Source organism: Dermacentor andersoni, chromosome 10, assembly GCF_023375885.2.
Source record: "Dermacentor andersoni chromosome 10, qqDerAnde1_hic_scaffold, whole genome shotgun sequence".
Lineage (NCBI taxonomy): Eukaryota > Metazoa > Arthropoda > Arachnida > Ixodida > Ixodidae > Dermacentor > Dermacentor andersoni.
In genome coordinates, this window is record NC_092823.1 from 57,102,000 (window position 1) to 57,174,088 (window position 72,089).

The 72,089-nt window shown below is 44.1% G+C and overlaps 1 protein-coding gene across 2 annotated transcripts; it reads left to right on the forward strand.

Moving 5' to 3' along the window:
• The first annotated feature begins 28,887 nt into the window (after positions 1–28,887).
• LOC126543789 (uncharacterized) lies at positions 28,888–36,671 on the forward strand. Of its 2 annotated transcripts, none has more exons than XM_072284751.1 (4): positions 28,888–28,932; positions 29,684–29,774; positions 33,913–34,098; positions 35,914–36,671. In XM_072284751.1, exons 1-4 carry the CDS (start codon positions 28,928–28,930, stop codon positions 35,989–35,991), a joined length of 360 nt encoding a protein of 119 aa, XP_072140852.1. In that variant the 5' UTR covers positions 28,888–28,927; the 3' UTR covers positions 35,992–36,671. The 2 variants fall into 2 exon arrangements, 1 of the variants encoding a protein (XP_072140852.1); XR_011890326.1 differs by lacking the exon at positions 28,888–28,932 and adding an exon at positions 29,335–29,535.
• The last annotated feature ends 35,418 nt before the right edge of the window (positions 36,672–72,089 follow it).

Consider the following 72,089-nt stretch of genomic DNA (forward strand, 5'->3'; position numbering starts at 1 on the left):
ATAAAACAACTATCACAGCGGCATCCTCTGGAAAAGAGGATGCGCTACAAGTTTATTGGGCTCATAACATGTAGGTCAACCTCATTTAAAAAATTGAGGACTACATTGGTGTTGAAAAATGGTTCCTTACCAATAAACATAGCTGGGTGAAGAGGTATGCAATAACGATATGCAAGAGGAAAATGTTTCTTTCTTTCAGATTCGGCTTTGCGACACTCCAAGAGGACGTGGAGGACGGTCAGCCTCTCACCACATCGACCACAGGTTGGCGGTTCATCTCTAGTAAGCAGAAAATTGTGAGTGCCAAATGTGTGCCCTATTCTGAGGCGGCAGAAAAGGACATCTGTTCGCCGTGATTTTGTTGGGGAGGGCCAAACACCTAACTGTGGCTTTATAACGTGTAGTTTATTGTTTATTTCTGTGTTCCACATGCGTTGCCAGTGTTGTCGCAGTTTTGTGCGCAAGAAAGGCTTCAGATCTTTGACAGGAACAGCAGCTGTAAGAAAAGTGTTTAGTGATGTGAGCGATGTGGCCATTTTATCAGCCAGTACATTACCCTCGATACCTCTATGGCCAGGTACGCAGCATATCACTACATGTATATGTGATAGATAAATACTGCTTAAGAGGGAGTAAAGTTCAATGAAAACAGGGTTTTTAGGCTTTTGTAATGAAATTAATGCTTTTACGACACTTAGTGAGTCTGTGTATACGATTGCTCTGTCGAGTTTTAATTTCTGTATATGTATAATGCAGACAGTACTGCATAGGTTCCTGCAGTAAAGATAGCTGTTTGCGGGTTGAATAAGTCAGATTTAGAAAGAGAGGGACCAACAGCAGCATAAGATACACCAGCATGTGATTTTGACGCGTCTGTGTAGTATTCGGAGCAGCTGTACTTCGATTGAAGTTCACGGAAATGCATAGCAATTTCGAGGTCAGGTGCGTGCTTTGTGACCTCTACAAAGGATACGTCACAGTCTATCACCTGCCACTCCCAGGGCGGTAATAGCTTAGCTGGAGGCATTAGGCGATGTTCGAGAACAGGGACATCCATTTCTGTGCTAAGTGCTTTTGCACGCAGTGAGAAAGGAAGTCTCATAGAGAGTTTATTATGAAAAAGTGTTTCGGACGTCAAGTCGTTAACAGTTTTGAAACACGGATGTTCTTTATTGGAGCGCACATTGAGAAAATAGGTAAAGCTGAAGTACGTTCTCTGAAAACGTAGTGACCACTCGTCTGACTCTGCATAAAGACTTTCCACCGGGCTTGTTCTAATTGCGCCAGTGGCCAGGCGGATACCCAGATGATGAACGGGGTCTAACATCTTTAGCGCACTCGGTGCAGCAGAGTGATACACTACGGCATCATAATCTAATCGTGATCTAACTAGGCTCCTGTAAAGATTTAGGAGGCACCTCCTGTCGCTACCCCATGTAGTGTGGGATAGAACTTTAAGTAAGTTCATGGTTTTTAGACATTCTTCTTTAAGATATTTTATGTGCGATATGAAAGTGAGCCTGGAGTCGAGAATGACACCTAGAAATTTGTGCTCTTTCTTGAAGGGGATTTGTTGTCCACCCAGTTCTACACACGGATCAGGTACCAGGCCTCTCTTTCTTCTGAAGAGAACACAAGAGCTTTTGTGCGGGTCCATTTTAAATCCATTTTGGTCTGCCCACTTGGACACCTTGTTTAAGCCCTGCTGTACCTGTCTTTCACACACTGTAAGGTTGCAAGATTTGAAACCTATCTGTATATCATCTACGTAGACGGAATAAAAAATGGCCGCTGGCAGTGAAGGACGAAGTGTGTTCATTATAACTATAAAGAGAGTGCAACTGAGTACTCCTCCCTGGGGTACACCTGTTTCCTGTATAAAAGGTAGCGACAATACGTTGCCGATTTTCACGCGGAAGCTACGATCCGACAAGTAGCTTTCAATTATGTTCAACATATTTCCACGGATGCCCATCTCCGACAGGTCTCGCAAGATCCCGTAACGCCATGCCGTGTCACACGCTTTTTCCATGTCAATGAATATCGATAGGAAATACTGTCCATGTATAAATGCATCGCGGATATTTCTTTCAATGCGCACCAGATGATCGGTTGTCGACCGCCCTTCTCTGAATCCACACTGATAAGGATCGAGCATATTGTTGAGCTCAAGGAAATGTATAAGTCTGCGATTTATCATTTTTTCAAGAATCTTACACATACAATTTGTTAGTGCTATCGGACGATAACTTGATGCCAAGGAAGGGTCTTTTCCCTGCTTTAGAACAGGAACTACAATCGCTTCTTTCCATATGGATGGGAGGTATCCCGAAGCCCAAATAGTATTGAAAAGTGTCAGAAGTGTAACTTGTGCGTCAGTATGCAGGTGTCTGATTATGTCATACATGACTCTGTCAGGTCCGGGTGCAGTGCTTTTACATGTGTTCAAGGCAGCTCTCAACTAGGCAATACCGAAAGGCCGGTTATACGGTTCATTCTGCCTGGACTTTCGTATGATTGGCTTACGCTCCACTATTTCTTCATGTTTAAGAAAGGATTGGGAATAGTGCGTTGAGCTCGACACTTGCTCAAAGTGCTCCCCAAGTGAGTCTGCCTGATCTTGCATTGTATCGCCCTGTGTATTTACCAGAGTGAGTGAATATGTTTGTCGCCCTCTAATTCTATTTACCTTGTTCCATACTTTGGCCTCATCTGTATAAGAGTTTATACTCTATAAAAACTTCTCCCAACTTTCTCTTCTAGCCTGTCGGCGGGTTCTCCTGCCTTGGGACTTTATTTTCTTAAAGTTTACAAGATTTTATGCAGTGGGCGAAGCGCGTAGCAACCCCCACGCTTTGTTCTGATTCCTACGAGCGATTCTGCATTCATCGTTGCACCACGGGACATGCCGTTTGCATGCCGAGCCACTTACTTCACGTATGCATTTACATGCGGCATCTATTATGAAGGCTGTGAAGTACTCCACAGCAGCGTCGATTTCTAAAGAAGACATGTCATCCCATGATATACTAGTTAAGTTTCGGAATTTCTCCCAGTCTGCTGTGTCAATCTTCCACCTAGGAGCCTCTGGTGGGTATTCATTTTCTTTAATTGTTTTTAATAGTATGGGAAAGTGGTCGCTTCCGTAGGGATTGTTCGTAACTTCCCATTCGAGTTCAGGCAGTATGGGCGGGGAAACTATGCTCAGATCAATTGAAGAAAAGGTATTGTTTGCAAGACAGTAATAAGTGGGTTTCTTCTTATTCAGAAGGCACGCACCAGAAGTAAAAAGGAACTGTTCAACAAGACGACCTCGCGCATCTATGCGAGATTCGCCCCACAGAGAGCTGTGCGCATTGAAATAGCCAAGAACAACATAAGGTTCTGGCAATTGATCTATAAAAGATTGGAATTCATGTTTCGTTAATTTGTGTTGTGGGGGAACGTAAAGCGAGGAAATCGTGACGAGCTTATTTAGAAGAACAGCTCAAACCACCACTGCTTCAAGGGGCGTTTGTAGCTGTAAACGCTGACAGGAGATACTTTTATGAATAAAAATTGCAACCCCGCCTGATGATACGACAGCATCATCGCGATCTTTGCGGAACTTGACATACGGTCGGAGAAAGTTTGTGTGTTGTGGTTTTAAGTGTGTTTCCTGTAGACACAGCACTTTTGGATTGTGTTTTTGGATAAGCTCTTGCAAATCATCAAGGTTCCTAAGAAAACCTCTAACGTTCCATTGAATAATTTGTGTATCCATATTGAAAGTAAATAAGTGCTGTGTGTATGGAAACGGAGGTGATGCCTTACGTTACAGAGCTCTTTCGAGGCCCTGTAACGGGGGTTCTGCCCTTTCTGGACCGTTCGAGGGAGCCTCGCCGCTCCTTAGGCGCTTGGTGCGCCTTGAGGATAGGTGTAGTGTCGATTGCCTCTTGTAAGGCGCCGGACACGTGCTCTTGCGAGCGAGAAGTTTCCCGAGAGAGTCCCGCCTTGGAGGGCAAGACCCCTGCGCCCACCAGCCCGGAGGTCGATGGGGCACCCTGCGGGATTTGGCTGCGCCGGCGGTTGCCAGCGCTGGAAGGGGCGGGGGAGGTTAGGGTAGCCTCGGCTGCGCCCACCTTCGCGGATGATACTTCCTTCTGCTCGGTTGGTGGAGCAGCGCTAGCTGCGACCACCGTGGGGGCAGATGGCGTATCTGCCGACTCACTGCTTGTGGGTCGGACAGCCGCCGGAGGCCGTTGTGGCGCTGCCCCCTGACGCGCCACGTCGGCAAAGCTTTCCTTTGGCAGGTATGCTACCCGCCTTCGTGCCTCTTTGAACGATATATTCTGTTTTACTTTTATCGTTACAATTTCTTTTTCCTTCTTCCAGGAGGGGCACGACCGCGAGTACGCGGCGTGATCCCCGTCACAGTTTACACAGTGGAGATAGTTCTTACAAGCTTCAGTGGCATGTTCAAGGGCACTACATTTCGCACATGTTTGGCGGCCCCGGCAGCTCTGCGAACTGTGGCCGAAACGCTGGCATTTGAAACATGTTAGGGCATTTGGCACATATGGTCTGACACGGAGCATGATGTACCCGGCCTCTACAGACTCGGGCAGAATACTTGAAGCAAATGTATTACGTGCTTCGTTTGATTTCCATCCCTTCTCATCTTAATTCTTCTCACATTGACAACATTTTGCTCAGTGAAGCCCTCCAGGAGCTCAGCCTCTGTCAGCTGGAGCAAATCATAATCCGAGAAAACGCCGCGGGTGGTGTTCAGAGTGCGGTGTGGAGTTAGTGTCAATGAAACATCTCCAAATGATACTAGACTGGGCAACTTTTCGCATTGTTTCTGATCATGCAGCTCTAACAGCAGATCACCACTTGCCAGCCTTGATACCTTGTAGCCTGGACCAAGGACATCAGTTAAAGACTTGGAAACTAGAAAAGGGGAAATGTTTCGTACTTGTTTATCGGATTTTTCTGAGTGGGTCACATGGTAACGTGGGAAGTTCGGTCTTTGACGTCCAAGGAACTGGAAAACTTCATCGGTGCGCCCTCTTTTCTGAGGGCGATCAGGAAGCGGAGGGAAGGAACTAGCCATAGAATAACGTAATTTTCGGCAATAACGCAAGCCACCCACCATGGAGCCCTGCAAGGGGACGCTACAGGGACTGTAAAAAACAGGTCCTGTAAGCGCCAACTGTACGTTATCACTATAACCAAATATGAGATAACCTAGGTTGGCTATTCACACAAGGTTAACTCTTGCTGCCTGGAAAAATTGGAAGTAAGTGGAAGCTAGGAGAAGACAGGAAAGATGAAAAGTCAGAGAAAGACGAAGGCTGGAGGGAGAGAGAGACAGGAAAAGGCAACTACCGATTTCCCCCGGGTGGGTCAGCCCGGGGGTGCCGTCTACGTGAAGCCGAGGCCAAAGAGGTGTGTTGCCGCCGCCGGGGGGCCGTAAAGGTCCAAACACCCGGCATTGGCTCAAGCCCCAGGATTCCCCTTACCCCGGACACGGCTAAGCCGCGCACCGCTACGCGCGGGAGGGTCCACCACGTGCTCGGGCACGTGGTGTCGCAACACACCAAACGCCTGCTGACGCAGACGCCCCTGCGGGGATGGAAACACGTGTGCACGTACGTAAATGTCGACTACGTTTAAGGTCACCCAAGTGTACGCAGACACAGGTTACTTAAGCCAAGGAATCCCAATGGCGTACCAAGCACGCGCAGTAAGAACCACGCTTGTTGAAGCCATTGTTGCATAAACACTACAAATGCAAAAAAAATTATAGAAGACCGCAGTGGTGACTCTAACAGGAGACGATCACTTGTATGTATAACGCCATTTGTGTCTGGTGATTTGCCTTCTGTGTCAGTTTTACTTGCGCTACAATACATTCACAGTGTAACAAGTAACATACTCAAGAAGTATAATAAGGACAACGCTATTTCTTTACCTGCGTAGATCGTTTTTCGCTAAGAGTTTTCTGCAATAATCAGATAGCGAAGAGCTTGGCGAAGCAAATCCACATAGAGAATAAAACAGGAACGGACGAGGAAGGAACCGTATGAGGCAACGCCACGTGCCATTTCCATAGGTTCCCGGGACAATTACGAGAGAAAAAAACACACACACAAAGGAGTGAGAGACGCTGTCACCCTCGATCCTCCTGGTAATAGTTCATGTCTGTTTACTCTAGCCTATCTGTACGGGGACCGCACTATCATTGCATTACCAGCAGCCGGGCTGGGATGATTCCACATTATTCTCTGCTGTGGTAATATGGTCCACGTGCCACGTTTAGGTACGTCGGTACGCGCATGTGCGTGTATATGTGTGCATATGCATGTTGTTGTGCGTGTACGTGCGAGCGCGTGCCCATGTGTTTAAGTGTGCGTGTGTGTACTTGTGTATATGTTATTGTGTTTGGTATCTGTGTGACTTCTTTGTTGTTTTTCCGTCACGGCTTTGCTTCTACGTGATGTGAAGCTCGCCTAATTTGACAAAATTACATGCAGTTCCATTGAAACTCTAAGTGAGCAAACGCCTTCCCGTGGAAGCAATTCTGAAGGCTAGGTTCTAAGAATGCTCAACAGCATTTGACCTATAATGTCCTTAATTCCCCAAATGTCATCAAATTGCATTTGCTTTCAATATGTCCTAGCCTATATAGTTTCGTTCGTGTGTTCCATTTATTCTTTACTCATTCTGAGTTGTGGTACTTTTCCGTATGTACAATGAGAGTGTACCATGATTATATGTTTTACTCCAAACACCAAGCTGTCGGTCTGGTAGCATTTACCACTGATATGCAGCATCATGTATCTTGAAAACGATACGAATAATTATTATTCTTACGCTGTATAGTAATAATATTAGGATTATTTTAAATGAGTGCCAAACTCTCCTACATATTTTTCTGGAACATCCTCTCGTATTCGAATTCACAAAATGTGGCAACCTGGCTCCGCTCCCGCGTTCCCGTGCTCGTTGTAGAATTGATACCGGATCCACAAATGACAAAAGCCTTCTTGCGTGTCATCGACAGAGTGGAAAATTATCGCTGAGCAGATGAAAGATAAGCTTTGAAAGGCGTGATTCAAGAGTCTTCCATACCGTGGGCAGTACCAATGGTCCTTGTCAATAAGAAAGGTGGCTTATAGTGGCTTTCTGTCTGTTATGGAAACGTAACGCAGGTAAACAAGCACGTGTAATATGTTCGTCGTATTGACGATGTAATCGACTGTCTAAATTCCGCTGCCTATTTTGCATCTCTTCTGTTGCGATCATGGCACTGGCAGATACCCATGTACGCAGACATGGAGAAAATCGCCTTTGCGACACCACATTGTCTTTCTCGTCATTATGATAAGCATCATCATCAGTTATTATACCTTTGGTGATGATTGCAGTGCGCGAAGCCAAGTGCAGTAGATGGTGAGAAGAAAAGACGGTAACAAGGACTGTGTGCGCGGAGGTGAGTGCAGTGTTTGACAAAAGGCAATGTCGTCGCAGAGCGGCAAGCAAAAAGGACACGCGGTACAAGTAAGAAATAAAGCAAAAATAAACTAATCTTGGACGTACACCAATCTGCAAGTAACCAATCATTGGGAAACGCGATATTCCCAAGATCACCAAATAGGGAAAGACACAAAGGCCACAGGAGAAGAAAAAGCGATAAGCGGGATTGGAAGGATGAGACTCAGGGAAACATGGAAAAAAGTTGATACAGGACCGGGCGTTGAAGACGTGCTGTCGGTTTGAGGGCCGGAGCCACCACGCCTGCACCCGACCGGAACGACCAGCCCTTGAACTACAAGGCCAGTGGACCCCAGAGCTCGTGGGATTTGAGCCATGGCAGCAGCTGCCGGGCGAGAGCGTTAATACACCTTACGGAATCCTCTCCCCAACTTTGATGCAGGACAAGCGTCTGCTCAACCGGCTGGAGAATATTTCGAGCCAGTCATCCGTGATCCGTCACTGAAAGACACCGTAGCCTTGGTGACAACTTCACCACTCACTTTATCGCCTCGCACCCGTCAGCCAATGGGGAACAGGGGTGGCTTGAACGAACATTAAAAGAAAAAAATCCGAGCAGACCTAAGCACTTCTGAGTTGTGAATGTGAAAGCATTAATCACCAGTTGAACGCCGCTAAGCGTTCATTCGAGGTATGAACTCCTCGCAGGTGAGCGAGCGCGTTGCGACTCTTGAAGTGTTTTGATTGGTCCTTACCGAGGCGCAGTTGTAACGCAGGCGAAAGCTTGTGCCGACGAGAAACGCGCGCATAATAGAGGTATCAGAGAGCGAGGGTGATGTGGCGTCGTGGCGACGCGCTCTCCTCTGACGGAACACCTGGCGCGCTGGTGCAGTAGCAGGTGTCACCTTTCGCCAGCTCTGCTCGGTCAAGGCGCACTCGTGCAGTGGTGTCGCAGCGTATGCAATGAGAGCTTAGGTGTTATTTCGAAAGGCAGGGAGGAAACCGGACAAGCGTCCAATTTGCTGCCGTACACTGGGGAAGGGAAAGGGGAAACAGAAAGAGGAAAGCGGAATCGAGAGAATACTATGAAACCATGCAGCCCTGAAATTTGTAATATGATAACTTGGTGAAGCTCCGGCACTTTAGTTGTCCGAACATAATGCGAGCGAGAGGTGGTGCATATATTCGTTACAATCTTGCATGGCCCTTTTGGAAAAAAAATGCTGTACTTTGTATGAGTATTTTTTGTAGTTAAGCTTGGGTTAAGTGACATAGTCACCAAACTTGTATTTACGTTGGCGACTGCGTCTTTCTGTTTTCTGATTAGCAGTTTAACCCTAATTACGTGCTCAAACACATCTCGACAACCCTTAATATGCGTGTCACTATAACTCTTGGTGAGTTTTTGGGCCGTCACACGCTACCATCACTGACTTTAGAGAAATATATTTCAAGCGAATACTTTTTATTGCAAATGATCTAAAACAGTACCATGAGAGAAGCTAGAGGGAAAATGCTGATATTACCGTAGTGTAAAGCCAAGAGAATAATGGATGTTGACAACAAGTTACCATAATGTAGTCGGATTTCTTCCTAGTAGACATAGTGTGAAATCCCAAGCCGGTGAGTTTCATGTTAATTGAGGAAATCGATCGGGGATCGAGAGTGTGAGAAGCGTTAGAGTGTACGTGGTACGTGGTTAGGAAGTTTCGCACATTGTTCAACGATAAACTTTCTTCTCGCGAAATCAGACGTTATTGCATTCCGTTACGCAAGAACACTTCAAAAGGAATATACGCATAATCTCGTCCACAATTCATGACAGAAATTGTTGGTAGTAAAAACTTTAAAGGCAACGAGGTAATGAGGGACAAATGTCACTTGTGGGCCCTAGTAGACTTTGGCGTGCGCTGCAGTTATTGCCGAGGGCCTATGTAAACAAGCTACGCAGTCAGCTTCGCCACATATCAGCACAGTAAAGAAAACTTACCGCTGAAAGGGCAGTCGCTGAGCCATGGAGATGCAACGTCTGGGCCTTGGCTCTGGAGACCGAGACGCTTGCTCAATTCACGTTTGCAAAGCGGAGCTGCGATACGCCAGAAGAATAAAACGCGTGCCTAAATTCCCCAGGCTATTTCACAGATCACCCAGCTCTTGTCAGCGTGTTAGGATAAACAATATTGAAACCAGCGAATTGAGCCGTAACAGCTCTCATTACCACCAGTTAAAACTACAATCTTCAAGACATTCTAGAATGTTGAAACTATCCAAGTTTGGAAACCTTCAGTACTCATCAGTGTGCATTTGATGCTACCATTAGGTGGATCTCATGCTAAAGCATAAACGACTTTTTCTGTGGAAGCCCTCGAACGAATGCGGCTATTAAACACGGGACCAAGTATTTACGCTGCTACGAAGAACTTCCTGCTTGCGAAGTGAGACATTATTTGATTGTGTTATGGAAGAACACTTCAAAAGCTTCTGTTCGTTACCGTCTACACTCGGGAAGAAAAAATCGTGGTAGTAGAGAAAGTGAGACGATATCACGAAGTACTGAGGAACCAAGGTCTCGAGGTTCCAACCCCTCTTTGGCCGGTCCCCCGGAGCCAACCGCTGTGTTTATGGCCGCATCAATGGCTGCGGGCGCAAGTCAACACCCGCATAAATAATTTAATTTCTCCCTACCAACTTTCTCTTGAGCGGAGCTCAATTATGCTCAAGGCCTCTTACAGCCTTCGGACATAAGAATGCTGTTTCGAAACAGCGGCTTTGTAATTTCTTCTTCAGCGCGAAAGATTATAAGGTTATCTGGTAAAACACTCTTGATGTGTCAGACACGGTGTTTTAAAGAATAGCGACCTTGAGGCTTGAATTGGATGATCGCGTTGAAAGGCGTCATACACTTGAGGAGTATATGCCAATATTGCCTCAGCGCACACTTGCAGCGGACCTGAATCCCAATTTAGGATCGTAAAACTAACTGTGCCGTTGCGAAATGTTTGCAAGGCTAAAAACCTTGTGATGCCACCAGTCAAATCAATGTGCGTTTTGTTGCGTTGAGTTTAGTGGCGCATAAGCAACGAAGGCTATCATGCGCCAAACATAGGGGTAGTTTAAAGGGGTTGGGTCACATCAACAAGAACTTCTCTAGGTAAGAACACTGAGAAACTCAAGAAATTATATAAAGGCCTCAGCCTTCTTCTGAGACATGAGAAGGCAAACGAAGTTTTACATCGTTTGTAAGGAAGCGTACGCTCAACATTTAGAGTTATTGAAGAACCCCGGCTTTCCTTAAAAAGCTAAAAACTTGTGATATTGCTACACGCGTGTGTTATTTCATTGCTTGAACGAGGCCCGTGGGCGCGATCACTCGAGAAAAGAGGAAGCAGAAAAAAACTGGGCTCGCGCGGTGAATCTAACCGGTCAGCGCTGCAACTGAGTGACTCTTACTGACTCGTCCTTCGCGTAACAATATCAACAAGTGCGTTTTCTCCTAAACTCTATGCTGGATGTAAAGGAAAGTGTCCGTTGTAAAATAGGATAAAATGTTTTTTGTTCACAGTTTGAAGTTCGGTGTACGAAAATAAAATGTCATTTATTGTCAGTTCATGTCCGCACTTATGAGAACCAGGCTTGTTTTATTTTGTCAGAATGAATTTTTGTGTCAGGTGGGTGCGCGCAATGCCCAAACGACCCAACTTCGAAAAACCGTTCCTGATTTGTAGATGACTTCCATTCCCCTAAGATGGGTTTTAGCAGTTGTAGCTTGTTCTTTAGTTTATTACTTCACATAGGTACCATTTGTCCCTGAGTTGGCTGTGCACTAACTTCATCAAATGTTTCATCTGTCAAATGTTTCATCAAATAGTTGTTGCGAGCTTGTGCTGCACCTTCATCTGCTGTCTCGTTGCCAGCAATTCCTACGTGTCTCGGAACGTAACAGAGCTTTAATTTATGCCCTTGTGTTGTAATGCTCGTGATATTATGCATTACTTCCCCAAGTAACGCTAAGGCTGCATTTCAGGGGTGTAGTGCTCTGGCTACACTGAGGCAATCAGTGTGGATGAGGCTGTTCTCTGCGTTCTCGCATTTTATTTTCTTTACAGATTGCAACAGAGCGTAACACTCAGCGTGAAATATTGACGTACACTGAGGAATCTTGCCATTTTTCTCCAGTTCCCTTCAACTACTGCCCTTTCAACGTAAGCTGCGGTTTTAAAACTATATGTGAAATATGCCGTGTATTATTCTCATGTTTAAGTGCTAGATATTATTGTACGATGTGCTCTGTTGCGGTTAGTCTTGTTGAATTGTGTAAGAGTCAGATTCAGCACTGACGGATAACTAACATCGGGGCAGTTCACCGTGGTTTTTTCTGCAGTGTCGGGTAATGTTCCCAATAAATGCAGTTCGCTCCATGTGTTTTCCAAGCGCAACAGCAATGATATTCTTGCTTGTGGTCTGTTGAACAGCATTCGAGAAGGAGAAGTTTTGACAACCGGACAACATAGAAGTTGGGTTCGCGCTCTGATTCTATGAACGTATGCGCATGTGAATGCTATTCTTCTTTCATCTAGTGAGGGCTGATTTCCTTCTACATGCAAACTACGGGTGACGTTATGTATGCTGCACACGAAAGTCGCGGACCTAAATTATTAATTGTATCTCATCGTTTTAGATATGAGGGTCTTGCTGAACGATAGGCTATGATCCCGTAATCTAGGCAAGAGCGTACTAGAGAACGAAAAATATGTAGAAGGCACTTTCTACGAGACCCCCAGCGCCTCCTTGAGGGCACTTTAAGGACGTTCAGAGCTCAGGAAGCTTTGGCTTTCAAACAGTTTATGTGTGGTAGGAATGTGAGCTTTTTTTAAAATTTAATGCCGAAAAATTCATTTTGTTAGTTCACTGGGAGTATTGTCTCATTTAGGCGCAGGGAAGCATCCATCTGTAGGCCTCTTTTTATTGAGAAGACAGCAGAAACTGTTCTTTGTGGGGGAAACTCAAATCCATTTCTGTCTGCCCAGATCTCGAATTTGTTAGGCGTGAGTTGCAACGGTCTCTCACACAATGGCATGCTGCAAGACATGCATGCGATTCGGGGGTCATCGGGAGACAGAATACGTGATAGAATTTGGAATTTTTTTTGCTATTTAGTTCATTTTTACGGTGAAGAGTGTAGTACGTAAAATACAACCCTGCGGCACTCCACCCTCCTGAGCGAAGTTCCTCGAAAAGGTAGAAGCAAGGCGTACCTTAAAAGAGCGATGTGAGAGGAAGTCTTTCAAGCAATTCAGCACTCTGCCGCGGACGCCTAAGTCTACAAGGTCGCGGAGAATCCCAAAATTCCATGTTGTGTCGTGAGCGTTCTCTATATCGAAGAATGCTGCCAGACAGTGTTGTTGGTGTATGAAAGCTTCTCGGACTGTGTTTTCAAAGCGAACGAGATAGTCAAATCTTCAGCATGCTTTTTAATACCGCATTGGTGGACATTGAGAAGTAGTATACGATATTCAAGTATAAACAATAACCTAATATTCACAATGCTTTCAAAGGATTTGGCGAGACCACTTGTTAGAGTTACTACCTGGGGAGGTTGGCAGTTTTCCCGGTTTCAGGAATGGGCACAATTACGGGCCTTTTCCCTTGCTTTCAGTAGTTTTCTTGTTTTCCTTGTTTTGTTAAAGAATCCCACAAGTCCTTCTACAGCAGACTGAGGGATGGGCTAGCATTTGATAATGTATTCCGTCAGGTCCTGGTGCAGTCTGTTTACCGGCGGCCAGCACATTTCGGAGTTCAGGCATTGTAATTAAGGTATGATAAGGCTCATTCGTATTGCCACTAGTCGGAAGTCCTTGCTTTTCAACTCTATTCTTGTACTCCAGCACATTTCGGAGTTCAGACATTGTATTTAAGGTATGATAAGGCTCATTCGTATTGCCTCTAGTCGGAAGTCCTTGCTTTTCAACTGTATCCTTGTACTTTAAGAAAGCGGTAGTGACAGGAACCTAACACTGCGGAGAAATGTTTGGCTAGTCTGTCTGACTGTTCGTCCATACTTGTTTGTATACCAAGGGGTGTCAAAGAAACGTATTGTGTGGGGAGAGCAGATAGCGTTTAGTTTACGAACTTGCTCCCACACTTTTTTTCCGGTGTGATGAAACTGCTTATAGGGAACACGTAATTTTTCCAGCAGTTTTTTTCAGCACTGCGACAGATGTGCCGTGCTTTAGTTGTCGTCTTTTTTGAAATTGATAAGGTTTTCCTACGTTTCGTACATACGATAAAATCCCCATGCTGTATTTTGTTTCCTTTTGGCTTCCATGCGTTATAACATGTACCAAATTTCGTGGTCTTGTCGTAATATTCCAGAGGACTGAGGGATTGCTATGCAAGCTGCATCTAAGATAGAGGTTGTGATTATTTCATCCAGTTCACTGACGCTAAGAATTTCAGAAAATATTTTATGGAGACTGGTGATTTCTTGGAAAAGTAACCAGTCGGCTAGTTGGAGCTTCCATCGCTGCGGTTTACTCAGAATAACTTATGGTGGATTTCACAAGCTTATCACGACAGAAAAGCTATCGATTTTGTAGCGGTTATCAAGAACATCGCAATCAGAATCTGTAAAAATCGATGGTGAACTAAACCATAAATGGAAACAGCTAATTTTTCCTGAGCTCGGGGAGCAGTACGTGTTTTTTTCCTGGTTGAGTACGCATACATTATTGCACAGGATAAAATCTTCTTAAACACGGCCTCTAGTGTCCGTTTGCTCACTTCCCCGAAATTTGAATTGTGCGTTAAGGTCCTCAACGACGAGGTACATCTGTGCTAGTTGTTATAATTTAGTTGTTTTAAGTAGTAGTTTTTTTCTAAGTAAGTAAGTGTAACTGATAGTTTTGGTTCATAATATATAGACCATATTGTGATTGTTTTCAAGCAAAGCAAAGTGATTGCGACAGCTTCATATTACGTTTTAAGCTTCAACTCACGAGTTGCAACACCACTGTCCACTGTAATTGCGACACCTCCAGATAGCCTATCTGTTTGCCCTCGGTCCCACCGAAAGAATTTAGACTTCTTTAAAATGTTTTTCTGTTGAGGACCTGAGTTTCTCTCCTGCAGACATAAGACTGTTAGCGAGAATTTATTTATTATATCTTTGACGTCACCTAGACTATGAATCAGGATTGTGCAATTCCAATTGATGATGAAAGCAATTGTAAGGCAGCCAGAACTGAATTGTCAACTTATGGGCTTGAGCTTAAAAGCTTAAAAGGACGTCTTGTTGGGCGAGTTGGAGACAATTCATCTTGGGTACTAGGCGCGAAAACACACACGACACAAGGAAGGAGACGGGACAGAGCAGGAGGAAGACTGGACGGGAGGCGCTCTGTCCCGTCTCCTTCCTTGTGTCGTGTGTGCTTTCGCGCCTAGTACCCAAGATGAGCTTAAAAGCTGTCGGCGAAATGTGTTGAAAAATGTATTGCGCTCATGAAGGGCGGTAACCGTTCATGTTACCTGCCCCTTTCGAGGCGCAGTCGCAAGAAGTTCGTTCTTCTAGGCGCGCTAGCGCGAATATTTCGGCGTCGATGGCGCGAGAGGTCTCAGGTCTCACCAACGCCTTATCCGAAACACCGGACGGTCGAGCCAGGCGCCGAGATGCGCGTCTCGGGACGTGGATTCGGTTCAACTTCGGGCCTTCCTGACCCTGCGGTCTGCAAGCCCATCTTCGATAACGATGGTGTGGCACTAGCTGCTTCAACCAAGGGGGCGGATAGAGTTTCTACAGCAGTAGCACACGTAGGCCATGCAAGCTCCTGAAACCACTGTGGTACTGCCCCCCTGCTACGTCGCACTGGCATAGCTTCTTGCAAGGAAAAGACAGATTTTTTCTCGCTTCATAGAACGAGAGTTTTGCTTTTACAGTGATTGCAATTCTTTCTTTTTCTCTCTTCCAGAAAAGACGGCTGCGTGAGTATGCTGGATGATCTCCCTTGCAATTGACACATAGTGCAGGAGCATTGCAATTGTCATTAGTATGGTCGTTGGCACCACACTTCGCGCATGTTTATTCGCCTCTACATGGTTGTGATGCCTGCCCGAAACTCTGGCACTTGAAGAACCGCCTCCGGTTCGGTAGTTTGAGTTTGAGTGAAACGTTGAGTTTCAGATATCCCGCGTCAAGTGAATTGGGCGCAGACCTCGTATCGAAAGTGAGTATCGCGTGTTCGTGGGGATCTGTTGGACATTTCGCCGGAGTGTTATTCTTTGTACCTTAATGACGCTTTTCTCTTGGAATTCTTCAAGGAGCTTTTCATCACTAAGGTTCAGGAAATCTTCTGATATTACTACCCTGCTTGTATTCAGTGAACGATGTGCAGAGACCCTAATGTCACCGATACTGGTGTGTTCAGCGAGCATTTCAAGTTGATCTTTGTCAGTTCAAGGTGGAGGTCTCCGTTTACCATCTACGAGGCTTCAAAGTTCAATTGTGTCCAATCGTATTTACTAGGCATTTGCATGCAAATAAAGTGACAGCTTTCAAATAGTTGTGTTGCCTTCACTGTGAAGGACGTGGTACTGTAGGAAGGTCTCCTCGGCTTGAATAAAAAAAAAGCTGGAATATTTCTTCGGTGCGCCCTTCTTTCAGAGGGCAATCGTGAAGGGGGGAAAAGCCTTTGTCATCTAATCCACAGGAAGTTCCGCGGCAGCGGTGGCCACGTACAAGTGAGCCCAACAAGGGGACGCTACAAGGTTGAAGGAATGCAGACGCCAGCCATACATTGCCGCTGCAACCCGATATAATATACCCATGCTTGGATAACTACAGCAGATGAACCCTTGCAGCCGGAAATTCGGAAGTGAGAAGTAGTGAAAAGAAGCAGGAAAGAAAAAATAGCAGCGAGAGAGAAAGCAAAAGATTGACGAGCAGGACAGTAAAAGGCGACGGCCAATTTCCTCCAGGCGGATCAGTCTGGAGGCGCCGTCTATGTGACGCAGAGATCGAGGAGGTGTCTTGACTGCGCCGGGAAACCTTAAAGGTCCGAATACCCGGCTTCGGCTCAACCCCAAAGATCCTCCTCTCTCCAGACACAGCTAAGCCGCGCACGGCTACACGTGGGAGGGTCCAATCTTCATGTGCTCGTTTACGTGGTGTAGCAACACAGGCAACGCCTGGCGACGCAGACACCCCTGTGGGGCACCTGAAATGGTTTGCGTGCTATTTCTTCCATAAACCTCCAGATACCGAGGACAAATGGGCCTTTTCATGTTGTTTCAGTTATTATACCTTGAGGGTCGCAAAATATCATTCAAGCAATCTTTCTAATAACCGGTATGTCGCTAAAGAAATCGCGTATAAACGAAGGTGCTATCAAGTAATTTGGTCTCTTGAAGCTTTAAATTTAGTGGAGGATTATTGAAAAAAATTATATGGGAGGTTCATGTCCACAGAGAATAAGTGGGAGGAATCAAATGTTGTAAGTTTGAGATTAAGTGCAAAGAAAAAACAAAGTACGTGCGCATTTAGGCACGCGCACACACACGCACACACACACCACACAATATATATATATATATATATATATATATATATACATAGAGAAACGTGCTTCCTTCCATATCTACTCTGCTTTCCAGCTCTTGGAACTAATTTCTCAATGTTGTATAATTAGAGAAGCTACTGTGAGGAAATATCAGGTTTCATTATCTCTACCGACTACTCCGACTGATCGCTTTTCATATAGCTGCGTGTTTCTCGATTACAACTGCACTGAGAAGCGACAGACTTCGTTACTTCTTAAAACACTAATTTCACTCATTACAATTTTCGTCGCCCATTTCTGCCATTAGAATTGTGCTTACATCATCCCTTGCCGAGAGTTTATGTATTGTGGGCTATATCTTTCTTTGTAATGTGTTTACTTGAATGAACTGAAGAACGGCATATTCGTAGAAATTGCTGGCGTTTTCAGTTTACTTAACACGTGCCCTCTAATTAGAAGTGAAAGTAATAACTGTTTTACCAGCAAAAACAACATGTAAAAATAAAAGTAATTGCTACGAAAGCTTCCGGTCTTATGAGCATGCATGGCGGGCAAATAAGCTGTATTGAAAGCAAAACAAACGAATAAAAAGAAGAAAACAAGGCATATAAAAATTTATAATAGCCGCTTAAGCTGTTCTCCGGCTAGCCAGCTTAAACAAATTATGTTTTTTAAAAATATAAACTCAATAGGTACACTTCCTATTTGTAGTTGAACTGATGAAGCCTTGCAAATTGAATATCATCGTGTAGGTGTGTCTCATATTTCGGTACCCACTTCACGGCTACGAATTTTCATTTTTGTTATTACTTACATTCTAACAAAGCATATTTCGGCCTTCACTGACTGCTCTGAACAATTTTCAGATTTCGTTACCACCGCTTGCCTTGCTTCCGAGTTTACTGCTAGAACAGAATTGAGCGAACAGTCTCTAGGTAAAATAAAAGAAAGACACAGTTGAGCAAGAATGGTTACCGTGATTAGCAAGAGCAAAGTATTAGAGAAATACACAGAGTAAGGCTCGTAGTTTTATCAGGCACATAAACTGTTGTAACCTTTCGCGTACTAACAATATCTGCAAGAATGACGCAACGCGGGCCCCAACATGAACAAGCATCACCCGATGACAGCGAGTACTCGCGGTCTCGACGCAGGCACGAGGAAAAAAAGCGCAGGCAGAGGGGAGCGAACGCTTCGTGCCGCCTCTCGTTTTAACGTGCCTCTGAAATTCGCATTACGCGCTCTCCAACACTCGACACGAGGGAATAGCGTACATGAAACCGACTGCCATCTCTCATCGCCAGCTTCGCATCCGCCGATGATAATCTCCAAGGTAGGGCGCATGGGTGACGTATCCGATCAGCTGCCCCCCTCTCCTTTTTGCCACCATCTCCACCAGCCTCATGGGCTCATTGTCGCATATTTTCGCACGTACTTACGGTGCGCAACGCCTCATAAAACCTGATTGCACTTTGACCTAATACGCAACATCACGGCGACAGCAGTTGCAACTATTCGCCGGGAGTGTTCGTTTAAATGCTATCGCAATACAAGTAACACTTCACTTTTGCTATTCCCGAGCGAACTAGTTTGAGGTACGAGTTTCTTGTACGTACGCGGCGTTCTTTACACCGACAATTAGCTACTCGTATATCTGTTAAATAAATGCATACAGGCAATCTTTAGGAAAACTATTGCAAAACGAAAGATACTCCTGGTTGCTAAGCTCCGTAAAAGCAAAACAATGAGAGAGAAAAAGAAATCAGACTAGGGCGAATAATTACTTTCGCATGTTATGAATTTTGGTAACGTTTATATGAGTCGGTAGTATTTACCCAATGCACAACTTTTCGTGGTTCAGAAATTATTTCTTTCTTCACAAAAATATCATGTTCACCAGCCTACTGCAGTCTCCTGCTGGACCACGGTTTTCCCTGAAAATCTCGAGCAACGCCTGCAATGCCGTCCCCATTCCTGCCCTACATTCACATTTCTGTATTTCATCACTCTACTTCATCTTCTGCAATTACTTCACTTTTCAAGCCTGTTGAAGTTTACGGAGCGATAAGTTATGAATGTTGCGTAGACAGAAAGCAAGCGAAAAACCAGATATCTCTTGGCGCTCACGGTTTGCTTGCTTTGACGCTGGTATGGCCCAGCCTTTAGCTTGTAAAAACTGGGTGCAACTGCTTTGCTTACTCGTGTTTCCATATTTATAGACTGGCCTTCCTCCCTTATGGTCTTATGTGTATGATACATTGTGTTTCTGTGGCAACGAAGAGTTTGGCAACGTGACTTCAGGCAGTAATTTCACTTATAAACTTGCGTTGTTCTCTGCGCTTTAGCCAGGCACAATGTTTTCTTTTTTTTCATGTTTCTAGAAAGGATTGCCAGAGACAACTTGAAATAAATTAGTATTTTAAATTCTGAACTGAGGAAAGAGTGACAGGTGACAGCTTTGCCTTGACTAGTAATTCGTCGACTGAGGCTCATGATTCCCAGCCTCATTGGGTTGGAGCATGCAATGTTTTCTTCACAAAGCCAGCTATGGTTTCGCGACCGTCGATTGATGGGCTGGCCGGTCAGTATTTCGCTAGCGTGTATTTCTGGACATATATGCCAGGATCAGCCTATATTGAAACACCGTATTGACGAACGAAGTAGTGCCAGTGAATGCAGCTGTCTTCGGCGTAATCACGCAATATACTCCGACGTAAAACTTGTACACGTAAAGTCGCCTAATAGGTAATTCTAAAACACGTTTACCTCTTCATGATATAGCGCATGATAATGCACTACGTCTTTGCTCTTTTAATTTGGGCTGCACCATCCCTGCGCAACTGGGTATGTACTACTGGACGCATATACACCGCGGAATTTCGACCAACAATGTATTGCCGCTTAGGGCACCGGTGGCCCGCGTAGTCAAACAACAAATTACTACAACGAACCTTTGTGAATGAGCTCTGCTAAAGGGCATATTTAAATCACAGATACCTCTTCGTAGAAGTGCGAATGGTCAATAATGACCTGTTTTACCTTGATATGTTTCTTGTATTTGGCATGCCCTAGTATTGAGCAAATGAGTCTGTGCGACAGGATATTTGGCTATTGCTGGCCAGCGTGTGCCCACTGTTTCCAATGTGCCCACCAGACCGAAGAGCCACAGAATCTCTCAGTGTACCGAAATATACATGGCACTTTGCTTTTCATACATCAGTTTACAATTCTTTCCTCAAAAATTGAGCTTGTTTGCATTTTGGCATAGATTGTGAATGACGTAGTCCATAAACATAAAAGTTGGATGAAAATAAATTTGTGGCCTATGCAGCTGCACAAGCGCTAATATGGCACAGGAATATTAAGCGAAAGAACATAACGAAATATAACGATAATCGCAGGCGTAGAATTTAGTTCTATGATATTTAAATAACCACTGCACGAAAGCTTCGCTTCCGTGAAGTGGTTATGCCGATTTCGAAACCATAGAATCGAAGCTGCAGTCTGGATTCTGGCATGTGTGTCGGATATGCGTAATTTTCCTTTTGGTCAAGTAGCGTCAGTAGACGGAATGTGTACCTTCGTTACCTAAGTTCCTCCAGAGTGGCGGAGAAGTTTCAATGGCGAAATTTACTACTTGCGCAATTGATGACTAGAAGACACAAGTTAGATTTTTGGTTTATAAGCACCTCTTTATGCAGACTGCACTTATGCGAAACGCTCTTTTTTGACGAGCGAAGTACATGCTTTGGAAGGAGTGCGAGCAGTCCAACTTGCACCCGTGAGCGCTCATAGAGTAGAATTGTTTTCGTTAAATAATATGCGGCGGTCCACCCTCATATACAAATTGGTGACATCTGTTGTAAATTTCGGGTTCTATGCTGTAATCATATAGATTGAATGAATTATTTCTTGGATCTCACGCGCGAAAAACGTGATTTGATTATCAGGAACGCCGTAGTGGACTACTCGGGATTCATTTCCACAACCCGAGGAGCTTTAAGGCGCCACCAATGCACAGTACACCGGCGTTCTTGCATTTCGCCCCCGTCAAAATGGGGCCAGGATTTGATACGGTGACCTCGTGCTTAGCAGCACCGCATCACTGCCGCGAAGCCAGCACGGCGAGTGCTGGAATCAGAACGAATCAATATTTTTTCCCGTGGGAGAAATCCGTCTCCGCTAAGTACGCAGTTGACACACAGTAAGAAAGAGTGCCTGATGTCGGAGAGATAGAAAGAAACTTCATTTTTCAAAGCCCTGTCATTCGAGCCGTCACTGTAGGAGTGAACATGTCGGCCAGCTCTTGGTGTCGAGTCCATTTGTCTGACCATTAGCACATATATGCAGGATGTCCCAGCTAACATTAGCCAGAGTTTAAAATAGGCGAATGCCACGTATCTTGACGGAACCAAGGTAATGTGGTTTAACGTCGCTTGGGGATACTCAGATTATTTTTTCTCATTTTACATCTTTACGTAATTAGACCTAACTAATCATTCAAGTACTCAAGCAATATAATTAGATTAAAAGTGTCAATAAGAAACTTTTAGAGAAACATGAAATACTCCCGACAGAGCTTTCTGTTGCTCAATACGCGCTACATAAAAGTGTTTTCGCGAGCGCGAAATGAGCGCGCAAATGTACGCAAAATTGCCCCGCAACTGGCGGCTCGGGGCACATTGCGTATATTCGAGGGTTTCTAAAAATATTCTAAGCATTTCCAAGCGAGGGCAAACAAAATTACATTGGTCCGGTCCAGCTACGTCGCATTCGCATAACTTCAAACTCTGGCTAAAGTTAGCTGGGACACCCGGTATACGCATGTGCCATGAATGCGTCGTGTGTAACGGTATCGTCTCGGTCGCGACGAGCCATCTCTATTTTCTTTCTTGGAATAAGGAGACCGTGTGCTCACGCACCTGCAGCTTACTTAAAACGCAGGAGCACCGATTTTAGGAACTGCACTTCATGCGAAGAGATAGGCGACATTGAACACTCTCTGGCCGTGAACAAATATCGACTAGAAACGGATGCTCTTCTTGAGAATCTACAAAAAAAAGGAGCTACCGCATGCATGCCTGCGACACCTGTGTGTTCCCAGAGGGATCGGTCATAGTAACGTCTGCTGTTTCGGCTGGCGTGTGCATGACTGCAAGGAGGTGGAGGCGAAATACAAGACGAGCATGTGGAGGAGTGCCCTTGTTGCTACCTCCCTCCTTTTATTTTGTCCCTAAGCCTCTTTGCAATCAATTATAGCACACAAGGAAGCTTCAGGTCTCCTATTCCTGAGAGACTGGCTTGATGGACATGCGATAAGCTACTGCTGTGACACTTGTAAGGAACGCTTAGGCGGAGGAATTTCTGATGTCGACCGCTTGCAATAACCTAGGTGATACTAAAAACCACCACGACCGCCTCCAAAAATACATTCTGCACAATGACGTTTTTGTGTTTACAATTATTGCAACTAGTCTTTTATACTGTCAAAAATTTTGTCGCAGTTTGCCTTCAACAGGGCTATGATACCGAATTTCTGAGCTTTAATTATGCGTTGCACGTTAAGGCTAATGCGTCTCTCTGCTGGCTGGAAAAGTTAGGTCAGAGTCAGCGTGGTAGAAAATTTGATTATAATTTCTTCATATCTATGTTGAACTGTACAGCTGACGAAATGAATTGCTACCGCTTGCAACGATTCCCTCGCATAACAGAAGCCGATCTTGAAGGCCATGCTTTTTTGAACTACAAGCGCCGGAAGTAATTGCAGGAGCTGGAAATGCGTAATCAACGCCATGCAAATTTGTGTTTTCTAATGTGGGTTTTGACAATTTCCTGCTAGTATTATTGCGCCAGTGAAAGAATTTCCGCCCCACCTTAAGATAACGCCCTTGACGCTTTAGTGGGCGTCAGAGCGTGCGGAGAAACTCTAAAAGCGTTTAATCCAAACATCCAATATGGACGACACAGCGGTGCCCCACTTTTCTCGACGTGACACAGTCTTTGCCGAAATAGGAGTTTGAGGCAGAGATTGCAAATTAAAATTTCGAAGTAAAATGTGTGGGGAATGCACAGTCTATTTTTTTAATACAAATCGTATCTTGTACTCCGAGTTCGAATGATTAAGAATATCCGGACGATCATGTTGCGGACCCGTTAACCCTGTAATGCCCAAATAAAGTTGGAAGAAAAATTGGAAGAAATCGATGGAATTTACACCTCGGCACGAAAAGTAGCTTAGTGAAAAAACACAGGAATGTTCTTAATTATAGTCTAACTAATGTCATAATTATGTATTCAGTAATTAGTTTGATAACGTATTCACTTAAGAAAGTTTACTCTAGCATATCAATAACGTATCTATGGGCCTCTCATTAAATTTCCCGGTACTTAATCACCCCATTTTCAGAGATGAAATAAAGCAAATACCTTGGAGGATAATTTGACGATTCATAACTTAAGGTATTCATTTTTAAGGCCGTTTTAACGGCAGCGGCAGATATAGACATGTAGCTCCGCTTTTCCTGTTTCGATGCAAAGGCGCCAAGTCGCCCATTGAGCAAGCAAGCCGCCGTCCGTTTCCTGCAGGAGCAAAAGGGCACCTTATTCCATTGGCTTCGATGCCTCGTAACGAGCCCGCTTCGTTGGAGCAGAAGGGGCGAAAGGGAACACCTGTTGCCATGACAGCGCGCCAGGTACTGCGTGAGGGTAAAGAGCACCGCCGCGACGCCACGTCATCCTCACTCTCGCTCTCGGAAGCCTGAGAGAGCGTGTGAAACTCTTTATTATAAAGGCTGCCACACAGGCCTAAAGCGGGAAAAGGGATTAATATATGTTGTCAATTATCATGGACTCCCAGAGGGAGCCCATAACAGCCCTGGGGTCCAGATGTGCTGCCGGGCAGGCACAGCCGTTGGGTGTACACCTGTCCAGGCTTATGTTTCCAGTGAAGTACTTCACGGCCCTGAAATTCCCACAGGATTAGGTTGACGTGTGGTTTCGCAATACAGGAGCGGGAGCTGGCGGACTTGAAATAGGTAGTTTCTCTGCTGTCGGCACCTTGTGCTTTCTTTCTATACTCGTACCGCCATGATACCTCAATGTCTTCTGTTACCCCAGCCCCCGCGCTCACCCTAACTATGAGGATTTCGACTACCCTGGAAATCGCGTTCGGGATCGGGGTGCTGTTTGGAGTAATCTCGTCCATGGCACCTTTTTTTATTGCCTCGTCTAAACCGCGCCTTCTGTTCTTCTGGACCGATTCTAATTTGTGCAGGCATGAGAAGTGGCCACGAGGCGTGCGAGCGGGTGTAGTTATGTATCTCGCCGCTGTGTAAGGTGCCCCGTTGCCGGCGCCACCCGCGTGCACCGGGTTCCATTAAGCCCGCACCCGAACTCCTCGTTCTCGGTGGAGTCGCCTTGTGATTTCTTTTATGTCGTCCGGCCAATTGCCCTTTCTGAGGGGCAGGGGGGTGGCACTGAAAGGGTTTTACTGATTCTAAGGAGAATGCGTATATGGTGTGGTGTCCTCTGGTGACTCTTGTTTTGGTTAGTGCTGTGTCTATGGCGTAAACTGCAAGAGAAATTACGTGAACTCGATGATGATGATGATGATGATGATGATGATGAAAAACGTTTATTTGCTCTATTTTGCAGTGATTTTTGCGGCTTCAGATGGAGTCTTCTATCTTCTCTCCAGGGTCGGTTCCGCTAGTCCAGGGCTCCGCTGAGGGTAGCTGCCCTGCGTGCACGCCTTACTAGTCCTAGTTGGACTTTCAGGATGTCGCTGGATAGCATCCTCTCCCACTGTTTCGCACTCGAGTTTTTTTATTATGGCTAGCCCATCTGTTTTCTGGCAAGCCCATGTGGTATGGTATAGGGTTGGTTTGTCTCCACACCATGGGCACTTGCTCTCGTACTGCGTGGGGTAGATTTTGATTAGCATGTTTAGACACGGGAATGTTCCCGTTTGTAGCTGTCGCCATGCTACGGCGTCTTCTCTATTTAGTTGTTTGTGAGGGGGCGGGTATTTTCGTCTGATCCCTCTGTAGTAGTTTAGCATCTCTGAATAGCTTTGGGCTACCGGCTCGAGTTCCTCAGCGGGGTCGGGATTGTTGGATGCTCGGTTTGTAGCGTGCCCTCGAGCTATCCTATCCGCCTCCTGATTTCCCGTAATGTCGGTATGTCCCGGCACCCAAACTATCATGTTTGGCCTGGTGCGTCGGAGGAGCTTCCGCATATATGGAGCCGCCTCCTCCTGATTCCACGCAGCCGTTCAAAGCTGCCGGCGCTAGCATATCGTCTACTGCCTAGTCGACGTCAGCGTAAACACCATTTGGGTCATCATTTGCGCGCTGTGCGGCGTCTGCCCTCTTCCTCAGTGATGTTCCCTACTAATCATACGTCGAACAGGCTTGGAGCCTCTGAGCTGTTTAACCACCTAGGGGCGTATTTTAAGTTGAGTGTTGAAGTTTCCATATGGGACGCTGTCAATTTGTCTACCATCTAGCAAAAGAAGTTTGCGTCCTGAAGCAGAAAGCACCCGCTTGGCTTCGTGTCTTTTATTCTGGGAATCGAGGATCGGTTTAATCGGTAGTGGACCGGCCAAACTGTAGAGGTCCTCCACTCGGGCATGTCTTGGGAGGCTTGTAATCAATCTGAGACTTTCTCGTTGAAGACGCACTAGCTTCCCTCCTTGTTGCTTTGTCGGAGTGAAGCCTACTGGGCCGTAGAAAGCTTTGGAAGTTAACACCGCTTGTAGCAGTGTACGCGCAGTGCGGATACCGGCTCCTTCGCGACAGTGCGCAATACGACGAACGAGGTGCAGGACTTGGCGCCATTGCTTCTCGAGTTCTCTGAGCCATGATTTGTCTCCCTCTGACTCATGTACCTGGATTCCCAGGATGCTCAGCTGCCTTTTCGCAGCTCGTTCAAGACCCTTGCCGCCGAGCTTGAGAGTCACTTTGTCTTGTCTTTCTTGTAGACCCCGAAGCAGGATGCAATGGGTCGTTCTCGGGGAGGGTTGCATTCCAGCAGTGATCAGACATTCTTCTATTGTTTCAAGTACCTCTTGTATTATTGCCTGGTGTCCCCCAATTCGTCGCGTTATCCGCGCGTGCGTTCCTTGGTCCCGCAAGCCGTCACCTGCAATCTAATTTTGCCTGGCTACTTGGACAAATCATAAAACACTGAGCGTCTCAAGGCATTCGCTTGCCCGCGAGGAGTACATGACTCGAAATACTGCTCAGCGGCATTCAAATGAACATTATAGTTTTCGCATTTAAAAATCATAGGAAGTGCTTAGGTGTCCTCGGATTTTTGACGTGTTCTGACCAGGTGTGCCAGTCGTTGTGACTCCAAAAATCATTGTGAATTTGGAGGAACTATTTCGCATTGGCACATATAGAGGGACACAACGAAAAAATGTTTTAAGCCCTATAACCAAATTACCCTTGCACACAACCGAAAAAAATGCCCCTCTTACCAAGACAGAAGGCTTGGTAAGCAAGTGAAAATGAAAAAGAAAAAGAAACAGACAGGCACTGGTGCCGCCTTAGAAATGCCGCTGCAATCCGCCTTGACGTCCAGATTTTTGATCGCGTCTGCTCAAGCCTAATGAACTCGTTTTGAGCAAAGATGGACAATTTTCCCTTCTGAAATACACTGTAAAAAATTTCCGTAATTTTACGGCGATTTCCGTCATCATACGGAGAACTGTAGGGTAAAAATACGGAAACTATGTCATATTTCAATATTACGGCAAAATCTGCCGTTAATATACGGAAAGTGCTCTCCGTTTTCAGCTTTACGGACATTTTCACTGTAATCATGTGTACGGCTATACACTGTTTTGGACGAAACAGACAGAATTCCGTATTTTTGTTATGCGAACATCCCTATTATTGTGAGAAAACTTACGCTGTCTGAATGAGCGCTCGTACTCGTAAAGTTTCAGCCAACAATATTTTATTGAACACGCAAACTGTACGCATTATGAAGATGCGTACAAAATGTGAGAGCTAGCCTTCTACCAAAAGCTGCAATAACAGATCGTATAAATATATAAACGCATCTTCTATTGCGGTCGCAGTTTGCCGCGCATATGGGTCTCGCTGATCATATGCGCAAATATATGCGTGTTCTCGCAATGTTCTCAAATTAAGCGCTTTGTAGTTAATAGTTGTAGTTTAAGTGAACGAAGAGCCGTGGACATACGTGCATACGTAAACAAGCTTGCAGCATTCAGGTGCTGGTGCACTGGGAATGACATTGGTGCTCTGTATACGCCAAAAATTGTGTGCACTCTAAATCAGTACCGAAACGCAGGAAGTGGTATAATGACCGTAACGGCATTTACATATTGCAACAAATGGTCTCGAAGGGGGCTGGCGGCCTATAGATCCAAGTACAACGGTCGGATGAAATTTTCGAATGCGGCAAGCAATTAACCCAAGTGTCAAAGGGCATTGCTGAACTGCAATGTAGTTGGTTTAACTCATTCCCCTAATATTTACAAAATATCTCGTCTGTGACAATAACTGCCCATTCATTGAGACAAATCGATTACGCATAATCTTCACTGTTCATGTGTTAATTCTTGCGATAAGATGTAATCGCAAACATTTGGCGCTTCATCTTGAACCAAGACCGGTAAGCGCGCTCGTTCTTGTACGGTAGAATAAAGAACGCGAACATGCACCGACATGTGTGTAAACTACTGGAAGGTGACTGAAGATGAAGGACCTATTACCATGCTAGTACTGTGTGTACTGTCAAAAAGAAGAAAAAAATAATACGGAAAGAAAGAATGCCCCGTGCCGAGATGTAACGATTCAAGCTTTATTTCTTTTTGACCTAGAATGCAACACCATTAGTTCCATGTGCTTTATATATGGGTTATGTTATGACACAACTCATTATTTACCCGTTCATTAGATGCACCAACCAGCCCAAATTATTGCTATACTAGAGATTATGGACGCATCGCAGTGCATTGCTTTGCACTTCATTGCAGCACAGGGGTTAGCTATCCCCAGTAACGAACGCTTTGGTTGACCTCCCTGCCTTTCTGCTTCTTGCATTCTCTCTCCCTTTGTATAAAACGCACTAACTTGTGGGAGAGAAAGTGTTCTCCTCTTTTAGAATTCAATTAATTGTTAAGCAATTATATTGCAGTTCCAGTAACTGTATCGACCGGGTCCCGGTCGAAGAAACCAACAGCAGGCGTTTCAAGACAACAGTGAACTGTTATGTTTATTGCGCTGGGCATTTTATACCAGAGCGAGGGAAAGGGGGTAGTGGAAATAGAGGGCAAGGAAAGGCACGTGTCGTTCCAGCGTGCCAAGATAGCTTGTGCTCGTTGAACTGATACTATACAGTAACTAGAGCACAAATGCGAAAACGAAACCGATTCTGTTATCCGCGCTCACAGAGTGCGGCACCAGGGGGCAGCGCGCGCTGCGCGTCCGTTAGGAGTGGCAGACGGAGCTGCACATGTGTAGTCAGCCGGAATTTTTCGTGTCGTGTTTTAAAAGTTGTTAATTTGCCGTAAATATCTCTTGATTTGTACTCAAGAGTGAAGCAAGACTCCAAGGAAGGGAGACTGACGCATCGGGAGCGAAGAACAGAAACGATGGATGGTTACGCTGCTTGGGTCTCGGCACTTTCGAATTGGCAAAGTTCCGAATTTGTCGCTCTGTTTTGTACGCTTGTGCGCTCGTCATTTGCCGTCATCGCGCGGAGATATTTGCGCTGGATGTCTTTCACTTCGTGTACAAAACTCTGCACGCTGCGGCATCGAAGTTGTCCTGTGTTTGGGTGCACGTATGCGCTTGGACACGGATATATCCTGCATGCCCTCAACGGGTGTTCAACAGTCTACGCGCACTCGTAACTTGCTCATGAGGTAAGCCCATTTTAATCTTATTTGGTTTGCATAACGTAGGTGTTAAAGTGATGTGCGGTAAGCCGGTGTCGCGAACAGAAATATTGTTTCAAAAGACCACTATGCAACTTCTTAGGGCAAAACTGACGCATGAATGGGGAAAGGGATCACCCTATCTTTTCAGATCGATTCCAGTCGTAGCGCGATCGGCTCGATCGCAATTTCCGTGAGGTACTTCTGACCTTTTGCTCACTCGCGTTAAAAGCGTAGAATAAAACTGCGTTCAGTTGCGCACTTGTATTGACGCTTGTATTGGCTTGAGGGCATACTGTATCCGATACAAGAACTTCTGTTAAAATACGGAAATAAACGTTCGAGGCAATAGCAGTCGCTCACTACCTGTGGTCGTTACTTTCTTGCTTGGGTGCACGTTTTAATTGTGACCAGAAAAAAAAAGTTCTTTCCTCTGGCTGCTCTGCTGTGTTTCCTCGGTGCAACTTTTTGCAGTGCAGCAAGACGTGTTGCTTCGAATGATGTCTGGGCAGTCAAGGCATTCGTGTCAGTAAGCAAGCAGTAAACGGGGTATCAGTGCGAAAAAAATTGGACATACAAGAGAAGCGAATGGTATCATCATTGACTCTTTTATTTTACGAATATTTCAGTTGTGTTACTAAAGCGGAGAGTGGATATGCATGAAAGTCAGATTGTATTGATACTCAGCAAAAACAAGGTAACTTATCATTACTAATCAATCCTTTTCTTTTACTGAAAGGCAAGTTGCTGTTGTGCTGGAGCTGAGAAGAGGTCTGCTGCCTGCAATGGGTCCATCTCTCTCAAGTTATCGCAGTATTGTAGCTCTCAAAGTGAGTGGATTTTTTTTTCTCTTAGCTATTTGCCACCTGAATCATGACTGCCACCTGCCACCTGAATCAAGCTGTGTAGGTGATCTTTGTTAGTGACATTGGAGTGCTGGTGGACAAGCACTCCTTTATGATTGCAATGCATATGACAGAGTGTAGCTGTGGCAGTATGCGACGGTGTTAATCTATAAGCCAGAATAGGTTCTGTGAGGTAATATGTTAATATATTGATGACATTGGATTGTGGTCTAGCAGGCAAAAATGCTAAACAAGGAGAAGTAATTTTAATTTGCACTTGGTAAGATGTGCAAGCAATTCAGACTGTTACACATGAAATGGGACATTTGTAGATGTCTTCTACAATGCTGCAGTCCTGATTAGCTTCAGAGTTTAGTGATACCACTATGATTTCTCTGTAAAGCATGCAGCACAGTTTAGCATTGGGGGAGGCTGGCATCAACAGGCGTCTACTTACTTAGTTAAATGGGGTTTAATGGCGCAAAAGCGGCTAAGGCAATGCTGCGCCAAACATGAGGTGTTTTAAAATCCAGTTAATGAAGGAAAAGGCTTTGTTAATAATCTATATTTTATGTAAAAATCCAGTGTCGTCTAGGAATTTACAAACGTCACATAATGGGACTAGCGGATCATCACCTAAAATTAGAGCAGGGTGTAAAGGTATGTGTAGTTGATATAATTTGTGCAAAAGTGTTCGTCTGTGTGTTTCAGTCTGCGTACATGTGAGTAATATGTGCATAACTGTTTGTGGCTGTTGACATTTCTCGCATGTTGGTGTGTCTTCTTTCGTAAGTAAGTAATTGTGTGTGAGGTGTGTGTGCCCAATGCGTAGTCGGCATAAAACTACATTGATGAACCGCTCCTGATGGTAGCATGACTTCCACTCGCCAACTATGGGTTTCGTGAGATGTAGTTTGTTGTCAGCACAGTGGTCCCATTCACGTTGCCATTTCGCCGTTAGGGCTTTTCTAATCGCGCGGATGCTATCTTTGTATGGAAGTGTTGTGTTTGTTATCTCTTTGTTCGCTGCCATCAATGCATATCTATCGGCTGCTTCGTTACTCGGTATCCCAACATGACTTGGTACCCAGCAGAAGTGGATTGATCTCCCATATTTGTTAAGTGCAACCATGTTTAGTATGTCCCCTAACAGGGGTTCACACTCAGATTTTAGGTTTAGAGCCTTCAGTGTACTTAAGGAATCAGTGTAAATGACTGTGTTTTTGTGCTTGCCAGTGATAATCTTTTTCACTACAACCCATAAAGCGTAAACTTCAGCAGTGAAAACAGAGGCATGTTTTGGTAGACGAATACTTCTTTCCCAATTTTCTGTTACGGCCCCTACACCCACTTGTTGTTTTGTTTTGGACCCATCAGTGTAGAATTGCATGTGATTTTGATATTGGTCCTGAAGAGCACGGAATTCTTGTATAATGTGGTCGTGAGGAGTGTCTCTTTTCCTTAAATGTGTTAATGTCCAGTCGCACAACTGCGTGAAATCGTACCACGGGGCCAACCGTTCTGGTTTCTTGGCAACCTGGAGGACTTCGTGGGGAATTTCATAATCCCGACACTATTGCTCATGCTGCAGTACAAGTGGCCTAAACATGTTTGGTTTATTTCTGTAGTGTAAGCGTGAGTTGCACTGTGTGACGATGTTGTAGCATATGTGTTGCGGTGATAACTTGAATTCTCAGTACGTAAGGAAATGTGAGGAATGCTCTGCGCTGCTGTAATGAGGGTTCGTTACATTCAACATATAAACTTTGAATAGGTGACGTCTACTTACTGTGAAGTTCAAATGAGGTGTTACTGTTAGGGTGACTATATATAATTTATGGTTTAATTCTAATCTTGTATGAGGCAGACATAGTTTACCCACTTCGTTAAACAATAGAGATGTAATATCTATGTATACAAGTATTACCCATTCATTTATGCCATTTGGACAATGGCAGAAATGCATGGGCAATACTTGTGTACATAGACATTACATCACTATTGTTTAACCAAGTGGTGCCCCTGCATGCTAAATTTTACAGGGCTATTATTAAGTAATGTCAACTTTTGTTGTAACATTAAGGCACCTTTTATATTATTACAGAATACCACCATTGTGTACCATCATAGTGTGATATTTACACTAAATGTATTTGACTTTGCTATAAAACCCTGCACAGTGGTGCATCATGAAATTTTTTTCTATAGTTTCTGGCCTCAGAATGCACTTCACGTTATATTCTTGTCTGCAACAAAACTATAATGCAGGTTTCTCTCCTTATATCTTGTGGCACTTCAAGCTGCGGCGAGCTAAACCACTGGGCAGCAATGCTGGAATCGCTACTGTGTGTGGAGCTGTCTTCAAACACACACAAGGAATACATAATTGCTTTTTTAGCGCAAAACAATGGACACAAGAAAGACAACAGAACAAGGCGCTACTTTCAACTGACATCACTTTATTGCGTCCCTCCTTTGTAGACAGCAGAGTCTAGAAGAACATGCGCTGTGAACACCATGTGCAGGAACCACCAACATCTGATCACAAGAGCACACTCATAGGACAGAATCCAAAAAAACCATATTGAGCACTGTACAAGGTTAAAGAAAGCACACTAATGCACTGTGACCCCAATGACTGTATGAAGAAAGCTTCCGATAACTCTCTGGCGGTGGTATCACGGCTCTTTTTGAAAATCGTAGTATCACGAAACATTGCGAACATAAGCGATCCATACCAACAGGCACAGGTTCCCATTTGGCTCAACATTGTAAAATATAGAAGTGCAAAGCCATGTTTCGTGATACTATGATTTTGAAAAAGCGCTGTGATACCACCGCCCGAGAGTTATCGGAAGCTTTCTTCATACAGTCATTGGGGTCACAGTGCATTAGTGTGCCTTCTTTAACCTTGTGCGGTGCTCAATATGGTTTTTTGGATCCCGTCGCATGAGTGCGCTCTTGTGATCGGTTGTTGGTGGTCCCTGCACATGGTGCTCACTGCACATGCTCTTCTAGATTCTACTATCTATAAAGGAGTGACGCAATAAAGTGATGTCAGTTGAGAGTAGCGCCTTGTGCTGGTCGTCTTTCTTGTGTCCATTGTTTTGCGCTAAACAAAGTATTTATGGATTCGCACCAACTAGCCCGCCAATGCATTGTGTTGAACGCAAAGAAATGCTGCTTTGCCTTCTTTGACGGTGTTACGGGCACTTCTGAAGTACTGTCTGTCCAATAACCTTGGTGGCATGGAAGTGCCGTCCACTTCTATGCGTCGCTTTCTGTTTCATTGTGGCATCACATCACATTATATTCATACTGTGTATGTACTTTTTCTAAGAGACCCATATTCCTATCCTTGTGTTATATTTGCTGTCGCATTATTTATGTGCAAATGACCAGTGCTCCAAGTTCCATTTTATCGCAAAGTAACCTACTGGTACCTAAACAGTTCTGTATATCAGAAAACCAAAGCCGAACTGCCGAACACTATCAAGCAGCAGCCTTAGTACAGTGTCAAGTAGTCAGATTTTATTGGTTATGCAGAGACTCACAGTGTACCTCTTTATTACTTGCTGAACAATTAAGCTGTGTGAAAACTGAGTATTTATGTAGCTTCAACCACATGCTATTGGCCATTGTTCCTGCCCTCAGCAAATGTGGAAGATTATCATGGCATTTCTTTTTCTAACTCTTTTTCCTTATTACCGTGGGATTACTGCATGTGTAAGTAGGAAACGGATCACATAGGCAATCAAAAGCCAACAATGTGTAAACTTGGAACATCGATTGTACAGTTTGATGACCCAGAATAAGTAGAAATACACCATAAATGATTGACGATTAACTTTTACTTGACACAGGGCTAGAGCATACAGTAAACATACTGTATGCTCATACGGTGTCACATCAATTTAAATTTATTGTAGCTTTACAGTGTACGCTTCTATTGTTGCATTCTGTCAGAGGGATGGTAATGTTTCGCGTGTCTAGCAACTAGACTGTCTATATACAGTAGTAAAAATGTGCGAACTGTATTTTTTAATGATTTGATAGAATGTGTAGAACAATAAAGCCATACAATCAACGCACAGTGATGTGACTTTCTCTGCACATGTTGCAGGTTCAAAAAAGTATGGTGGAAGCTGTTGCCAAGGTTCCGACCAGAAAAGACAGCCAGTATAAAAGGGTCCACACCACTGATCTCTACTACAGGGCATGGACAGCACATCGAGCACCCTCGACTGAAGCCAACCTTGTCCCGGAAGTTGGTGCTTCACAACTTTGCGGCAGCACTTCGTTTGCACGGGTGTGTGGCATTTCTTCCCCTAACATGCCTGCCTGATGTGCCATAAACTACCCAAGCAGTGTTTCGAGGTGTCCAGAATTTTTCCATTGCAGTGTCTACAGTGTAGCTAACATGAGTGGCGTGCAATGGAAACACTGGTAAATGAGAAAAAACTTGATGTAAGAGAACACTATCGTATACGGGTTCAGATTGTCATAAAAGCGCTTACCAGACAGTAGAGACCTCCTAAAATGTGAAAAACCACAAAGAAACGTTTTTCGGCAGCAATATTATCTGATCGCACGCACTAGTTAGTCCACCATATGCCCTGCTTCCAGGACAAGCGCCTGCATGACACAGCATTTCCACTGGCTTCACCTGCATCCGGTGCGGTGTGCTGCATCCAGCAAAACATTAGAAATCACTGGTGCACAGTGTTTTCTGTCTCCTTTCTCGACGCCTACTGAACACATGGTAAACTGTTTCCAAAGCAAAAAAACAGAGGGAAAGGGCTCTGAACACATTGCATTTTAATGTGGCTGGTACTGGGTAACGCAAGTACTGTGGCATAGTAGATTTGCACCAGGCAACCTGTGCGCCCAAAAAGGCAGCTGTTTACTTGCAAATGGCCAACGTATTGTGAGCATGTTGAAGTTCTTTTTTTATTCTCATCGCTTATTTAGCTAGTGGAGACAGCTTTCACAACTGGAGAAGAAGCCTTGGAAGCATGAAACACTTCACAAAACCAGCTTCAATATATCGTGTCTGCATCACAATTTCATGGCTGCATGAGTGAACCCTCTGGTTAACATGTAAGAGTGTTCATGATGTTTGCCATGCATTATCCACTTTATTTACAGGTCAACCCTATCTTGAGATTTAAGCTGATGTTGCATTTAGAGAAATTATGGTCGAGAGCCAGCTTTTGAGAATACAGATTGAGCTCGACATATTAAACGCCAGAACAAGTCGTTGAGGATTTCAGATCAAGAATCTTCAAAGGCCAGTTCATTTAGTGGTGTTAATATTCTGCTCAAAGTTGTTGACTGTTACGTTCGTATGGTGCCCAAGCATTGCGGTAACAACTTCACTTGGAGTACATAGCAAGGGTGTATTCGACGTAAGCTGCTGGCTTTTTTCTGTGTTTTCAAAAACTGGTTTCTTGTTCAGTTCAAATTTTCAAATTTTGCATTGTTTATTATTTGTTGTGTTCTGTTTCCTTTTCCTGCAGCTTCTTAGTTAAACATCTGAATAGTGAACACAACTTGACCTTTTGCTTGATTTTCTAGATTACTGCCCTCGATACAAAACAATTTCACTTCAAAACTGCTTGTACCGTACTGAAAGAATAACTTGAAGCAGCCATAGCCACCAATAACCCGCAAGAGATGATTATGAAAATTGTAATATTGTTTCTTGATCTACAGGGTGTCTTAACTATCGTGCACCAAGATTTAGAAATATGTAAATGCGATGTAACTAGACAAAATGAAGGTAATGTTGTTTGCCGTCGCTTGGAGATACTCTGATTATATTTTGCATTCTGCCTAATTACATAATTCTTAATTAGTTATTAAATATCTCCAATAATTAAATGAAATGTGTCAATGAAAAGTTGTAGAGCAATATGAAAGCCTCATTATACACTTTTTTGTTACTGTTACTCATTGTGTGTTACATAAAAGTGTTTTTCCAAGGACTAAGCCTGCGAATACACATAAAGTGTCTTGAGTGGCCAGTCATGTGTCAGTTTTGTGGTGCAAAGCCACGAATACACCTTAAATGGGTTCTTTTAAGAAAAAGACTTGGCTCAGAAAATTATCCTTCTTTATGCAGCCTGTGGAGACAAGGTTTCTTAGACACGGCCATGGCCCTCAAGGAAGATGCCGAGGCCACAGGCAGTTCCTCCAGTGACCGTGAAAAGGTCCCCTGGGGCACAAGTCTAATTTGGCACCCCTACCTTTCTCCTGCAGCTTTTCTGTCTACTTAGCTAACCAGGTGGGTCAATGATGGCAAAGGGAAAAAAGAATCAACAGCTTCAAACGTAGAACTTGCTCAAGCTCAACACATTTTTGGTGTGAAGTTTTTCCCTTATCATTTATCAAAAAACGGGTAATAAGTATATGATATGGTCTTCATACGGACACCTCTTTCCCACAGAGAATTAGCAGTAAAAAAAGCAGCTTATGAAGGCTTGAATATTAGCTAGGATGATGTGGCATAGATAGGATAATGATTATGAATGTTTCTGGTAAAGGTAGTGGTAGTAGAGTGAATAATCAGTTTATATATAGATTAAAAGACATTTCGTTCCAATGCCAGAATTTTAAATCATCCTAAATAATTCTTGCGTTTGAAAGTCTATGCGCATTGAGTGACAGTGCTTCTTGATGCTTGCTTCTTGCTGACATCATTCTTATGCTGCATAATTCACCTGTTTAAATTCCCTATTTCTCCCGTTCAAGCAACTTTACATTCATCATAACATACCTTGTAGATGAGTTCCAGAAACTTGCTGATGAGATTAGGGGGCGGCGTGCACCCCAGGCTTAGATATGCATTCAAGAGCCTAATATCTTGCAAGTGTTATAATTACTCCTGCTAAGCAAGTTCTTGGTGTCATACAAGGTTATTTGCGAGTATGAATTTGCCTAAATTTAGAAAACGGTCAATCTAAAACATGTCAAGCAATATCGCTGACAGTACACACACATTCCAACGGAACTAAATACAAATAAATATAGCACCAAATGCAGAATCATTGGCATGATGCCATTCTTTCAGTGGAATAAAATCTGTCCTGCGTTGTAAATCTGGAATCCTTTATAATCCAGACTACTAAATGCCTCATGAGGGTTGTGACGTAAAATATGCGTGTATTTATTCCTCGTTTTTTTTACTTTAAGACCCGATAATGCTTAAACAGCAGTGAAAGAACTGAGATCACGGTACTTAATACTTTATATTGCTCCAGAAATCCGTTTTTCTGCCGATCGCAGCATTTGACACTACCAATTTTTGACAGAAAATGTGAGACAGAAGGCACATAAAACTTAAGGTGGTGCTATTCACTTTGATTGTTTGGGAACAAAAGTCATAATGTACATGTTATGGCCCTACGTGTCATTGCCTTTGAACAACAAAAAGGTAGGGGGTTTGCGTTTTGCAAAACTGCATGGAGGTTTTTACTGTGTGCAATTAAAATTAGAAACCTTCACAGCTGATACTAAATGCATTCTCCACAGCTTTAGGTTATACAGGTGCACTACTTTACACAGAACACACTCTTTTACCTCATCACTGCCCGCACTCTTAGGCAAAGTTACACCCTTTGGAGTGCCCCTTCTGCCACACAACGATAATCGTCATCTGCCTTGTTGCGTTGCCTTTCTTTAACGCTGCGAGCCCTGTACTTTCCAGTAACGAACGGCATGCGCGTTATTAGCATGATAGCATTCCCGAAAGGAAAGTAGCGGGCGTGGCGTTTTAAAGAAAGGAAACACATCAAGGCAGATAATGATTATTGTTGTGTGGCAGAAGGGGCACTCCAAAGGGTGTAACTGCCTAAGAGTGCAGGTGGTGATTCAGATTCTTCAAAGGTGTTTCATTGTATGGGATGGCACATCGCTCTTCACTTATTTGCAGAATATTGCATTCCAATTGTGTCATATCAGATGAATCCATTAGAGAGCTTTAACTTGCCCTAAATTTATTACAGCTCTGTACTGGTAAATTGGCAGCAGCTTGCAGTGCTTGTGGAAAAACAATTGTAACCGCCATATTATATGCAACTGCTAGTGCACAGGCATCGGCAGCAGCAATGGTTAGGGTACACTTGTTTCTTCTGTTCTGGGGTATGCATCCTCCACGAGAAAGTAGTTTTGTTCGTCTTCCTCTTCTACCACATTGGAATGTAAAATGGGGTGTAATTTGTAGGGTATACTCTTGAATAAACTTCATGAGCATTTATTCTTGTCTGTGCCACAGATCATTGTTGCTACCACTATAAAAGCAGTTTACAGCACCCGTAGGGAACAATTTCTGAATCTTTAACGAACAGTAAGGATAATGAATAATCGAATAATTTTTAGTAATTTTCAACAAATTTAGCACTCTTTGCTTCCCACTGTGGTGTTTTTAAAACAGTAATGTTGGCACAAGGTTTGTCTGCAGGATGTCATTTTGTGTGAATGAGTGCACTTGTGCGCATAACACCTCATCGTTAACATTCTGCTGCACAGAATGTCATTAGCTTTCGTATGCATTGGTCACTATCGGCTGCTCCTTTGTTAGTTGGAATGTAGCATTTATGTAAAGCACATTTGATGTTCTAACAAAAAGCATTGTGCCCTGTTATCTTCTAATTCTCCTACTTGATGCCTAGTGCTATAATAGCATGGTTGACACCATGAGAGTGAGTGTGGTGTATAATTGTGTCTGGTGGGGTGGGGGGTGTACATTAACTTAAGCAACTTTTCCAGACGACTTGAATCAATATTGTGGAATGCTGGTTTTTTTTTTCAATCACTGTTACCAAGTTTCACTTTGGTTGTGGCAACAAGTTTAATGTAGTTCGCTAGCACTCCTGCCAACACATATAATGTGCAGGCATCTGTGTTGAAAAAAAGACCAGCTAATGGTTTGCGAGGAGCTAAGGTCCATTTAGACCATTAAATTTTGAGCTTACAACGGTGGAAATAACTGGTGAATGAAAGCACACCCAGGAGAACTGACCATAATATTTTCTTTCAATATAATAATGATGAAGCTTTGAACTGCATATCAACTGACTTGTTTAAAAAATGACCCATTTCCTTGTTCAAGTAAGACAAAGGTTCCACAGGAAGACAGAAACTTGAAGCCGTCAACAGCAGCATGAATATAAACAGCGCTCGACGTTTTGCAATCTTGCACCTGGTTATCATATTGTCCATCCCATTTTTTTCCACAGGCTGTTCTTTACTGTTTTATGGTCATACCCAGTTTAATTTTAATGTCCCTATTTTTTAATATTTCGTTAATATATCTTTTCTTCATCGGCTTTTAACAAAATATATATTCGTAATGTGCCTTCATTTACCATATACAGTGATGTTAACCAGATGCATCTTGATACAAAATTTATTTTCCTTAATTCTTCGTTTTCCTTTTCCAAAAGTGCAAACTGTTTATCTTGATACCTATTTTGTCTTCTCGGAAGATTAGGTCTACTGGATTAATGACTGCTTACATGTGTACATCATTTTCTGTTTTGGTCACCCCTACTCTTTGCAAGAACTGACAGTAGTGCTCATACCCGCTCCATCACAATCACCACTGCTAAGCACACCCTTCCTTCCTTTATTTTAACACTTTGGCTTCTCTTGACCTATTATATGCACCAGTTTCTTCTCCCCCAATGAGCCTAGGGGCCACTGAGCTATGCACAATTCAAAACAACACAGCCAAGGAAAACATTTGCTACCCTAATGACAAGCACCTATGTCGAAATGTTGGCTATAGCAACATCCCTTGTTCCAACAATGTTGGTCTACTTACATGTTTTTCTAACACAGAAGTTACTGCTTTGTCGTGTTCTGTGATTATACTTTTTTGCCGCTTTCTTTAGGATGGATATTCACGAATACTATTTGTTTCTCCTAACAGCAGCAAATTTATCCTTGCAAGCATTTTGGGTCAAGAACAACTTTCACCAGGAAGAAGTGCAAGACGAGTGATTGAAGAAAATAAAGTTGCTTCTGTGATGTAAGAACCTTAGGACTGAAATGTTGCACCTTTGTGTATATATGCTATGCCGTGCATTCATATCACAAAGTGCAAAGTGTTTTATCTCTGCAGCCATGTCAGTGTGTTGGCAAGACAATTTTCTCAATGGTGACCTGCTGCTTTGTCTATGAGCTGCCTTCATGACATTCGCATTAAAGGCGATGTACTATCGTGGACAAAAGTACCCTGGAAGTGTGAGCGTTGACCAAATTGCATTTCTGTTCAAGACCGCTGAAAACAGTGGGTCACGTATGCACATTCCGAACGCAGATGGTAGCACGGCTGATCCCAGCAAATAGTGCACCATAAAATTCGGTCGACTCTCGCATGTCCTGGGCAATTTTGTCCCCGATGGCACATTCTTCGAACAATGGATATGCTCGGGAATACGGGAAGTACCTGTACTTTAACGGATATAGTACAGATTTAGCATACGGAGTCTCGTTTTCTGAATACGGCAAGTACCTGTATTTTAACGGTTATAGTACAAATTCAGCATACAGTGTGTTCCGTTTTCTGAATACGAGAAGCACCGTACTTTAACGGTTATAGTACAGATTCAGAATACAGAGTCTTCCGTTTTCTAGATACAGAAGCACTCGTATCTTGTATTACGGTCTCTCTTATACAGTTGTCTGTTCTACAGAAATGACCGTTCTTAATTTACGGAAGAGTGTTCGGTCACAAATTACCAGCACATTTTCTGTAAAGTAAGGAAAATTTTTTCTACAGTGTAGGCAAGGATGGAGCATAGCGATTGACAAAAAGCATGTACTGAAATACAACGCCCAGAATACGAGAACGTTTTCGAAATTCTAGACGTCACATTCATATTCTGGCGTTGGGCTATCGCTGCGAAATTCAGTAAACGAAGCATTGACCTTCATTTTTTCTATTCTAATAAAGGAACTCTTGGAGCGCAGTCAACTAAAATAGAGTGTTGAAATAATGGGGTATTAGTTTGAACTGATTTATTGTTTCTCTTTGTGTCCACCTAAATTTTGCAAATACATTTCAAACATGTGGTTTTATTTTGTTTTTAAGCTCAGTTTCTTTTTATATCACACTCTTAATGGCGGTCTCAAGAGTACGTCGTTTCTAATAAATCGTAATATAATCGCAAATTTGTATTTTTGGCAATCATGTCACTATATGCGAATTTCTACCTTAGGAAGGACACGATCGCATAGGCGGTTAAACTTGAGACGGCTATCGCCTCGTAACCTTTTCTCATTGGATGCTCACGGTTGTTCTTCCTATGTTATTTGTTTCTTACATATAGTTTTGTTTCTGTTAGTCTATCTGCCGAGTGGTGTAATATTTGTGCGTTATGTTAAGTCTTTCTTTCGCATTCTTTATTCACTTTCGTCCGCCAGCAATTATTTGTCTCAGAACCACCTCCAGCGACCGACCCTCCAAGTATTGTCGAAAGATAGCGAACTCGTTGAACATGTAAAGTTTCGATTGAAAAATTAATTCCGTATTCAATAAAGAGTTACATTAGAGAATACTTAACTGTTTAGCTGATCTTATTGTCAAACTCATTCGAAAGTGATCAAAATGAATTGACTTCGAATACTGAATTACCCGGGAATTAAGATCGATATTAGAGCCGGGCGCAGTCTCATTTTTCGAAAGGGTGGCTTACTACATACTATCCTCAGAATACATTCAATCGCAAGCTTTGGATTGCAGCAAATTTTCCCAAAAGCACAGTGGGTAATGTTCTCGTTTCCCCGCAGGGGCGTCTGCGTCAGCAGGCGTTTGGTGTGTTGCGACACCACGGACCCGAGCACACGAGGGTTGGACCCTCCCGCGTGTAGCCGTGCGCGGCTTAGCCGTGTCTGGGGAAAAGGGGATCCTGGGGGTTGAGCCGATGCTGGGTGTTGGACCTTTAAGGCCCCCCGGCGGAGGCAACACACCTCTTCGGCCTCGGCTTCACATAGACGGCACCTCCAGACTGACCCACCTGGAGGACATCGGCAGTCGCCTTTTCCTGTCTCTCCCTCCTCGAATCTTCGTCTTTATCTCTCACTTTTTGACCTTTCCTGTCTCCTTCTCTCTTCTGTTTACTTCTTTTCTCCTGGCGGCAAGGGTTAACCCTGTGTGGCTATCCAACCTTGGGTACACCATATTCGGTTATAGTGACGGCGTACGACTGGCGTCGTGCAGACTTGCGTGCAAGCTCTGCCGCGTCCCCTCGTTGGGCTCCGTGGTGGGCGGTCGGCGCTGTTGCCGAATTTTTATATATTTCATGGAAACTTCTTTCCCCAAACTCCCTGATCGCCCTCACAAACGAGGGCGCACCGAAGATCTCTTTCAGTTTTTCGGACGACAAGTCCAGAACTTCCCTAAATACCATGTGATTCACTCAGAAAACCCAGACAAACTAGTGCGTAACATTTCACCGTTCCTTGTTTCGAAGACATTAACTGAAGTTTTTGGAACAGGATATAAGGCGTCGAGAATGACAAGTGGTGATCTTCTCTTGGAGCTCCACGATAAGAAGCAGTACGAGAAACTGCCGAAACTTGTCGCTTTTGGGGAGACCCAAATAACAGTAACTCCGCACCGTACCATGAACACCACCCGCGGCGTTGTCTCGGACGATGACATGCTAGAGCTCACTGAAGCTGAACTCTTGGAGGGCTTCAGTGAACAGAATGTCATAAATGTTAAGCGAATTAAGATCAGGCGAGACGGCAAAGAGATCAATACGAAACACCTGATACTCACTTTCGGTTCAAGTGTCCTCCCCGAGTCCATCGAGGCCGGTTATATCAAACTTCGTGTTAGGCCATACGTGCCCAATCCTCTGAGATGCTTTAAGTGCCAAAGGTTCGGCCACAGTTCACAGAACTGTCGAGGCCGGCTGACATGCGCCAAGTGTAGTGACACTGAACATTCCTCCGAAACATGTCAGAAGACTCCACATTGTGTCAACTGTGATGGCGAGCACGCCGCATACTCGCGCGCCTGCCCGTCCTGGAAAAGAGAAAAAGAGATTGTGACAATCAAAGTCAAAGAAAACATATCTTTCAAGGAGGCACGTAGGCGGGTGTCATACCTGTCTAAGAGCAGCTTTGCCGATGTGGCGCGTAAGGGGGCAGCGTCACAACGGCCTCCGGCGGCTGTCCGACCCACAGGCAGTGAGTCGGCAGTTACGCCATCTGCCCCCGCGGCGGTTGCAGCTAGCGCTGCTCCGTCAACCGAGGAGAAGGGACCATCCACACCGAAGGTGGGTGCAGCCGAGGCTGCCCCAACCTCCGAGGCCCCTTCCAGCGCTGGCAACGGCCAGCGCAGCCAAATCCCTCAGGGAGCCCCATCGACCTCCGGGCTGGTGGGCGCAGGGGTCTTGCCCTCCAAGGCGGGACTCCCTCTGAAAACCTCTCGCTCGCAAGAGCTCTTGTCCGGCGTCTCACACGAGGCAATGGACACTACACCTGTCCCCAAGGCGCACCAAGCGCCTAAGGAGCGTCGAGAATCGCTTGAACGCTTCAAAAAGAACAGAACACCTATTACAGGGCCTCGAAAGGGCTCTGTAATCTAAGGCATCTTTCCGTTTCCGTACACACAGCACTAATTTACATTAAATATGGATACACAAATCATACAATGGAACGTCAGAGGTCTCCTTAGAAACCTTGATGATTTGCAAGAACTTATCCACAAACATAATCCAAAAGTGCTGTGTTTACAGGAAACACACTTAAAATCAAAATACACAAACTTTCTTCGACAATATGTTACTTTTCGGAAAGATCGCGATGATGCTGTCGCATCATCGGGCGGTGTCGCAATTATAATTCAAAAAAGCGTAGCCTGCCAACGTTTACAGCTACGAACGGCCCTTGAGGCAGTAGCGGTTCGAGCTGTTTTCCTTAATAAACTCGTCACCATTTGCTCGCTTTACGTACCCCCACACTACAAATTAAACAAACATGAATTTCAGTCATTTATAGACGAATTGCCAGAACCTTATGTTGTTCTTGGCGATTTCAATGCGCACAGCTGCCTGTGGGGCGACTCTCGTACAGATGCGCGAGGTCGTCTTGTTGAACAGTTCCTTTTTTCTTCCGGAGCGTGCCTTCTCAATAAGAAAGAACCCACATATTACTCTCTTGCAAACCGATCCTTTTCGTCAATAGATCTTACTATAGTCTCCCCGTCTGTACTGCCTGAACTTGAATGGGAAGTTACCGACAACCCTTACGGTAGCGACCACTTCCCTATACTGCTAAGATCACATAAAGAAAACGAATATCCACCACACGCTCCTAGGTGGAAGATTGAGACAGCTGATTGGGAGAAATTTCGATCTCTAACTAGTATCCCATGGGCTGACCTGTCTTCGTTAGGAATTGACGCTGCAGTCGAGTTTTTTACAGCATTCATAATAGATGTCGCATTTAAATGTATACCAGAAGTAAAAGGCTTGACCTGCAAACGGCGTGTCCCATGGTGGAACGACGATTGTAGGATCGCTCGTAAAAAACAGAACAGGGCGTGGGGGTTGCTACGCGCTTCTCCCACTGCAGAGAATCTAGTTAACTTTAAAAAAGTAAAATCCGAAGGTAGGCGAACCCGCCGACAGGCCAGACGAGAAAGTTGGCAGAAGTTTCTATCGAGTATTAACTCGTTCAGAGATGAGGCGAAAGCCTGGAACAGGGTCAATAGGATAAGAGGGCGACAAGCACATGCACTCCCTTTGGTAAACACAGAAGGCGATACCCTACAAGATCAGGCGGACTCACTTGGGGAGCACTTTGAAAGCGTGTCAAGTGCCAACCATTACTCGCAATCCTTTCTGAAATATAAACAAATAGAAGAAAGTAAGCCACTCATGAGAAAATGTCAACAGAATGAACCATACAACTGTCCTTTTAGCATTGCCGAGTTGAGAGCTGCCTTGAGCGCATGCAAGAGCTCTGCACCGGGATCTGACAGAATCATATATGAAATGATCAAAAACTTACACAATGACACGGAGATTACACTACTCACACTTTTCAACACCATTTGGGATGCAGGGTACCTTCCAACCGCGTGGAAGGAAGCCATTGTGATCCCGGTTTTGAAACAAGGCAAAGATCCTTCCTCAGTGGCAAGTTACCGCCCGATAGCCCTGACAAGTTGCCTTTGTAAGGTATTCGAAAAAATGATTAATCGGCGACTCATTCATTTCCTTGAACAGAGCAAAATGCTTGATCCTTATCAGTGTGGCTTCCGAGAAGGGCGCTCCACAACTGACCATCTCGTACGTGTAGAAGCAAATATCCGAGACGCATTTGTTCACAAACAGTTTTTCTTATCCATATTCCTTGATATGGAGAAGGCGTACGATACGACGTGGCGTTACGGAATCCTAAGAGACTTGTCAGAAATGGGCATCCATGGTAATATGCTAAACTTAATAGAAAGCTATCTGTCCAGTCGCACCTTCCGGGTAAAAGTCGGTAATGTACTTTCGCGTCCTTTTACGCAAGAAACGGGTGTACCCCAAGGAGGCGTGCTCAGCTGCACACTCTTCATCGTGAAGATGAGCACGCTACGCGCTTCATTACCACCAGCAATCTTTTATTCTGTTTACGTGGACGACATACAAATAGCTTTCAAATCCTGTAACCTCGCTGTATGCGAGAGACAGGTACAGCATGGCCTGAACAAATTGTCAATGTGGGCAGACAGGAATGGATTTAAGATCAATCCTAACAAAAGCTCTTGTGTCCTTTTTACAAGAAAGAGAGGAATGACCCCAGACCCTTGCTTAGAACTGGGCGGACAACAAATACCTGTAAACAAAGAGCACAAGTTTCTAGGTGTTATACTTGACTGCAAACTCACTTTCGTCCCCCACATTAAACATCTTAAAGAAAAATGTCTGAAAACAATGAACATAATGAAACTTCTATCCCAGACTACATGGGGTAGTGACAGGAAGTGTTTAATGAATCTCTATAAAAGCCTCATTCGATCGCGACTTGACTATGGTGCCGTAGTTTATCACTCTGCCTCCCCGAGCGCACTAAAGATGCTAGACCCAGTGCATCATCTAGGAATCCGACTGGCCACTGGCGCTTTCAGAACGAGTCCCATACAAAGCTTATATGTAGAATCGAATGAGTGGTCACTTCATCTGCAGAGAACATACATCAGCCAAGCATATTTTCTGAAAGTCCACTCAAATCCTCAACATCCGTGTTTCAATACCGTTAATGACACGACATATGCTACACTTTTTCGCAATCGTCCCTCAATAAGACAGCCTTTCTCGCTGCGTGTGAGGGAGCTTAGTGATGAAATGCATGTTCCACTCCTCGAGCTCCGCCTAATGCCTCCAGCTAAGCTGCTACCTCCGTGGGAGTGGCAGACGATAAAATGCGATATATCTTTCATGCAGGTTACAAAACACGCTCCAGAGATTGAAATCCAGATGCATTTCCGGGAACTGCAATACAAACACTCCTGCACGGAGTTTTACACAGACGCATCGAAGTCACGCGAGGGGGTGTCATATGCAGCCATCGGTCCATCCTTCTCGAAATCCGATTTACTGCATCCCGAAACTAGTATCTTCACGGCTGAGGCCTACGCAATATTGTCGACCGTGAAGCATATAAGGAAATCAAAACTCAGAAAATCAGTTATATATACGGACTCCCTTAGTGTTGTGAAGTCTTTGATGTCGTTCTGTAAGCACAAAAATCCTATAATAATCGAACTCTATTCCGTCCTATGTAAAGCATATGTATCTAACCAGCATGTAATTATATGCTGGGTGCCTGGCCATAGCGGCATCCAGGGTAACGTCCTAGTGGACCAGATGGCCACATCAACTGCATCACACACTGTTAATTCTACCGCTGCAGTCCCTGTCACAGACCTGAAACCTTTCTTAAGAAGAAAACTGCGAAACCACTGGCAAATATGTGGGACGCAGAAGTAAACAACAAACTGCACGTGATAAAACCACAGTTAGGTTCTTGGCCCCCCGTAACAAAATCACGGCGAACAGATGTCCTATTCTGTCGCCTGAGAATAGGACACACTTTTGGCACGCATAACTTTTTACTCACTGGAAATGAGCCTCCAACCTGCGGTAGATGCGGGGAGAGGCTGACCGTCCTCCACGTCCTCCTGGAGTGTCGGGAAGCCGAATATGACAGAAAGAAACATTTTCCCTTAGCATACCGGCAGCAGATCCCCCTTCATCCCGTAATGTTACTCGGCCCAGAACCGCTATTTGACGCCAACGCAGTCCTAAGTTTCCTGAAAGATGTTGTGTTGCATGTTGTTAGCCCCACATGTTCGTAGCGTCTCCTCTCTTCAGAGGATGGCGCTATGATAATTATTTTGAATAGCACATGCCTCTAGGCCCTTGTGGTTCAAGGGCTCTGGCGAGGCAGCAGTGCTGAAAGTAATTTTACCATCTTATATATTTTATAATTTGCATCATCCTTCTACGACGGATTTTAATGCTCATAGTACTCGTTAATAATCATCGCCATAATTTTATAGCACATAGATTTTACGCACTTTACAGCGACTATTTTTAGGCCACTTTACAGCCAAGTCACATCTTGCATAATACATCGTGAACATTAACACTTGTCATGGCGCTCTTTGGCCAAACCTGGCCCTTGCGCCACTAAACACAACACATCATCTTAATGTTCTCGTTTAGAGATCGACAAGTACGATTTGTATCAGTACAGTGAAAAGTTACTAGCCTCCGGCAGACTAGAACAGAAAGCGGTTGTGACTCATTTAGAGAAGCGAATCGAAATGGCTGCAAAAAGACCACGGAAGAAAACCTAACATATTGCCGTCAACTCCAACGAGCTAACCAACAAAGGATAGTCATTAGTGAGGGGAAAATCTGATAACATGTCTACTCATTCCTTCTTTCGACCTGCTTTGTGAAGCGATATGGCGCGCGTTCCCGAATCGTGAAGCAGGCAAGCCTGACCTGATAAAGGGTAATGGCCTAATTCTCATGCCGGGCTTATCCTGCACATCACGCCACTGCCTGTTCGGTGAGCACGTATAAAAAAATAAGATGGGCAACAGCTCTGTGTTTCGCTGATTCTGAAGATTGGCACATGTCGTTCCAAAAAACAAATGAACAACATCGAAGCAAGCGATCGCTGAAACGACGACGTCTATGTTACAGCGGAGTCGTTACTGACAGCGAAGACAAGCGACACAAAGGGGAAAATCCGGGTCGTAACAGATCGCTAGTGCGCCACCACGCCCAACGCACGTTTCGCCAGGCCCGGTGCTTCTCACCAGGTGACGCTATCGTTTCGAGGGAGGCGGGATCCCTTTTTCGCTCTTCGTGTTCCCGCGGCATCGTCCTGTGGGAGCCGTCGACCTGGAATTCAGGAAGGGAGCCTTGACCCAGAGACCGCGCACGGTCGAGTGAGAGAAACGAAAACTGGGTCAACTGAGGGAGAGGAGGCAAGATGCCGATAGCGAGAGCGCCCGCTAGCGTCGTTATGGCATGTGGCTCCAGGAAGTGGAGGGCGGAGGGAAAGTTGTGGCCACCGCTTCCCTAATCGGAAAAACTGGCGGGAAGCGTGTCTAGGCGTTGGAAATACGGGGAATTTGGTCCCCGTTTTGGAAGTGGCAGGAATGCGGCAGTGAAAGAAAGGAAGAGTTCAAGAGAGTATGTCGACTGCACATTGTTCGTTAGATTTTATTTTTCGTGCTCTTCTCTTAGCACTGTTCAGAGCGAAGTGAAATACGGAGGTTCTCTGAATGAACTTGTAGTGGTTCATTCAATTCAAGTGGCGAACAGCAGCGCCGGAAATTGTTGAGACAGCTTGTATTGAGCGCACACTATATTTCACTAATATCTTGCTAGGTCATCAGTTGGATGTGATGCTCTGCCGTTATAGTTTTATTTTGCTCTACGTATTCTAGTTAACGGAGGTAGGGTGCTCATTGAGAGGTACTGTTGTAACCATGGGAATTACTCCTAAAGATAATAAAAGGAAGAAAAATGAAACCACGTTTTTCGTATCAAACTTTCTTGTGATAAATTAGCACAGAAAACGTGTTCTGGCTGCGTAAACAAGGCATGTGATGCAGGATCGATGAAAGGCCGTATATAGGGAGGAACGCCCGCTCAAATATACTGTTATCTTGTTCTTCTAAAAAAATAGAAGGTCTGTCTTGCTCATGAACAAGATGAAGGTATACAGAAAACAATTCAATTAGAAAAATTTACTAAGCGTGTCTTAAGACTGTTGCTCACAGTTGCTTTTTTTAAGCTATTTTATCGTAACCAAGACGCTTTAGAGCTCGTTTGCAGTATGCCAGCAGAGGATATTTACTAAAACAGCCTCCTCTCCGCCCTCCCCCAGCCCACAAGAAAAAAAACAGAAGAAATTCGCTAATTGACACAAGATAAACAAGGAAACTTTTAACGCACTTTTTTTACCTTCGGGCTCAGAGACCTCACTTATCGTTTTCTACAGAAAACTGGCAGTAGGAATGCATCCGTGCAATGATTATAACGTGATATTATGTATATATTATCATATGTTATGTATGATAGATGGACATGAAAACGGGGGAGGAAGGGAAGGAAAGAAACCGGAAGAAGGGAGGAAAGAAAAAAGTACCTATTTCCATCGTTACAAAAGATACGCTGCGAAAAAAAAAACTGTCAGTAAACAACGAAAGTGCAAATATTGTGCAACTCGGGGACATTTCGTGACACCTATAGCCATTAATAAAGACAAACAAAAAGGACGAAAATATATCACAAGGCATGGAAACACGAATTTCAGAGTTAGCTTTGACGCTATCGATCATGCAAGTAAGCCGATTGTTGTTCAGGCAATCACGCCGTCATCGTAACATTGACTGAGTAGGAAGCATACCGGGATGCAACTCAAAAATGAAAGCTGCTGCCCTTCAAGAGGGGCAAAAAGCCATAACGCCACCGTCACGTTAACTAGGGTGTCGTCTATGTCAAAGTGAATGAAAAACCACACTCGTATAAAGAAACTAAACAGGCTACTTTGCACCAAGATTACAGTGAACTAATTAAGAACGCCTTGCTATGAGAATTTGTGAGTGCCTTTACATTCGCAGTTCGTAATGTATTAATGAAATGCTGGCAGCGTAACAAAGAGGCAGCTTCAGCGGATGCTCGTTAGGCTGACTAGTAGACAGAGTATAAAACGAGGTATTTTCTAGAAATTCTTTTATTTAAGCCAGCTGGCGAAGGCAGTCTGAAAGTTTGTATGCGAACTAAGGGTGAGATAATGTAATATTCATAGAATCGCGGGTTCTGGAAGCAAGCGGTCGCAGGCCGTTGGTATCTGCATCGCATAAAAATATTTATCAGGATAAGCATCAAGGTAGCTGTTTATTAAACGGATAGTTTCCACGGACCGAAGACGTGCAATATAAAGGCGCGAATGGCTAGTCCAGCGCATACGAGGTAGTTAATATATGCAAAGCAAGGGTCTGTTTATATTCACGGCATCATATTTCCTTGCTACTGGAAAGTCTGCAATAAAACCACTTGCAGCGAGAAAACATGAACAACCGTATTTTTGAAACTTCCCCCTTTTTTTTTCTTTTGTTCTTGCATGGAAGCGGAGGAAGATTTTACTGGAAGGCCATTTTCAACCCAGCGCGACGCAGCAAAGATCGGTCCCAGAGAAAGCAGCAGACATCATACATGTTCAAGGAGAACCATAAAGTACGCAACTTGCAATATTTTTTTTTGCTTGATGTGCGTCATTATTCGCTGTGTGGTAAACTTGTTTTCTTTTTCATGCTGCCATTGTACAGATTGTGATGGTTCTTGTAACGCACGCTGCGACTAAAGGTTTCCTTGTCTCCGACACATCATGCTCTGACGAAGGTAATTGGTTGCAGCAGGCTATGCCTCAGTTCAGTGATATATTTATGACAGTAAAAAGAGCAAAAACATTGCCAAAATGGAATGGTTGGAATGGTTGCCAAAAAGCAACCATTCCGCACAAGCACTGAGTTCGAACTCACAATATTTGTTGAGAGCAGTGCGAATGTACGTGCGCAAAGATATTAGCCGAAAGCCATTTGAAATTCGGCGCTCGTCCCATCTGGTTGCTTTTGCGTCACCGTGTTTTATTCTTTGGCAATGTTAACTACCAGTACAAATGACCCACTAGCCCCGTTAGGCATGTTGTTAAGTTCTATTTCACCTCTACTTTTCTGCATTTATTTTTTTTAACACATTCCTTAGTCATTACAACTGATTTTATCACGATTGCAATTAAATGGACACTACATGAAAATTTTTCTGGCTGCGTCATAGTCTGTAAGCCGCCTGTTTCTGCGAAAACGTTTGGCAATTAAAATGAAAAAGAAATGCCTTTGGCAGATAGCACAGTTCGCGTCCTTGAGCTGGTCTACTCGAGTGAAAGGACATTACTTCCACAAAAAGATTTAAATTCATAGTTGAACTATTCACAAAACTTCAGTATTTAGGTTTTCAACTAATGACCTCATGGAATGCATTTCAGTTTACACACTCTAGCCGCTGAGGCTGCAAGGCATGTGCACATGAAAAGAATTGTGTAGATGAAACTATTTTCGACATCATCATCGTCCCCATCCTGTATTTATCTGCACTGCAGGAGGAAGGCATCTCGAAACAGTATCCAACTACAGCTGACTTGCGCTGCCTTATCCCGACAGGCACCTACAAATTTTCTAATTTCGTGCCCCACCTAGTTATCTGCCGCCCTCGACTGCGCTTCCTTTCGCATGGCACTCATTCTTTAGCTAATGGTCCACAGGTTATCTACCCTAGGTATTACATGGCCTATCAAGCTCCATTTTTTTCTCTCTAAATCTCAACTAGAATATGGGTATTCGTGTTTGTTCTTTCATCCACACCGCCCTCTTCCTCTAGCCCAACGTTGGACGTAACTTTCGCTTAACGTTTTCACCAAACTTATGGTATAAAATGCATCGTCGTTGTAGTTACTTTCACAAGGAAATGTCGTTTTATGCATTAAAGCACGAAAGCAACTACACCAATGTAGTTTTTCCACAATGTTCGGGAACGAACATCTCAAAACTGGTGACATACTGAGCATTCATTCAAAATGGACCCACGGTGCGAACTCCCCGGCTAGAATTTATTTGCAATATGTGCCATAAAGTAATTAAATACGTATGCAGTAAATTTCTGTTACCAAGTAGAATGTGCATTGAATATTCTGGAGCAAGTAATGTCCACCTCACTGAGTTGAATCTTAAAAACGCTTACACCTTTTAGGGCTTATCCCACAACAATTATCGTCACCTGCCTTGCTTATGTTTCCTTTCTTGAGAAAGCCCTAGCTACTTTACTGCGAAGAATGCTGTGTCATGCTGAAAACATGTTCGTGACTCGGAAGTGCCGGGCGGGCAGTGTTAAAGTAATGAGGACAAGACAGCTGACCATTAATGTTGCGCGCCAAGATACGACTCTCTGGGACGTATTTTGTCCAACTATACTCTATTCCATACATAGCAGTCAACGCTATGGAAGCCACGCAAGAAGTTTGGCCAAGAAAAGTTATCATTCCGCGCGTTCCGTCTATGCTTCGCTGCATGCCAACAGCGCTGGCTCGAGCAAGCAAGCTCGTGAGGTTCTTCGCGATGGGTTGCAAATAAAAAGCCCGAAAAGAACAACGAAAACAAAAACGACCTAAAAGAACGTGTTAGCCGAAGTATGTCACGGTGTGTTTGTTTCTAAGGGCAAAAACTTGTTTCATTCCAGTACTGAGCCAACTTAAACATTTGTTGCTCACAGTTGCGGTAAAAAAAAAACGGTATGCAACAGCGAACGAAGCCACTGCAAAAAGTCTCTCTAGCTTCCGCAGCGTCGACTGCTATGTATGGAACCGAGTATAGCACAATTGCTGCCTGAGTAGGACTGTGCTATCTGCCGCGGTAAATAAAAAAAAAATGCTTAAAATCTAGACAGAAACACCCGGTATGTTATTGCGGTGGCAAATATATTGCACACTGAAGGGAAGTTTGGCCATCGGCACCCCCGTCGCGGGGCAGTTCTGTATATACCTATAATAATTTTATCTTCAAGCGCATTTTTGGTAAAACTACCTATTTTCTATTTATCTGCTGCACCTCGTGCCATGTATAGCTGGCATGGTCTTCCCTATGAAATCATCTCGATAACCGATCTTAAAATATTCTGTTAAGATCTGTGCGCGCTTCTTAGCCTGCTTTCCCTCATTTGCTGTTATGCCTCTACATTCTATGCTTTCTTTTGTGTTTCAGATCAGCCACCGCACATTTGCGTTAACTTTATTCTTGAGCGACTTCCATTGTACTTTACAGCTCTTTGTTAGAATGCCCCTCCCCCCCCCCCTTATTCAATAGCCGACAGGGCCTGCAACCACAATTACGTTCTTGACTGATTTAAGGCAGAGAATTTTTGAGAATATAGATAGCACTAGGGACACACTAAATTCAAAGCGCATTCATTTTATAATAATTCTTCTCAGGCTGCTAAAAACTGCCAAACAAATGAATGCACACAAACAGAAAGTGATGTAACTGCACCCGCGGTCATGCAATGCCATCACAGGCATTACAGGGAGCGTTAAATCTTCTAAAGCCTTAAAAAAAGTTGTATTCGCGTATGCCGCATGTGCAAACAACAAAAATCACGTAATGCTAGAATAGCGTCCAAAGAGGTCAAGGGAAACGGTAAATGTTGCTATCAGTGTGAGTGCTTCACAGCCAATTTTTTATAGGATTGCGACAGCCGGATTTTCGATGGCCTATTTTCATTGGGCCTCATCCATTTATTGAACCACGACGACGTGCATGAAAAGAACCCAAACGCTTACATTTGCTAAAGGCACAAATTGTCCTTCAAGGGAGACTAGCACGAAGCTACGAAGGAAACCCATACAGCCTTCTCAGGGACGAAGCTATCGAACTTGAAGTAAATGTACTTTTCTCTGGGGTTGAAACGAAGAGCCATAGATTTTCGATGCGGTCGCTCGACAAACAGAGTTAACCCTGATGCTATAAGACGACAGCGCGAGGCGAAATAAATCGTCCATTTGAGGAGAGCAAAAGTCGAATATGAAATTCAGTCGTGTGGAAGCCCTTAGAATGGACGATGCTCCCATCAGACAGACACATACTGATGCAACCAAGAGGAGCACAAAGCTATACGAACGATACCTATGAACATATTTCTGATGATTTTTGTTACCCTTCCTTTCTGAGTATGCGCATCATCCTAGACGCCCATAAAAAGGTATTCTATATATAGAAAGACAAAAAAGACATACACTCAAATCATGACTAAAATTTCACGCTGTTTTATAAATGTTGAGAAACGGGATTGTAGGCTACATCAGAGCTGGCTCTCCCAATGAACAGTTCAGAAATCGAAGGTTCCATTTCCTTACAGAGCACGCACACGTATTCTACAGCTATAGTTTTATACTAAATCTACAGAAAGGAAAAAAAAAGAGACAGAATCGTAGGGGTAAACAAAACACTAGCCAGAAGAAGCGTTCCATATGCAGTAGCGTTATTAGACGTTCATGTCAACTGTTCAAAAAGAACACTGTCATGCGGTTTCACTCGCATGTCATATTGTCCCAGTCGTGCAAAAGGCAAACAGAAAATATAACTAGAATTCACAATCATCCAGTGTTATTCATGTCGCAGATAGGTACGCTTAGAAAAAACAATAAGGAATTGATAAATGGAAAACGAGACATCCACCCAAACGTAGCTCAGTGCTACAAAGGAAACCCAGACGGGTTCCTCGAGTAAAAGCCTCGCAGTTTTTTTTTTTTCAAATGCGAGGGCTTTCTTTCGAAGAACCCGTATGGGTTTCTTTTGCCGCACTTAGCTACGTTTGGGTGGATGTCTAATTTTCTTTAGTAGTTAGTTCTCTCCACCTTACGGGCTTCCGCAGAACTATTACGTCAAACAAAACAGAGTTTAGCATATTAGTAACATCAGTGCTCAAATCCTGTTGGAGGCGTAAGGTGTTGCTCATGCTTCTTAAAATTTGCCTGGATGCAAAGCCGGTTTGCGCGATGTGCGACCTTCAGTTCCCGAAAAAACAGATCTTGTAAGGTATAGTGCCTGTAGTGAGCACTTATAAAAACCAATAAAAACATATCCTAAAAGCGCGAAAAGCAGCTAAAAGTCTGGCCGCGCGCTTTGGACCCTTTATTAGGATCCTTCCACAGCGCGAGGTGCTGGCAATGCCCCAGGGCTAGCCAATGTTTTCTTTTCGCGACGGTTTTCTGAGACTGCGTGTGTGCTACACCTGGAAAAACGCATTAGCATTGGCATTCGAAGGATAAGGACAATCCATTTTCTTCGGTGCACTTGAGTCTGTGGGATGTATAACGAAGAACCGCATTGGTGTAAGTTGCTTATTGCACAGATGAAGCTGTTGCTTCGCTTAAGTGAATATTTTGGTGCGGTTCGCACAAATCGATACCCATAATGTTAAATTCCCAAGAGTGCTGAGCTGGCTTAACTAAAAGGATCATCACTAATACTCTCGTCGCAGAACTCGGCAAATTCGCTGTAGTTTCTTTTTTCTTTGTTCGTTTTTGTCTTGTTATGGGGAGAAAATATATGCCGTGGAATTAAACAGGATGCTCCAAATATTCCCTGCTTTGACGTGAGAGTTCAGTTCTTCTGCATTTTCGTGCATCTCTTTCTCGTTTAATGCTTATACTTGCACGTGCAGTTTACAAGTCGGCTCAATGAGGTATATTCCTTAGATTGCGCGTTATAAATTTGCGTCTGCTAACCTCTTCGCTATTCAAAATGCTTCTTGAAAATGTCGAGCTTTATAAAAAAAAAGTTCTTTATTACAGTTCTTTTTCAACTCTTCCTCAACGTTTGGGAATTACATTTTCCTCTCTGCCACTTCTCTCAGCCACTTGTTTTATCTAAAACTTTCAGTTAACAGGTTAACTTCACATATATAGCATATAAGCGGAAATAGCACTGTTCTTATTATTTATACCACCCTAACCTTGCTATATCTTTCAATAAGACAGCGGTAGTTGCCTGAAGCAAAACTTAACTTATGACGGGCGCTGAAGTAACGAGCATCTGATTATATTTGTCCCCTTGTGGTTATTTAACAGACACCCCAAAACAAGGTACATGTGCTTTTCTTTTTGAAAATGCATGTACTGCTCATGAAAGCGTGGCAACTGTGAACTTCAAGCGTGACCTCGTACTCAGCAACATCACATCGCAACCCCCGAACCACCTCGACAGAGAAGAGACCAGGTAAATTCAATGTCAGCGGAATCACGCTAATCACGGGAAAAATTAGGATATTCTACTTGCAGTTATGTGGTCAGACAGACCTTATAATGATTACAAAAATAAATCATTTAAATTATTGAAATATAAGCAGGAAAGCTTTCTGATGGCAAATAAAAACAAAGTGTTTTACTAAAGATAACTCAGATAAATATAGAACAGCATCGTCGGAGCATTTGAGTGACATCTTACCACTGCCCACGTCACTACAGAAAGTGGTATACTCGTAGATTGTGCCCTATTTAACATTCGCTGATGCCACCGCTATGTATATCAACCTTGGTGGAAGGAATAAAGTTTTTATACAGGGATAAGGTGCCTCAGAAAGGCCAGCCTTTCTGAGGCACCTTATCCCTGTTTGAAAACTTTATACCGCAGTGTGCTATTCCATCTGTTAGCCCCCTTCTTGATTTTGATGGAAGGAAGAAACACAAAGATAAGCTTAGGGTGTTTATTTATTTCATGGTGCTTAAGGGTAGGAGGCGCAGTAGCTTAGTTATTTAGAAACTCAATTTTTCAACCTGAACCTGAACATACGTAAACTAAAACCATATTGCTTAGAAACAGCATGAATGTAGGCAAGTGACAAATTAGAGCAGAGAAAGTATCTTAATTCCCTTCTACGTCAATTATTTTCTTATCTCTCGCACACCGGGGTCTTTTCGCGGTCATTTTAATTTAATGCCCATCGGACGTCTCGTGGGATTGTTTTGGTGGTGATGGTGTTGATTAGGGTTGGTTCTGGCATAATCTCCATGGTTAGATAATTAACCTGCCTGAGCATCTATTTCCAGGTGACGAGAAATTGTCACCGCACGTGGTTCAGTTTCTCCTTTATATGTAGTGAGTGGTCCTTATCACCATGAACCAGCAATTGCAGTTTGACGAGTCACGCGAAGCAGTATGCAACGCAAATGCGAAATGCGTGTTATGTGCAGTGAACGTTAGACAGTTTCGTGCGGTATCTGCGGGAGCGAGCAAGGAGACTCGTGGACGAGTACAAGTGCCTTGTGATCGTAATGATATCGGGATGAGATCTGTGAGCGGAATAATAGTCGTAGGAATGCAGTCGACGAACGTTCCTGTTTCTTTTCGCCTTCTTTGTTCAAACAAAAGCGTTCACTGATCTTTGTATTCTGATTCAAAATTTAAAGGGGCCCTGAACCAGCCCTAGGGCTTGGTGAAATAACATAGTCGGCGGCTAGCATACGCTGTTGTGAACATCTCAGCCAAGTTCTGCCGTCGTACGTGGTCCGTGGAGCTCGCTAGCTGAGCGCGGAGTCACCTTTCTCTCAAACGTTCTCATTTCAAAAACCGCATGATCCTCGCTCCCTTCTGTGTGCTTTATTTCGTCATAAAGCACACTCCAAATACGCGGCTGCTATTGGTCGCTGCGCTCGGCTACACCGCGGCCGCCGCTAGGTGCCGCCACGAGTCCAGTGGCTAAGCGCACTGCGGCTCTCTGAGGACAGCCGCGTTTGACTTACGTTTAGCGTGGCATAGGCACCAAATCGGAAATTTGAACTGCGCGCCACGGTGACGTCTCCGCCGTAACCTTCGCAGTGCAAGGCAGTGGAGAAGGAAGGGGAGCACAGCTGAGGCTGTGTTTGATTGCCGATAACAACGCTTCTGCTGAACGCATTGAAGTACTTTTTGCGGCAAAGTGGTTCTGAAATAGCCTATCTTCACTTCAGATGTCTTTCTCCACTTCAATAAAAAGTGGTTCAGGGCCCCTTTAAGGACCTGTGCAGCCATTTGTCATCGTTGGCTCCTTTCTGTGTTGTCCGCTATAAGGGACTATATCCAGCAGTCCCTTTTGAAATCCCTCAGCCAAAGAAAACTCAGCTCCTAACAAGGTCTTCCTGTGTGTACAGTTCTAGACTTATTTTTTACAAATTGACTTCATTTTCTATCTTGCCCTGTTTCACAGTTGTCAATGCTTTCTATCACATTCATACCACCCTGATAAAAACGATGCATACGATTGCAGTAGGTAAATAAATAAATAACTAAATGAATGAATAAATAAATAAATAAATAAATATAAAGGTACTTCTCATTTGGTTCTGATGTTTTACATATGGTTTATCTTCAAAGGCACGTACACGTCCCAGTTTAAAGAATCAACCGGGATGCACTACGTCATCTCGAGAATAATAATATTGAGAAAACGCACAGACCTACACAGGAGATGAGGGAGGTGACACTCGCCAGTACCAATAAAAAAATATGTTGCGCTTCTGCTCACCAAGCAGAGCTCAACGCGCCACATTGTTGTTCTTGGCAAACATGTACTCCGTTCGTTAGGAGGTATGTTTTGTCCTCTACATTGAAGAAAAAACGAATACGTAAAGAGATTGGGTTGATAGAGCGGCTGTAAGGTGGAAGTCTTAGTAGCTCGCGTCATGACCGGAAGGGCACGCGCCAGAACAACAAAAAGAAGCTGGTCGAGGGCAAGTGTACTGATTTGTTTTATACCGTTTGAAGCCTCAACCAAATGGGAAGTCGGCGCAAACTCAAACATCGGCTCTCACCGAGGACAACTTTTAAAGAACCCAAAAGAAAAAGTTTTTCGATGGCGTTCACGGTTTGTTGGCATGGTTCCGCGGCGGTATTTGCAATTCGTCGGCTCTCGTGGGCACGGCATAACAACGTGCGCTACGGAGCAGCAAGAAGCGCATACCTTTTCTTTCCTCTTAATGGAATTGCGTGCTGGCGGTGCAGTGACCTGGTGTCCCCACTCAAGAGTTTTGCATCTGACAACAGGCAGGGAGTTTCGTGAGGGAATCGTTTGGTGCTGTTTGTTTTACGATGCACAACTCTGTTTCCACTATCCAGTGTGTGGTTATTCATCATCATCAACTTACTTTTATGTCCACTGCAGGACCAAGGCCTCTCCTTGAGATCTCTAATTACCTTTATCCTGCGCCAATTGATTCGAAGTAGCGCATGCGAATTTCCTTATTTCATCGCCCCACCTAGTTAATTCGTCCTCGACTGCGCTTCCCTTCCCTTTGCACCCATTCTGTAACTCCAATGGTCCACCGGTTATGCATCCTACGCTATGCATGACCTAACCAGCTCCAGCTTTCTCTGTGAATGTCAATTAGAATATTGGCTATCTCCATTTGCTTTCTCATCCACACCGCTCCCTTCCTGTCTTTCAACGTTACGCCTATAATTTTTCGTTCCATCGCTCTTGGCGTGCTCCGCAACTTGTTCTCGAGCTTCTTCATCAATCTCCAAGTTTCTGCCCCATATGTTAGCACTGGTAGAATGCAGTGATTGTACACCTTTTTTTCAGTGATAGTTGTAAGGTCCCACTTAGGATCTGGTAATTGCTGCCGTATGCATTCCAGCATATTTTTATTCTTACGCATATTTCCTTCTCTTGAGTAACTGACCTGGATAAATGTACTTCTTTACAGACTATAGAGGTTCACTGGCGATCCGGAACTCTTGCTCCTTTGCCACGCTATTCATCATTATCTTTGTCTTCTGCTTATGGTCTTCACCCCAATTATTACACTTTCTCTGTTAAGGTCCTCAATCATTTGTCATAACTCGTATTCAGTGTTGCTGAACAGGAGAATATCATCTGCAAACCGAAGGTTAATGAGAACATGGTCGTTGATCTTCACTCTAAGCCTTCCCACTTCAATAGCTTGAATACCTATTCTAGTAATGATGGTTTATTAAAATGCTACTGTCAAAAGCAGCTTCGAGGGTGTTCCTGCCCACAATCTCGGAGCACCATTCCAAACAAGCTGAATCAATCATAAAAGGAACACGGAAGCACACCCCACAAGCACACACACGCATAGTTACACATAAAAAATTAATTCTGGCGTTTTATGTGCAAAAACCAAATCCGACTATGAGGCACGCCGTAGTGAACTTTGGATTAATTTTGACCTTCTGGGCTTCTTTAACGCGCATCTAATCCATGGTATACGATCGTTTCTGTGTTTGCATTTTTTTGGGTATTTCACGCACTTTGCGAGAGATAAGTATATGTTCGTCTATGTTCATTTCTATGTATCAAGGTACCTATGTATACATGTATGTTTCATCTAACCGCCTGCCCACCTATCTCGGGGACTAGGTATTCCGTGGTCTCATGGTTAGCGCATCGGGCTAAGGAAAAAGGGTTCGATACCGCACATGGGACCAACATGGGTCACTGAGTATATGACAATATGTACATATGTGCCGCTCTTCAAAGAATATCTATCACGCTGACATGGACCATTATAGTGGGGGAGCGTGTAGGGACGCTCTTAGAACCCGACTTAGAACACTGCGTATATGTCACTCGGTTTGTGCTGGTCTTTAATGGACTTCTTCCATGCTAACTTTGGTCACATGGTATCTGCCAGTAGGTATGTGTCAATATTCGATGAATATCTTTGACGCCAACTTCAATAACTAGGTGTGTGACACAGCGAAAGTGCCACCCTATCATTAGAAAAAAAAAAGATTCCTTAAATTTCTCCGATGCTGAGCAGAATCGAGTCCACGTCACAGAGGCTCCTCAAGGACAGCAACGGGACGCATAGGCAAGCTGTACTCGCTCTTGTCATCGCTTTACTAGCATGTAACCGCCTGGCCTGCTGGTTGTGGTGGCGGTGGAGGCGGTTACTGATGCATGTGCCACCAGGCTGGCACGGGAGCCCGCGAATGATCCAATGGCGCGTGATCTACTGCAGGAGGCGCCGGAGCAGGTTGCTTCTTTTGCCCCTTGGGCCTGTGGGTAATGAGCAGGTCGTGCGTGTCGTCATTCTCCTTCCCGGAGTAGAACGCCCCTAAGGTGTCGGGTAGTACATGGGTTGCGGTTCGGCGTGGCTCCTAAGAGTGCCGAGTAGGCTGCACACTTTCGCATGACCTTGGCTAAAGGCACCAAACTTAGAGTGGTCGGGCGTCTCTGGATATAGTGGACTTGCTCTTAGGGTCTTTGCTCTTAGGGTCGACGAAGGTTATCTTCGTCGCAGATGTCGGTGGAGTCGCATACGACCCAGTCCTGGTTGCAACGTCCTCGATATTAGTGCTCCCACTGGGACGGCCAGCACCAGGGTGCTAGCGGTATTTGTCACTGGCAAAACAGTCGTTCTTGTGGCGTTTGTTGTGGTAGCGCGTGTCTTGTTTATTGTTGAAGGTCTTGAAAGGCTTAGACACAACCGATATGCTCGTTTGGGGCTACGGTTTCGAGTGAGGTCTAGCCGGTGGTATTCGTTCTCCTCGCGCAGGTGGCTGTATCGAGAAGAGCAAAACCGATGGCGATTTTTCATTGGAGCTGTTAGAACCTCGCTGGGTTTCTCTTGACGTGCGCAGCTTCGCCAAGCTGAGAGAGAGAGCGAGCAAGAGGTGAGGAGAGAAAGCAAAGTATAAAAGTGGCATCGCGCAGCATGGCGACGCGGCAGAATGGGTGGAGCCTAGCGCGGAAGGAGTGGCGCGGCTGGGACACAGACGGTGCAACATCATTGTTTTCCGATAAAAACCCGCGCGTTCGCTTCGGCGGATTTCAAGAAGCTACTAAGTACGCGGCACCGGAGCTCGCATCCATCAGAGCTAAGGCGCGGTGGTTGCTGCCGCGTGGCGTCGATGCAGCGTCTGGTACACTAGACTGACGCACATGGCGTCTCAACAAATCGCTTCTGTTGAGGCGGGCGCATCAAATGACGTGCCGTCCCAACCGAAATTCTTCACCGAGGAAGACGGCATGGATTTTTCTGAAGCCTTAGCTTCCCCCAGCTCCGCTGGTCTCTGGCTTTTGCGAGAGCAGAGCCGCGCGTAATTTTTTTCAATTGTGGTTCTGACGGTGGCAGGGCCGGCTCTGGGTCTCACTCACCATTCGCCCTAAGTAGCAGGAACCGGTAGATGCGAACGAATCGTCGTTGAAGTCGATTTGCACGGCGCGGCGGGTGATTGACGTTTGTTACACGCAAGTTGCAGGGTGACTGGTTTAGGGTCGCGCAATATCGTAAATATATGAGTGGGCGGTCGATGAACTATAAGCTCGGACTTGTCATCTGCTATACGTGATCGGGTGGCTCATCAACTTGTCGTCGTTGAGGGTCAGCTGACTCTGTAAGCGCGCCTCGGTATGAAGCATGATGCACTGCGCTGGCGCTCGAGCGTTTGCTCTGACCCTCTAGCGCTCACAAGGAGCACCATATAAATGTACTTCCTGCTGTCCTCGCTAAAAACTGGCTCCGGCCGGTACAGATCCCAACACAGCGCGGAAATTGAGATTGAAATGAACCTGGCTCATGGCGTGGCTGTTCTTCTCATGGTATTGGAGAGCCTCGGTGAATTCAGGTTCGCATTCGCCGTCGTCGCTCACGAGCTCTTTGATTTTGGCATTGATTTAAGCGAGAAAAGGGTCCTTGTCAACGAGTTTGGCTAAGAAACCACTTCCAGTTCAGTAGGCGCCGGTTAGGCTACCTGCAAAGCTTCGGTTGTGACGGCGATAGCTGAGGTAGCAGTGCTACAAATGTCGCTGTTTGACGGCGTGGTCGGTCCACTATAGGTTGTGCTGACAGCAGTCTCCATCCCGGTTTTCACAGCACGATGTGGTACAGCCCGAAAGAACTGTGCGTTCTTCCACTACGGTTTCTCGGTGCGGCCGGCTTACTGGAGCCCCGTTTCTCCTGACACATACGCACCGTCATGGTGAGCTTGCTTCTTTTCTGTTCTCCACAAACATATCCTGCGCATTAATAACGCGTTGTGCCAATCACGATGTAGTCGACTGTAGTTCAGGAAATTAGGAATTGAGCGCGAGCGCAATTAACTTATTTTTACTCATTCCTGATTATTGATATTGACCTCTGCGGCATTGTACGTACGATGTAGCGTCGTCCTAATCAGGAAACGTTCACACAATAAACCCGCCTATAGTTGAGTTACAGAAACAGTGAGGCTGTAGAACTTTGGTTGTATCGTACTGTAAGTTAACGCTCTCTACATACATGGCTTTTGGGTGCACACAGGACTTGTTTGATGCATGAAATTCCTCTTAAATTTACGTGGAAGCGCCTTACGCATTTGCATCTCTATTATGACGCATGACGCCTTCTAACAAGCGTCTGCATCTGCGTGTCTCTGGTATCGGTGCCAGCTGAGCAGTGTAAAAGCTGTTGCCCGACATTACCTAATCAACACCGCACCTTCAGTATAAATGTTTGTTATTTCTCTTATGAATGTTGCCGGTTGCGATGTTCAAGCCGTGCTTGCATGTGAAGTGGCCGCCTACTGCAAATAAATACGCGGCATCACTTTCGGCGACGCGATAACGTTCGCGAGACTTCGTGTCCAGATGCGCCAGAGTCAAAACAGCAGCCCAGCTTCTTCTTGCAGTTTAGTTCATGCATCCTTAACGTGCTGCTTAGTTTGATTATTTGGCTACAACAAACACGCAGAAAAAAGCTGTTCGATAAGCTAGGGAGCAAGCATAATATTTTTCTGTTTCCATCTGTAGGCTGGAAAATATTGCTTTGCAAAGTAAAAAGCCAGACGAAATGGTTTTTAATTAGGATGATGATACGTTTGCGATACCCTAAGAAAACGCGTACCGAAGCAAGATGATATAATGAAACATATATGTAGTTTGTGCGTAACTATTGATAAGTTAGTATTGCTCGTATTTATTGTTCAAGCTTGTTTGCACGTAGTGTAAAATTGCATCTTTTTATTATTCTATCACATAAAAAAATAACTGACTACAGATACCCTTGTCTGCCGTTTTCAGGCTCATCGATGGAAGACGATAATTATGAGCATGAAAAATTGAAATGAGTAAGTACGTAAATAAATGTTTCACTCATTGCCTTTTAAACATTCATTTCTGGGTGAATGTTAGAAATGCGCGATAGAAAGAAATTGAGCAGCACTGATGTCAAGCTTGCTTATAAAACAATTTCTGCTCTGGCGCCACCTTCCAAAGTCGGCCTTAAAGCTTGTACCAAAATACATTCGTGCTCTAGCTAACAGTTCCCCAAAAGTATGATTCAGGCCACTCGGGATATTCTCAGCTGCACCGCCAATCCATTTTAAACAGATCTACACTTTGGATAGCTGGAAAGTTGCGCTAGGCAAGGGATTTCTTATAAGCAGCTATGACTACTGCTGCTCGGCCTTAAATTCGCAAATGTAACAGGTGCCCTGCAGCCGATAATGAAAGAAGGTTATCAGTGAAGATTTCATTAGCCATATGGACATCGCTATTTGGTCGCATTAGGAACGTCCGTCTCTTCAGGTAACCCACCTGAAAAGTCCGATTAACGCTATGACTTCCGTGAAATAAAAAAAGAATTGTTAGAACTAAAAGAAAACAAAGTTAATAATGCTACGTAGTGGCGAGATTAATAAGAGAAGTTGTGTCCCTTTCGTAGCACTGAGATCAAGGTCTTATATAGCAGTGGTGTCCAAAATTAAAGAGCGTTAGACTAGATGGCGGGGGCTAGCTGTCAAGCGCTTTGTCATCATCGACAGTACTGGTACTCGGCAACGGAGGTAAGGAGCGTCTATAACAAAACCTTGTCACCCACACACTTACATGATTTGACGTGTTCAAGCTCACATAAATTTAAATGTTGTTTTTCAGCTCTTGTTTTTGCTAAATCGCCACGAATGCGGGCACATGCAAGCTTCGGCTGTTGGGCCAGCACCTTTTTTTGCGCGGTGTGTACGTAAAATTTGGAATAAATGATGAAAATGAAGGAGAAAGCTCGCCGTTTTCACGTCACTGCGCCCTCCCTTGCCTTAAACGGTAGGTATGATTATCTTTTGGCGCCCTGTTTCGAAAAGTACATAACTGTTAAGACTACATATGTATTGCTCATATTTGTGCTATTTTTTCAATAATCGTACTCTGTACTGAGCTGTGACGGGGTAAATATAGTTATTGTGCGAGGAAAAGATTTCCATTAGGCAATAATTTGCCTGGTATCTTGAGTAAATATAAGCGCTCACCCCGTACAATGCTCCCCCCCCCTACTTTCCTGCTCTCCGTACCCGTTCAATTTCTCAAGTTTTGTTTTCATTCTTTCAATGTCTAGGTATACAGCCCCTTCGTAACTCCCTCGGGCCTTGGAGGTATGCTGACGAACCATTCAATCAATAAGTTCGCCACCCGACACGAGAAGGCAAGCGATATTAGTTGACTAAGTACTAAAAAATGTTTGCAAACTCCACAAACATATATCAGGTATTTACATTGACAAAGACAAAATAAAAAGAAATAAATGAATGAAACTGTCGCAGCCAGCCACGATATTTACGCTATTGTTATCGTTTAACGTCGCAACCTCAGAAAGCAATTTTCTTATCGCTATTGAACGGCTGCTGACAGGCGTGTCGAAGTTATTTGGGTCACAGCCACACGTGACCTACATTTCAAAGGCAATCATGGAGTCAGCCGCTTGTAAGCAAATCCTGCCTCGCCCTTTTGTCAGGGTCGCATTAAAATGCAAAACGCATCCTCGTTGGGCTCAAGGCCTTCGTCTTTTTAAAGCAACAGTGATTTAATTTACACTTACGCAGTTTGCAAACGATGTGAGTTATTTTGTCCCCAACCGGAATAGCGGCATTTTTATCGCGCGGGCGTCTTGTTAGAAGCAGTATGGTTTACATGGCGCTTTGTTGCGAACATTGTTCCATATAAACAAATGACTTTCGAATGGACGAGGAAGTTTGAAATTTTACTTCGAGTTTATGGACGTACTCAAGTGCTTTACGCTTCCGTAGTCAGTCCCTTGCAATTGCGTTCACAACACATTCTTAGTCATGCAGGAGGGAGGGTGACAAGACGAATTCGCTATAACGAGCGTATTGTATGTAATCGGCGTATTCGGCTTCCCGAAAACAAGCAAAAACGACTATAGTGGCGTGTCGTAAGCAAGTTGTCATTTCATTCATACAACGCAGTATAAACTTGTCGCGTACAAAAACCGCACTTTATATGTCGTACTTTGACCCACATTTTTGAAGATATTTTAATCAAATCGTCCAAAGATGGTCAAAACGTAATACAGTATTTCGCCAAATAAATACATTGCCGACTCATGGGCTGTACATCCTTTTCCAAGCCAAACATTCAAATCCCGATCCCCATACCAGCCCAGGCAGCATGGCAATTTCTGCAGGCGGATTTGTTTACGATGGCTTGCTTGTGCGCCTTATTGTCACTTTATGAATTATGACATATCTAGCGACAATAAGCCAAATAAATTGGAAAAATCAACTGATGAGAAAATTTGACGAGTGACTCATTAAAAGCGAGAAATACGTTTATGGTTTTGATATATGGAACCTGCTACGGCTTGCTACATTGTAAGGGGGATGGACAATGTGCTATATTGAAATACTTATTGCTTGAAAATACAGAATAAAGGACTAGAACGAAAAGGACAGACGAAGACGGTACTGTCTTCCTTAAAGGGAAGCGCGTATATGTGAATATGTAAGCGCCCACAAGTATTTATGCATTTGTAATCTTGCTATAGGGATCGCTTTCTCATTAGGTTGTCTAATAACGTGCGATTATTCACCAAAAAAGGTGACAGCGGGAGTGCTGAGCTTAAAACTGAAACGTTGCAGTGCAGGTCATTTCGCTCCTCATTGCGAGCAAAGCTTGAAGAGTTACTAGCGAGTAGCATACGCAATGTACACGGAAAATTTGTCCGGTCGATCTCTTGCATTGTCTAGCGAAGTGGCTTTCCCGTAATTCACAATGCAGTGCTGTCTCTCGAATTAAAACAAATTTTCTAGTAGCTGAGAAAAAATCACAGCGCATGTTAACAACAACCGGGGGTCTTTTGGTTTACGGTTGATAGCATTACAAATGCACAGCTGGCTCATGCAATAATGCTAACTGCTACAATCACGTAATCAAGAATCGGCGATAGCGTTCTAACTGAGGCGCAGGAGCTTGCTTCCTATGTGAAGTAGAAATGCAAGCAGTTTCCTGTTCTCTAAATATCCAGCAATCAGACGTGGGGATTGCCGCACAAACATGCGCATGCTACTTCTAGACTGAAGCTTGCGATCGCCTAATCTATACTTCTGTTTAAATGGCTGCAACTCCCTACAACAGGAGACATTGCAATCGCAACGATCAAATATTGCCTGTTGCAGAAACTTTGTTAACAGCATTACAATAGTCTGCTGTTTGTTTTAAGCAACTGTTGCTTTCGTTTGTCGGAGATTCTGGGATGCATCAAGGCCACTACGGCTACCGACACTGAGGATGAGATTTGTCTTGAGCAACAGAACACCAAAGCATGGGCCCAATTGAAGTTAGCTCATGTGATGTGCAGCTTGGTCCCTAGTTTTCGTACAGCACCACGATAGCGATCTTTCCTTGTTGAAGTTGAATAGTTTAATATGACTGTCCTAGATCTCGTATGTGTTTGCTCGATATCAGATAAGCCCCTCCGTATCACTTGATTGTAATATGCTCCCCCCCCCCCCAAAAAAAAAAAATAGTGCTCGAAAGTGTAAATTCAATGCACTGCATGCGGGGTACTTCAGCAGAAATGCTGTTCATCGTACTGCGCAAAAGTAGGCGACTACGGCGAACAGACCGTATAGTGCTGGCTGGGCTGGGCTCTTGACTGCGATTTGATTGCGGCTAAATTCCTTTTAGTTTGAGGCCCATTTCTTACGCACTAACTCCTCAATCTGCCGTAAAATTCTTCACGCATCACAGAGCTTTTGTGATATTGTGCTGGTTAATGCGACACCATATCTTCAGTTATTTGTTTTCACGTCAAGAGAAAAGAAATACTAGGGATCTTAACCAGTTGCACCTAGTTCGCTACGCAACGTGCAACCACAGAAACAATTTATATCGGGACTTTGTCCGCCGGTATTATACATAGCTGACCTCGATACATAATATACATACGTGCTCTTTCCATGACAATATGGCTAACGAATGTACCAAAATAAAAGAATGATATCTGTCCTCTTACAGTTATGTTACCATGGCAACTGCCGCCATGAAAGCGCTGAGCTTGCAATAACTAGATGTATAGCTTACGATTATGTGCGCCCTTTGTCCTGCCATGGGCTCTTAGGATTTAATTTGTTTTATGATTTCCTGCTGCTATTCCAAGCAGACAGATTAAGGGTCATCGCTCTGTACATTGTTCTGCGGTTGCCTCATTTCGCCATCGGAGCCTGCAGAGGGGTTTAGGCACTGTCCGCTCTCGTATGATGAATGGTGCCCCTATGACGTCACAGAGCTCCCGCAGACCTTTCTCGATTTAGATGCGACGAAGCACGAGCTTGTCCAATCTTTCAGCCTACGGCAAAGCTTCCCTGTCTGCATAATAGGAAACAGACAGTCAAACATCGAATGTGCACCATGCTGTATCTCAATATTAGACGTCGCCTTGAATAGAAATCATGACGTAAAGATAGGCCTTACGACATTGAACAATGCGCCTATTTCACCGTTATTTGGACAGTTTACTGCAGGGATTCACGGAAGCTTAGTAGGCTGGCTGCACGAGGTAAGTTGGTCCACGCAAGTGTTCAGACCCACGATGAACCGCTTACCCGCAATCTTCGAAGGAAGACATCTATATTCACTCATAATAGCTGGGCCTCGTTTTCTATGTGTGCTTTTGAGAGATGGTGCCACATGTTTTTTTTTTTCTTTTTGTAGGTCATCACGCGAAGAGCACTATTCATTGTTTACTGAGCCTGAATGGCCTTCCCTGGCAATGAAGAGGTGAGAAAGGCAGCACTAAAATTATCTCCTGATGTTGCCAATTTTGCGCTACAACTAGGTCCGTCGTGTTAAGAGAAGTGGAGTCGTAGTCGGCAGAATACGACAAGCTTATGAACTAAATGACAGAATATCGGATAATACTGACCATGTCTAGTGTAATACTGGGAACTCTTTTGATGCTGCAACAGCAATGTCTCACGCGCCAAGAAAGCACCTTACAAAAATGTTTACTAACGGTAATGTGAAAATATTATTAATTAACAATAATATTAACAATTGAATGCTGTTACTAGAGTCTACCAAGAGTTAATTCAAACTCTCCCAACTGTGTTCATACTTTTGTCGCCCTTTAAGAGTTTCCTGAGAGTTAGCGACTTCCATGAGGCTCGAGTTAGACCGCAAGTCCTTTCTCCCATGCGATGCATGCGATGCATGGGGGATGCATGCGATGCATGCTCAAGTACGTGAGGATTGTATCAAACATCTCCTCTACATCTGTTTCCACTGTGACATCCAGCACCTTCTACGCTGCACCAGGCTCGATCACTTGGATTCAACATCATTCATGCTGACAAAAGTGCCTGGACCTTCACCACGTGCATAGCAAACCAACAAAATTAAATGCGCATTACTGTTCTTCCAGAAGACAATGACCCGCAGTGAACGACTGTAGTTTCGAAGTGCATCTCTGAAGGAAGCAAAATCCTCAGGGTTTTCTCTCCTTCATTTATATTGTTCCCCTTTCTCTTGTGTGGGGCGCAACACCAGGTGTGCGTCTGCTTCAGGTGTCTGCCATTCCTTGATTTTTCATTCCCTCTTTGTCCCTGTTCTATAAAATGCAATGCACACAGAAAATGTGATGTACCATTCGAGTCTCTTATATGTCTACCTAGTTTCTCCTTCCATATGTGTAGGGTGGCCAGCCAGGCACGGCCTTAGTTAACCTCTCTTCCATTCCTACTTCGTTTATCTCTGTCGCTTCGCCCTTTCAAGAAATTATTTCAAAAATTCATTAGTGGTTTTGTTTACGCTTTTCTGTTGTGTCGATTTATAACGTAATTTCTGATGTCCACTCTTGCTCTAAAGCTTTGTAAGTAAATATTATTCTGTCTCGCATGCGCTATACCTCATAATCTCAATCAGTCGTTGCCGAAAGGAGTAGCAGCATATAACATGAAGAGTAAAAAAAAAAGACAAGAGGAAAGAACAGAAAAAGAAATCAGTAGGCTTTGAGTTTTCTTTCAGCTATACATCGACTCAATCGGACAGCAGCATAATCACACCGGGAAGCATCATAATATATGTGTTGTGCACTTGGTCCTGAAATAGGACTACTCAATTACAACAGGACAATAAGAGTATTCAGTTTCTGGATTGAATTAGTTTCCACGGAAGCTTCGGCATTGGTTGAACTATTTGCCTCAATTATGATGAAACCGTTACATCTAACGGGGATAGGGAGTGTTGTCACAGACGTCACTGAAGCGTAAAAAAAAGTTTAGCTATGAGAAGCTGACACATGTAAAGTGCAATATCGAGTCATAAAATGTTTATAAAAGTAATTTGATGCGTCTGATTATTGATGAACGATAGAGGGAAGTTTATATCCTAGCTCATTCTGCCTGAAAAAAGGCCAATCAAAAGCAATAGCAAGAGCATGACACTTGCGGTGACGTGACTCAAAAGTTGCCGATTTCTCTGCAACAGAATGGAGGTGCCATCTTTCACCCGGAGGCTTGTTTCGCCATTCTGTGCCGTGGTGGTAATAGATGACATCACCATTCTATTTAACTGACAATGTGACCTTAAATGTGACCATCAGCTAAATTGTTGAAGGAGTCTTACGAAATAGCACGAGAACATTGCTGAATTAAGTGAATTGAAGCGTACGAAAAACCCATGACCATTCACTTCCCGTGAAGGGGCCACACAGTTCGGGACTAGCGAGCCTTTCGACCGAACAGGACAGTGCTGGGCATGTGGTGACGTAATTCCTATATCCGTGCAAGGGAAGCCTGCGGGAGACATCGACAAAAACCGCTTGTGCGGTGCAACATCCTTTACTTTGTGGTGCCATTACGTCATCTTTGTCCGGGATAGTATTGTTTGCCGTTCTTTCCTCGAAAATGATGCACAGACAGCAGCCTCGTCAGAGTCTTCTCACGATGTTAACACCACACAAGTTGCGAAACGCGAGTGTGGCGTGATAGCGCCTTGCTAAAGATGAAATTTTAGCTCGTGGGCTGCATTATAAATACAAGGGAAAGGAGAAAGCGTCTCGCTCTGTATCCACGTCTTGTGGCGCAACAGTCCGTCGACGAAAAGAGAAAAAAAGGTAATATATTGACTGTAAGAAGCAGACACTTTATTTTAGTCATCAGTATTTTTTTTACAAAATTTGTCAAAACTAGCAAAAGTTATGAAAAATGAAGTCAGAAGTTTACAACTCTATAGTCAAGCAACAGAATGCGATCACAATTCTGCAAACTGCGCCTGTTAAGACAATCAAAGCGTACGGTATCTATGAATCATGCAGCGCATTGAAGTGTGTAACTAATTTTATTAAGGCTTTCTATATTTTGGAAATACTAGAGCAATTTCACATTTGCTATAGAGTAGATATGAAATGTTTCTATTCAGATGCTCTAAGAAATGCACTTTATGGAGCTCGCATAACTGTTTTTAGCGCTGACTCATGGGTATGTTAATTTCGTGATCTAGCTTCTTGAAATATACTAGTTGATAGAAATTTAGAAAAAAAAATCTAATCCTGAAATCATAATTTCTCTTCCTACAGTTAGTAGCACGCAGCTTTGCCGTGTAAATTGTGCACACCTTTATTCTAAGTTGCTCAGCAGTTTTCTATAGGCATCGTTTTTGCTTGTCACATGTACGTGTACGTGGAAATATTTTCTGATCCCGAAGTGAAGCTTACATCTAAGCTTCCACTCTGCACTGAGCTACACGAGCATGACTACGATTCTGAAAATGGTAGAAGGCGAAGTTTTCTTTTTTTTTACACGTGCTCTAATGATGAAGCTGAAATTGAGGAGTTTGGCTTACGACGATGACCCGACAAAACACAGAAGACGGTGTAGCGGGACGAAAGTAAGCACGGATCTAAAAAAACAACTCATTTTCGAGCTTCCGAGAGAATGGTGCA

What these genes read in the sequence shown, in the direction of transcription:
- LOC126543789 (XM_072284751.1), top strand. An exon ending in GCAGTATTGTAGCTCTCAAA is followed by an intron (nt 29,775 to 33,912) that starts GTGAGTGGATTT and finishes CACATGTTGCAG; the next exon opens with GTTCAAAAAAGTATGGTGGA. An exon ending in GCAGCACTTCGTTTGCACGG is followed by an intron (nt 34,099 to 35,913) that starts GTGTGTGGCATT and finishes TTCTTTATGCAG; the next exon opens with CCTGTGGAGACAAGGTTTCT.